At 45.5% G+C, this 72,089-nt stretch overlaps 1 protein-coding gene, 5 non-coding genes and 2 pseudogenes across 6 annotated transcripts; all 8 read left to right on the top strand.

Moving 5' to 3' along the window:
* Window positions 1-9,835: 9,835 nt before the first annotated feature.
* On the top strand, window positions 9,836-10,001 carry LOC147726578 (U1 spliceosomal RNA). The gene has a single exon (XR_015309769.1). It is a non-coding gene; the product is annotated as a U1 spliceosomal RNA (small nuclear RNA).
* A 10,948-nt stretch (window positions 10,002-20,949) lies between these two features.
* Window positions 20,950-21,122, top strand: LOC147726579 (U1 spliceosomal RNA). Its single transcript, XR_015309772.1, has one exon. It is a non-coding gene; the product is annotated as a U1 spliceosomal RNA (small nuclear RNA).
* A 2,123-nt stretch (window positions 21,123-23,245) lies between these two features.
* On the top strand, window positions 23,246-23,409 carry LOC147726580 (U1 spliceosomal RNA). The gene has a single exon (XR_015309763.1). It is a non-coding gene; the product is annotated as a U1 spliceosomal RNA (small nuclear RNA).
* A 1,083-nt stretch (window positions 23,410-24,492) lies between these two features.
* LOC147726581 (uncharacterized) lies at window positions 24,493-25,871 on the top strand (annotated as a pseudogene).
* Window positions 25,872-28,044: 2,173 nt separating this feature from the next.
* On the top strand, window positions 28,045-29,349 carry LOC147726582 (uncharacterized). Its single transcript, XM_086962951.1, has one exon. The coding sequence runs from the start codon at window positions 28,045-28,047 to the stop codon at window positions 29,347-29,349; it is 1,305 nt and encodes a 434-aa protein (XP_086819077.1).
* Window positions 29,350-29,583: 234 nt separating this feature from the next.
* LOC147726583 (U1 spliceosomal RNA) lies at window positions 29,584-29,718 on the top strand (annotated as a pseudogene).
* An 869-nt stretch (window positions 29,719-30,587) lies between these two features.
* Window positions 30,588-30,751, top strand: LOC147726584 (U1 spliceosomal RNA). Its single transcript, XR_015309727.1, has one exon. It is a non-coding gene; the product is annotated as a U1 spliceosomal RNA (small nuclear RNA).
* A 4,189-nt stretch (window positions 30,752-34,940) lies between these two features.
* Window positions 34,941-35,110, top strand: LOC147726585 (U1 spliceosomal RNA). Its single transcript, XR_015309768.1, has one exon. It is a non-coding gene; the product is annotated as a U1 spliceosomal RNA (small nuclear RNA).
* The last annotated feature ends 36,979 nt before the right edge of the window (window positions 35,111-72,089 follow it).

The raw sequence follows: 72,089 nt of genomic DNA on the forward strand, positions 1-72,089 counted from the left end.
CTGATGCTCTTCTTAGGCAGCATCAATGTTCGATGTTTGGGTGACGCCGTTAAATGCTCTTCTATTTTTGATTTCCTAAAACATCAAAATCTGGATATCATCTTTCTTCAAGAATGTGTCATACCTGATGGTACCAAGGATAACATTTTGAAAGAGATAGGATTGTGGCCTCTCCATCTGGTCTGGCTGCGATCTTGATAGGAATGCTGGAGTGGGTATTCTTTTTCGACAATCTTCCTCTTTCACCATCCAGAAGATAGATCATGTCGTCAAAGGTAGGGTTCTATGCGTTGATGGAGTACTGAATGGACATAATATCGCCTTTTAAATGTTTATTGTTCTCCCTCCTTGACTGATAGAGATGGCATTCTTAATTTATTACCACAGTTTCTGTTATGTGATAAAAATGTGATTTTGGCTGGTGATTACAATTGTTTACTAAATACAAAAGATAGAATGTCTCTCTCTACTGTGCGTTTAGATTGTAGTTCTAGAACACTTTTAAATTTGATTTCTGACTTTCACTTACAGGATACTTATAAGGTTGTACATCCCAATGACCCTGGCTTTACTTGGGTTAGTCCAAACTCCTCAACTAAATCCGTATTGATTTGATTTTTACCAGCCCATCTGCGAAAGTCCTTTCAGCAGACATCATACCTGGTTTTTTCTCTGACCATAATCTAATTAAAGTAGGCCTTGCTCTAACACATGCCCCATCGTGGCAAAGACCTGTGGAAGTTGAATATTAAGCTTCTTGAAGATAATTCGATATGCCAAACCTTCAGACAATGCTTCAAGGAGTGGCAGTCGCTTAAAATATTATTCCCTTCAGTATGTGAATGGTGGGAGGATGTTAAAGTCCGTACTAAATCCTTTTTCATCCGTGAGGGTGTCAAAATGGCCAGACTGCGACAAAAGAACTTGCATTATTTCTAATCAAAGTTGCAGAATTTCTCTCGACTTTTAGATTTAGGTTTCCCTGTCCAGTCTGAATTTCTGTTATCCAAACAAAAACTTTCCTCTTTGTACTCTGTTTTCACAAGAGGATTAATTCTTCGTTCAATATGTTGAAGAGAATGAAAAATGTTCACGTTTCTTTTTTCAGAAAGCCAAAGCAGGTGGTAAAATGATAGGCACTCTCGTGGATTCTGAAGGCATAAAACACACTACTAAGGATGCTCTGAGCAAATGTGTATTTAATTTCTATAATGATTTGTATGCTATTCATGCTTCCGATGAGGCAACTGCCAATTTTTTCCTCCAACATTTACAGCTTTTCCTTTCCAACAATGATAAAGAGATGACAGAGTCTGATATCCTTTAGAGGATATAGACAAGGCTGTCCGTGGTCTACCTAAAGGGAGAGCCCCTAGCTCTGACGGTTTACCCGTTGAATTTTATATCACTTTTTGGGATATTATTGGACCCGACCTACTCAATGTATTCTCTCATTCACTCAGAGCTGGCTCCCTCCCTAACTCTTTGAGGGGAGGTTGTATTAAGCTACTTTTTAAAAAGAAAAGTGATAGACATGACTTAAAAAAGGAGAGAGACAATAATCGCCGCCACCGCCGAGAGTCACTTACGGGCAGAGAAGGCTTCACTTGATCCAGCCGCCACCGCCAGGAGTCACAAAGGCATCGGACTCCGCGCCGCCGCTCCGGGGGACTACAACTCCCTGCAGGCCTCGTGGCGGTGCGTGCAGAGTGACGTGGGACGCGCCAGAGAGCGCCAACGGGCCAAATAAAGTCCGGAGAATCCCGGCAGAGCGGGGGAGAGAGACAATAATCGCCGCCACCGCCGAGAGTCACTTACGGGCAGAGAAGGCTTCACTTGATCCAGCCGCCACCGCCAGGAGTCACAAAGGCATCGGACTCCGCGCCGCCGCTCCGGGGGACTACAACTCCCGGCAGGCCTCGCGGCGGTGCGTGCAGAGTGACGTGGGACGCGCCAGAGAGCGCCAACGGGCCAAATAAAGTCTGGAGAATCCCGGCAGAGCGGGGGAGAGAGACAATAATCGCCGGCACCGCCGAGAGTCACTTACGGGTAGAGAAGGCTTCACTTGATCCAGCCGCCACCGCCAGGAGTCACAAAGGCATCGGACTCCGCGCCGCCGCTCCGGAGGACTACAACTCCCGGCAGGCCTCGTGGCGGCGCGTGCAGAGTGACGTGGGACGCGCCAGAGAGCGCCAACGGGCCAAATAAAGTCCGGAGAATCCCGGCAGAGCGGGGGAGAGAGACAATAATCGCCGCCACCGCCGAGAGTCACTTACGGGCAGAGAAGGCTTCACTTGATCCAGCCGCCACCGCCAGGAGTCACAAAGGCATCGGACTCCGCGCCGCCGCTCCGGGGGACTACAACTCCCGGCAGCGCGTGCAGAGTGACGTGGGACGCGCCAGAGAGCGCCAACGGGCCAAATAAAGTCCGGAGAATCCCCGCGTCGCGGGACGCGAGCGGGACGCCCGGGGCTAAGCCCGGGCAAAGGGCGGGCCCTCTACGGCCCTCATCGGCAGGAGGAGGCTGGGCTGGGCCATAAAAGCTGCTGAAAAATCGACTAAGACGCCTTTCCAAGTAAGACTTGCTCTCTAGCTGCCTTTTTGTTTGTATTAACACTGTTCTTGTGTGGAATTCGCTAATTATGCCTAAGAAACCGGAGGAAGTTCAGTCTAACACCATTAACAATTACCTGGTGCAGACTGTTAAAAAGATAAACATGCAAAGAAGAGAGTCTCTGGGACTGAGCCAATCCCCTGATATGCGATGTTTATCTCCCTCTGCATCTATCTTGATTGATGACACTACCCTGCAAGAAGCTCACTGCGTGGATATTAGTAGCGGTCCTATTTCCCAAGGTTCTATCGACATATCTGTTAATGCTACCCCAGCACTTGAGGGATTAAACGAAGAGGCTGAGGGTAATACAGACATGGACACAGAACTTGAACTAGAAAAAACAGATTTGTGCCTCAGCGGATGAGCAGTCCCCCACAAGACACGATGCTAGGCCAAAACGACATTGTACTAAAAACCCACCAAAGCGGGTGGGGTTACGCTTAGGGGCAAAACGGAAGAGGGTTACTACCCCAAAAGCTAAGCAAGTGATTTGTGATGAGGATACACCAAAACTATCTCTTGAGGATGCTTTTTATGAAAAAATTACTGAATTCCTTGAGATAAAAATTAATACTATCATCAAACCTCTAATATCAAAAATTGATAAATTGCAAGCAGAGGTAAAGAAGTTGGGTGGACTTCATACTTTGGTTGCTGATGGGGTAGAAAATATAACTACAATAGTTACACACCTAAGTAACAACACAGGGGGAAATGTCGCTGGAGATGTTGTAACTGAAAAAGTTGGTAATCAATTGCCAGAGGAGAATTCATCATCTCATCCACCAACATTGATTGTTAACAGTGAGGGCCCTTTGTCAGTCAACATTCCCACAGATACAATCCCTCTGGTAAATACCCCCTCAGCACAAACATACTCATCAGACCCTCTACAATTCTTAGTAGAAGCTACACCTGTGGTCTTAGTCTTAGCAAATGTCCCTCCATTGGAAGAGGGAACAGTGGAAAGCCCTACTTCCCTTAGTAGTAAGGCTCTACACTGGCTGACTAGTAATACGCGGTTTGCACCACGGGGAAAGCACCATCTGGCTAGTGTTATCAAGTCAGTAACTAGGGTCCCCTGGTTGGGAAACCGACCGAAAAAATTTAAAGGGGACTGCGTAGCAGTGAGTTTCTCAACAAATGATGTCCTTCCCAATATTCTTGCTAATATATTCCCTCCCCAACGCAGACGGGGCAATGTTGTTCCCTTGACTCTAAAGTTCTTTTATGGTGAACAGCAGAATGTCACTTATCCAAGGACCCCAGCCCCAGGGTGGGACAGTAATTGGGATTCGAATTTTAGATGGGATCAGGAATCCAGGCATAACATAGCAGCTTACCATCGTCATCCAGCACAGTTTAACCCGGCTGCACAACCCCATCAACTGTTCAATCGCTATGCTCCATTATCCTTTATGGATCAAAACGATTGACTCTCCCCAAGACAAGATAATAGAGGCGAGGACCTTCAGCCGGCTCTTAGTCCATCAGTACAGAGCTCCGCAGGTATTAGGGCCTGCAGAATTATGAGCTGGAACATCGCTGGTCTTAGAGCCAAAATTAATGACAAGAATTGGCTGGACATAATTAGATCTTATGATGTTCTTGCCTTTCAAGAAACGTGGGAAACGTCAGACAGCCTGGTTCTGGACGGCTTTTCCCATTTTACTGTACCTGCAGACCCCAGTAATGCAGGAAGGGCAAAGGGGGGCTCGGCCATATATATTTCATTAGACCTTCAAGGAAAGCCAAGACACATTAAATCTAGCTCAACAAATTGCTTAGCGGTTGAACTATCCACACCAAACTCCTCTCCCATATTATTAGTTAACTTTTATAATTCCCCTGTCAGTCAAACTCTTAACGAGCATTTGGCAACATTAGAGGAATTCCTGTCTACCCACAGTGAGAACAGTACCTGTGGGTACGAGGTGATCCTCATGGGAGATTTTAACATCCATCCTTGCCATGCGGACTGCCATGTGGAACATGAGGAATTTTCCTCCTTTTCCTCTCCACCACATTTTGAACATACATCACGTGGACAGATGTTGGAATTGCTTCTAGCCACTTTTAACCTTTATGAATCATCTAGTTGTCCTATAGGCCCGAGGTTATCGACATACGTGGGCAATAATACAGGCACAATTATAGATTATATTTTTTTATCTTCTAGTTTTCTACCTGAAGTTATCATCTGTAAGGTAGAAACGACAGTTTTTAGTGATCACAATCCTGTGATTTTAGAGACTATATCTCAGGGAGTCGTGGGAAAAAGAAAGGTCGATATTCTATGTGCTACAGAATTAGTCTTAAAAGATCAGAATCGGAGACTGAAGTGGGACCAAGTGACCCCTATTGCCTTTTTGCAGGAAACTCTGGCAAAAGTAGAGGGGGAGGTTGCAATTTGTCTGGACAATAAGAATTCTGGTGCCAACATGATTGAGGCCTTTGACGCCATTTGCCGACAGGTCAACCTAGACCTGACCGTAAAGACAAAGGCAAATAGGATCAGGGGCCCCAGATGGTTCGATTCAAACTGCTCCAAGGCTCACTCTATTCTCTTAAAGGCTTTAAAAAACAAACCTACAGAAAGCACAGATAGCGTTACTGAGGAAACAATACAACCACGCTATCAGAGTGAGGAAACTCGAGATAAAAAACGAGGCCTGGAGTGAATTATTATTGCCCGAAATACAACGAGATAGTGCCAAATTCTGGGCAATCATAAATCACCCATATTTCGTGGGACAAGATAATCAGAGAGCAGATTGCATTATACCAGACGATAAATGGGTGACACACTTCAGCAACATCTATAGTTGCCCTGACACCCCCTCAGATTGCGAGACGTCATCTCCGCAACCAACAAACACAATCTCCCCCTTTACCCCAGAGGAGGTCAAGAAAGCAATTAACGACACACTCTGTAAAAAGGCACCGGGGCCCGATGGGGTCCCCGCAGATTTTTTCAAAAGTGCCCCAGAATTTAGTACCAAGATTCTTACAAATATTTTTAATGTTACTAGGGACCTCATTTTTCCCATTAGCTGGACAAAGTCTACAATAGTACCTATTTTTAAAAAAGGACAAAGGACAGACCCGGCCTGTTATAGGCCAATTTCCCTCATAGACTCAAGTGTTAAAATCTTGGGGAGAGTCCTTTTAGGAAGACTGACCCAGCTCATAGAAGGGAAGGATATTTTATCAAACGCACAATATGGCTTCAGAGCCAAAAGAGGTACCATAGACCAATGCCTAAACCTGGAACTAATTTTAAATAAATATGTGATCGCCAAGGGGGGGGTTCTCTGTACATGGCCTTTATGGACCTCTCATCAGCTTTTGACCTGGTCAACAGGGCTAAGCTGTGGAGGATCCTTTTGGCCATGGGCATTGACCCCCCTCTGGTTGAATACCTAGCTGAATTACACAGGGAGCTTAACACCTCGGTCAGAGTGACTAGGTAAGGAAGATGCACTTGTCACTTTAACTCGGAGAGGGGGGTTAGGCAAGGGTGTATCCTTGCCCCCCTCCTCTTCACTCTTTATATAAACGATTTGGAGAAAGTCATGGCTGCATCGCACATTGATATCCCGCGTGCAGGTGAGACAAAGTTACCTGTCCTCCTGTACGCGGACGATGCAGTCCTACTAGCACGCTCCGGAGTGGCACTGAATAAACTCCTCTCATCCTTTGGAGATTTCATGACCTCGTTGGACATGAAAACTAACACAGAGAAATCCCACGTGATGATCGCAGGAGTCGCAGGTAGGAAAAGAAAGACAAAAACATTTTTCTGCACAGGGAAAGAGGTTAGGAGAGTTCCATCTTTCCCATATTTAGGGGTGACCTTTGATGAAAAGGGCACTTGGGGCCCCCAGCACTCCGTTAAAAGCAACGCTGTTGCTAGAGCGGCAGCAGGGTTGCTTGGATTTGCGAAGAAATTAGGTGCCCGTCCCATGGAAAGCATTATCAAAGTCTACAAAGCAAAATGTGTGTCAGTTGCCCAGTACGGCTCTGCCATTTGGGGGTATACCAGTCACGATAAAATCCAGAAAGTAGAAAATAAATTTCTGAGATCTCTGCTTTCAGTCCCCCAATCGACTCCCACTTACGCATTACATGCAGAGCTAGGTTTGGGCTATATAACGGACACCCTAAAATTAGCCCCAGATATTGGATGGATGAAAACTTGGCTTAACCAGGAGCTCACATTAAATCATATTATTTTAAAAGATTGTTTAGCCCTGGATAGAGCCTTACACATCCCGTGGGTAAAATTTGTACAAATTCAGTTGACTCTTGCCGGACGTCCGGAGCTTTTTTCTTCTCCAGACCTGATAAGTCAGGATGATCTTAAAACAGTAAAAAATACCCTGACTGAGTTATATGTTCTGGAGAGGGAAGCTATAGAGCTAAGAAAACCCACGGTAAGGAAACATTGTATGCTGACATCTGTCCCAGGAATGGAACCATACCTTGTCCTGGTAACTAAACCATACCATCGTTTCCTTTTAACGAGATTTCGTTTTGATCTGATCCACCTTATTTTGGGTAATTATAAAACTTGTGACTGTGACCACTTTTCCACTCAGGACACGACACATTTTATCATGTTTTGTGGACATTATACCGACATCAGAAAAAAATATTTGCTTCCAATCCTGCGTAACCAAGGTTTTATTCAGGTTAAACCAGCTTTGATGTTTTTGCAACTCCTTCCTAATGTTAAAGTAGCCTTCCATGTTGCTAGTTTTTTAGTTGCAGGAGCACGGATAAATAAGAACCGTACTAGAGTTAGGCACCTTACTGAACATTGACTTCCCTTTTATCTTTTAAAATTCTGTCTTCTGGAGGGTCTCTTTTTAATACTTTTTAAATATTTCTTAATATTTTTATATGTTTCATTTGTATATTGTGATTTTAATGATTTTTAAACATTGATTATTTGCTGAATTATGTATTAACTTGTGCTCTGATGAATTTCTATGTAATTATGCTCGTTCTTTTATGATTTTTAATAATCTAATAAAGATAATTGACTGACTGACTTAAAAAATTGGCGCCCGATTACTCTCCTTAATGTTGATTTAAAAATGTTGTCAAAGCCTTTATTTTGGAAATTAAGACCTGTAATTTCCCATATTGTTAAGTCAGACCAAACTTGTGGAGTACCTGGTCGAAAAATCCATGATAATTTGTGCCTTGTAAGAGATGCTTTTGCTTTTGCTAATGATCGTGGCATTTCTCTCTGCATGTTGAATTTAGACCAGGAAAAAGCTTTCGATAAGTTGAATCAGTCTGTCCTTTTTTAAGGTTCTGCAGAAGATGAATTTTGGCCCTAATTTTGTATCTTGGGTCAAACTTCAGTATGCACACTGTTATAGCAGAGTTTTAGTCAATGGATTTCTCACTGATTCTTTCCCCATTTTATCTGGGGTGAGGCAGGAGTGCCCTTTGTCCCCTCTTTAGTTTATTTTGGCTGTTGAACCTTTTTTGGCCACTTTGAGGGCTGACAAGCTCATTATGGGACTCTCTCCCCCAGGGGGCATGGGATGTTCAATTGTTTCTTCTGCTTATATGGATGACATATCTGTTTTTTGTACAAATAATATCTCCCTTAGACAAGCCCTATTGTACTGTGAACGCTTTTATTTTGCTGCTTCATCAAAGGTTAATTTTACTAAAAGTGAATGTTTTTACATTAATTGGAAAGAACTAGTTGTAGACTGGGGACCTAAAGTTGTTCATAATCGCATTAAAATTGAAAACCTTTTCTTTGGAGAAGGTGGTAGTGACTGTAATTGGATAGAATGTATGACTAGAATGAAACAAAAAATAACATTTTGGAGCTTAAGAACACTATCTATGTCCGGGAAAATACTGGTGTCTAAAGCTGAATTACTCTCTATCCTACTTTATGAAGCTGTGGTTTTTCCCATGCCCGTGACTACATAGCCCAGGTTCAGAGATGGGTCTTTCAGTTCATTTGGGGAGGCACACATGAAAGAATAGCACGTGTTAAAATGTATTTGCCTGTCCTCCATGGTGGAAAAAATGCTCCAAACATTGTCCCACGTACATTAGCAGTCTTCATGTCCAATATGATTAAAGGGAGCGTTTGGCAAGATAAAAAAGAAAAGCAATGGTCTTTCTTCTGCTCCTTTTGGTTGAATTTTGCAGTTTGTAGAATCTGGGCAAAGATGTGTCCAACAAGTTTCCACATTCAGAATCGTGTCCTATAGTTTATTTTTTTGCCAGAAACATTTTAAAACAGTATGACTTCAGCCAGATTCCTATTGATCTGTTGTCTCCAAAATTGTTGCTTAAAGTGCTTAGTGGAGAACAGACTTTTCTCCCAGTTAGTGGTTTTTCCCCTAGTCTTTCCAAATCTATATGGGCCAATGCATCCGTTAAATAGGTCTGTAATGAGCACCGTGATTTAGCATGGAATGGTATTCATGGTTGTTTACCTCTACATCAGTTTATGTTTAAAAGGAGATGCGCTAGGTCCCCCCTTTGTGTAAGGAAAGGGTGTTTAGCCGAAGAATCTGTTAGCCATCTTTTTTGGTACTTTCAATAGCGCAAAATGTTTGGGCAATTGCGCAAGCCTGGCTTTCCGGCCTTAATGAGGATGTAATTCTGACAATTTTTTTTGTTATTTATGGCTTAATTGAAGCTGACTTGCCATGCCAAAAATTGTGGACCGTTATCAACTGTATAAAGGATGCTCTTTGGAAAGCACGTAACCTTCTCCTGTTTAAACAAGTTGATCTTCCTCCTAGTATTATCTATGCTACTGCTCGTTCTGCAATCAAAGATTATTTTTGCAGAGACATTTTAAACCTTGGCAAAGATGCTACTTATGCAGATTGGGTCTGGGACGAACATGGTTGACTGAAATGTTTTCATAGACAAAATTCTTCTTTTTCCTATGAAACATAGATAACGCTTGGTATTTTCAAGTTTGAAGTTTTTTCTTTAGATTATTTTTTTCTGCCCTACCTAGTTAAATGTCTTTGACTTCTACTTTCAGCCATATAGAATCCTTTGATGGGGACCTAAATGTACTATATTGTTACCTCTAGTCTTTTGATTATATCAAGCATATTGTGATTCTTTGTGCAGAACTAAGCACTGTGTGCAGTTTTCGCAAGGAAATATGTCGTGCCACCTGCAATATGGATTGGCTAACATGTAAATATGCTTTTTTTACTTCAATAAAGGTTTTTGAAATTTAAAAAAAAAAAAAAGGTTCTCCCAGGGTGAGGCTCATCCATTGCACTTCGGATGTGCTGACCCCTGCGATGTCCCCAAATGCGGGATACCCAACTGCATAATTTCTGGTAGTGGGGGACTGCGTTCGCGCTTTCCCCTGATCTCTGGTTTCAAGAAAGATAAAAAGGGAAAAAAATAAAAAGGAGTCTGGATCACTTTTCGCCGTCTTCTGTGGTCTGTCCAGGGTGCTGCGGCTGGATTGGAAAGGAGCGTGGGCAAGAGAGAATCGCATGCTAAGTGCTGAGCCTGGGGAATGATGGGATAGTTGAAGCCTCCCACTCTGGGGACCTATCCAGAGACAGGGCAGTAGGCCCTGGACAGGTGACATGTCTGCTCCTTTCGATCGCCCCCCCTGGGGCTGTGGCCTAGCTGCCAGCCACCTGCCTCACCCTAGCCTTCCTGGGCCCAGACTCTGGTTGAGGCCCCCAGGCTGTGGCCGGCGAGGGCTCTGCCCGGCGAGGGTTCTACTGCGTTTGGGATCGTTCGGGAAGGCGTGAGGGGGTCGGGGCGAGAACCCCTGCTCGCTTGCTGGCCGGTTTGTCCCTGGCTTTCAGCCACAAGCAGTCAACTGGGGCCTAGCCAGGCAACAGGTCACTGCCTACCCTAGAGTGGGCTTCAGTGGCAGCTCTTGAGCATCAAAAGCCCAAAATCTCTGCTTCTGGGCCCAAAATCGACCTGGCAAGCCCCCTTCTGCGAGTGCTGTAGCCCTGGCTTTCCCCCCCGTGTGAGCTGTGTGCAGCATAGTGAAAGCAGGGCCCTGATTGGCGCTGCTGGTGGGCATGGACATGCAAATTTTGCTGGCCGGCCAAGGCCTGTGGGAAGCTGCTGTGAGTAGCTGCGCGCTTTTTAAAGTGGGCACAGGGGCCTTGGCTGGGCAAACTTGCGCCCCACAAGGCCCATGCTTTGCCTCGCCAGGCCTCAGGCCTTCCCTGTGTGGATGCCACCCTCGCTCTGCGGGGAGATGCCAAGTGGGCCGCCCTCGCCCTGTCCCCTTCCAACTCATACTTACCTGGCACAGGAGACACCATGATCTCGCTGCTGCTGGCTCCTTTGGAACGTTCGCTTTTGAAGATTCTTTTCCCAGCTGACATTCCGATCCTTTCAGCTGGATGCTTCTGGAGCCTTCTCTTCTGAGGAAAGCCCGCCAAATCCAGGGAAACTCTTCTGACAGGGTTTCCAATCAGAAATGACAGCCTCTCGGGTGCGTCGCAATGCTGTAAGATTTTCACTGAATCAACCGGATATGAGAATGGATGGGCTTTTGTTCAGTAGGTCAATCCTTTAAAAAGGATTAGGATTTCGACCAGACCAAATAGATTACCTCTTCGTTTTTCCTGGAGGCAGATTTTGAAAGTGATTTTTACCACTTTCCTTCTGTTTGAGCAATGTTTGAAGCGCTTTAAAGACAATCAGTCACTGGAGCCCTTAAATAACTTCATAATGACTGCTTTAACACAACCTCAAAAACGATGGGTAAATGTTTCCATGTTTAGTGAATTTATACAAAGCGCAGACATTATCACGTGGTTAAATCAATTTTGTGTTGTGTCACATGGTGAAAGTTAGGGATGCGGATGGTGTCAAAACAGGATACTTTAAAGCCTTTGTTACTCTGAGAAGAAACCCTGCCACTGAAGAATTAATACATATCCCAAGTAGCATACGACTAGGAGGTGCCATGGGAAATGTCTTTTATGTGGGACAACCAAAAACATGGAGGAGGTGCAATGCTGAAGGGCACTTTTCCAAAGACTGCACTGAATCCTTTTGTTCGCAATGTAAGCGCGCTGGGCATGAGGCTGCCCAATTTACTACTGAAAAATCTTGCAATCTTTGTGGCTCCAATGACCACATATTTAAAAATTGTCCATCTTCCTACACCTTTAAGACCAGGGCTACTGAGAAAGAACGTACACCACATGTCCCACGCCAAAGAAGGTTTCCTAAAGATGATGATATGGATGCTGAGGAAGAGGGACTATCAGCCTGATTCATGAAAACCGGAATCTGCGATTCTCAATTAGTGAAAAACTGCGAATCGCAATTGAGAAATCGCAGAACGGAATTCATGATGTTTTGCAATAAAAAAAAAGCGATTCGTACGCGGCCGCAAAAGCCGTTTGCGATTGTTGATAATCGCAGAAAAATCGCAATATCCGGCTACATCAGTGTCGGAATTTCGATATCGCAAATAGCGATATCGCTAATTGCGAGATCGCAAAAAGCGAGATCGCAAAATCGCGAGATCGGGAAAACGGGAAGTCGCATTTCGAGCACAGTGATGACATCACAACCAGGAAGCAGCCAGTTCCCACCCCCATTCACCACAGTGAGGCAGACCTCGAGTCGGCAACTGGGAGAGCTCCTGCAATTCTGCTTGGATTTCTACTGTGATACTACAGTGCAGCAATGTCTGAGGATGCAGTTCCTGGGCCCAGCAACACCACAGGGCGGAAGAGAAAGATAAAATTCTCCGAGCAGGAGCTGGAGCACTTAATAGAAGGGGTGGTGGCCAACCACTCCAAACTGTTTGGGAAGGACTCTGGGAGGGTGCCCGAGCAGGAAAAATGCAGGATCTGGCAGGGTATAGCGTCCACGGTGAACTCTGTGGGTGTGGCCGATAGGTCACTGGACGAACTCAAAAAACGCTGGTATGACCTCTGAGGTCGTGCCAAAGAGAAGGTGGCTGAGAGGCTTGGAGAGTCCCTGGGCACTGGAGGGGGGAGGACCTACAGTCCCTCCAAACACCCCCTTGGAGGACCAAGTAGAAGACACGCTGGAGACTGAGGCGTGCATCGGAGTGACACGTCTGGACTCATCCCGCCCCACCCAAGACATCCAAAGTGGCATGCGACTGCGACCCTGTCCCCTATGAATGTCCATGACCATATAGCCTCCCATAATAATGTTCCATAGTCATGCCATCGTTGCACATCAGGTAATGCCCTGAAGCATTGTGGGACATGTAGTGTGGCCACAATGTAGAAGTACCACAATGCAGCCAGACAGGTTCCAAGGTACGCAAAGCCATAGCCAGTCAGGGAATGTCACCCAGCATGCATGGAGCAACTGCACGTGTGACAGATACATGCAACTAATGAACGTCCACTTCCCCTCACAGGTGGCGCAGACAGCAGCAACAGCGAGAGGCTGCAAATAGATGAGGAAGCACAGGATGAGGAGGAGGTGCCGCCACATACACAGCCACCAGCCCCTGCCGCAGCAACAACTCCTGCAGCCAGGTCCACCACCAGTGTGCCTCCTGCGTCTGGCGCAGCAACTACTCCCGCAGCCAGGCCCACTACTAGTGTGCCCCCTGCCTCTGCCGCTGCAACTACTCCCGCAGCCAGGCTGTTATATATTTGAGATTACTCGGTTTCTCCTTGGTTCTCTCGTGCTTGCAAGCACGAGAGATCTTTACAGTTATTCTAGAATCTTGTCCTTCAGTCGTGAGGATTCCTCGAACGTCACACTGGACGTTGGCTTCCCTCACGACTGGACGGCTCTGGTAGTGGGTGTTTTACCTTGAACTTAAAACCAGAAATAAACATAGATTGAACCTACGCAAGTCTCTGTGATCATCACTTAACACAGGCCCACAACTAGTGTGCCCCCAGCCTCTGCCGCAGCAACTACTGCCGCAGCCAGGCCCACTACCAGTGTGCCTCCAGCCCCTGCCGCATCAGCAACGCCTACCGTGACACCACCAGCAGCTGGTGCTTCAACATCAGGGCCACCCACTGTGTCAGGCCAGCAGAGCAGGCGTGGCAGGTCTCGCCTGCAGACCAATGCACCTATCAGCAGGAGGGGGAATGGACAGCGGCTGGCGAGAATGAGCGTGGAACGACGCATGGTCCGTATACTTCAGCTGCAGGCACGCCGGCAAGGTGCCATACAGCTGCAGCTGTACAACATTGGGCGCAATGTGGCCGGAGTGGGGGACCGGATGGACCGCATGACAGCAGCCATGGCAGGTGTGGGGGAGGGAATGGCCCGCATGACTGCAGCCATGGAGGCCAACACTGCTGCAATTACATCGCAGCGCAACGCAGCACGCCGCCGCCACCGTCAGCTATTGACCCGGCTGACGGCCTACACCAGGTCCAATTATGTAATAGGCAATGTCACCCAAGTTATCGCGGCGGTCCCTTGCGCAGCAGCAGCAGCTCATCCAGTGCTGCAAGGATGTGGCCAGGGTCCTTGAGCACCTGACCACTGCCGTGACAGCACTACACCCTGCTCTACCTGCCACTGTTGGGGGTGATGATGCCAGTGAGGGGACATAGAGTGTGAGCAGCCACTCTGCCTCACACGTAGGGGCACTCAGACGCAGCACCAGGCCCCCTGCAGGTACACGTGCCTTGGATGAGGATGAGCCGCAGAGGCGCTTGGGTGGTACGCGCAGGAGGCGCACATGACTTCATAGGACTATTACAGGCACAGGCTGAGTATAATCCTGCCTTGTCCTTTCACACAGCAGTATGCTGAAATACTGTTAGCAATGTCAACATTTAAACTGGTACCATTATTGTGAATGAAACAATAATATTTAATTTTGCAGCACACATTGGGGTGGTGTCATTATTACATTTTGCATGCATTTGTGATTTGTGGGGTGAGGGTAGAGGGTGCACTAGAAACTGTTCAGTGTGATGTGGTTGCGACGTCTGTGGCCTTCAGCTGGGTTCTCCCCGCGTGCATGGCGCGCATGTGCAGGTGGCCGGCCGTCCCCTTCCGATTCACTGCCAGAGATGTCGACAGGTATCCGGCGCTTGGTAGCAATGTTGTGTAGGATAGCACACACAGCCACAATGCGGCAGCACACTTCAGGACTGTAGTACATGGCCCCACCTGTCTTGTGAAGTATGCGGAATCTGCTTTTCAGTAGGCCAAAAGTTCTCTCTATGCAATTCCTTGTGCGTATGTGTGATACGTTGTAACGCCGTTGCTGTGGTGTAGCAGGGTTGAGGTATGGGGTGAGGAGGTATTCACGCAGGGCGTACCCCCTGTCACCTGAATGAGAAGAGCAGAGGGTGAGTGCCTGTGCAGCGCAGCTAGTCATTCGCAATGTGACATTGTGGGCAAAGTGTACTTACCAAGTAGGTGTCCTTTCCCGAAGTCTCCCCTGACCAGTCGTGTGTGGAGGCCGCTGTGCCGGAATATGAATGAGTCATGTGTACTTCCTAGGTACTGTGCCACTATGTCCGTGATGTATGTCTTTGCATTGCAGACCATCTGCGATTGCGGTACATGTACTCCGTTGCAGCAGGTGGGCAAATGTGGACGTGGGTACAGTCAATGCATCCTATCACGTGTGGGAAACGGGCAACATTGTAGAATTGTAGCTTGGTCTCATCCAATTCCTGTTGGCTGGTGGGAAATTTGATGTGGTGGTGTAGCTGGGTCAGCATTGCGTCAAGGAAACTACGTAGGCAGCGGGACATGGTGGGCTGGGATATCCCCCCCAGCTACCGCAACTATCCCCTGGAAGCTCCCAGAGGCCAGGAGGTGCAGGCTACACAATACCTGGACATGTGTTGGGACGGCATTGGTCAGCCTTGTTGGGTGCTGCATCAGGGGGTCAAGGTCCTGTATTAGCTTGATGATCATAGCCCCATTCAGCCGGTACTTTGCGTATATTTGCTCTCTGGTCTGGCCCAGCAGGGTGACCCGCTGGCGGAATATCCTCTCCTGGATTCTGCGTCTCCTTGCTGCTCACTGTAGCCTTCGCCGCCTGACCACCATGTACATTCCTGGCATTGTGAGACTCCTTCTGCTGATGCTGCTTCCCCTTAAGTGTGTTTGGTCAGGCCTGCACCAGTTACTGATTGGCCAACGGTTTTTCAAAAAAAAAAATTCCTATGGGTTTGATGGTTACCACCTACTTTGGGTTGTCCTTAAATTGCGCCTCGCAAAATGCGATTTTTGGCTTTTTTGCTATTAGCGATTTTTCATGAATACTGATTGCGAGTAATGTGCGATTTTGCAATTATTTTTGCAGAATCCGTGCTTTCTCGCTATTTCCGAATCGCAATTGGTATCCTGCCGGCATTCTGCGATTATTTTTGCGATTTCGCAAATCTGTGTTTGCGAATTCGCATATTTAATGGTGAATTTCGATTATGGGAATTGCGCCCGCGATAGCATTTCCGAAGCTATTGCGGGCACAATTTCGCTTCATGAATCAGGCTGTATGGCGCTTGGGTTTGGAGGAACGTATCAACTTCACTACAGGCGACTCCTCACTGCATAAAAAGTCTGATCTAAAGGGGCACTTGATTAATCCTGGCGAAGTAACCTTTCCGGAAGGGAAGGAGGAAGTAGTAACCAGTGATCCTTTTTTAGTGCCAGACCCTGTTTCTAATGCTCACGTTTCTCAGGAGCCCCTGGTCAAACCTGTCTTCACTACTCTAAATGATGTTTCACTTGTTCAGAACTAACAGTTACCTTCTTCTGCCAAAGACTCTAATCTTATGCAAACAGTTTTAGAGTCTGTCCTCAAATCTGAAAATATGATAAACATTGCAGCTCCTTCTTTACCGGTTTGCTCTACGCCAAACACTGTCATCTCATTGGCGCAGTCTGACATGCAAGACGCAATTTCACTGAAGGATGCTCTTGCGGGTGAAAGGCTTTCCCCAGATGAATCACTTTCCAAACCTGACAAACAACCATTGTTACAGAAACAGTCACTCTGCAGTTCCCCAGTGCTGCAAAAAAGCTCTATGGCTAATTTACCTAAGGAACAGCGTGTTCAGTGCAATAAGCTTGTTTCTATTCCTGAGTCCCCCGCTCATACCTCGCATCCTTGTGGGGATTCCGAGTTGCCTAACGCAGCGATGCTCTTCCAACACATGCTGATATTTCATTTGCTTCTCCTGATCTTTTTCCTCCATGCAGTCAAGGTAATACAGCAAATACGGAGACGTCATCTTCTTTCAGTTTGGATTCCATTTCTGGATGTAAGGGGCAGCCTTCACTTTCCCTTTGTGACCCCCCTTGTTAAGATTGACAATGCTTGTAAGGCGGTAGAGCTTTCTGCCTCCTCTTTCTCTGATTCCGTTGTGGCAGATATGATGATACAGTGGAACAAAGAGGATGACATACATGCTGAAGAGATTGTGGTGGCCATGGACTTCTCTACATCTCTCAAAAGGAAAGACACAGAATATGAAGATGAAGTAGTCTCTGGAGTAGAAAGCAACGACTCTAAAGATTTTACAGCTCTAGATGGTTTGGATCAAGGTAAACTTCAACCGGAAATGGACAACTCTTTTACACAAGTAAAGAAAAAGAAAATTAAAAAGAAAAGAATATGGACTCTCGAATCACCTGACAATGTATATTGGCCTTTATTTTCTTCTGATGCTCTTCTTAGGCAGCATCAATGTTCGATGTTTGGGTGACGCCGTTAAATGCTCTTCTATTTTTGATTTCCTAAAACATCAAAATCTGGATATCATCTTTCTTCAAGAATGTGCCATACCTGATGGTACTAAGGATAACATTTTGAAAGAGAGATGGGAGTGTGGCCTCTCCATCTGGTCTGGCTGCGATCTTGATAGGAATGCTGGAGTGGGTATTCTTTTTCGAAGATCTTCCTCTTTCACCATCCCGAAGATAGATCATGTCATCAAAGGTAGGGTTCTATGCGTTGATGGAGAACTGAATGGACATAATATCGCCTTTTAAATGTTTATTGTCCTCCCTCCTTGAGTGATAGAGATGGCATTCTTAATCTATTACCACAGTTTCTGTTATGTGATAAAAATGTGATTTTGGCTGGTGATTTCAGTTGTTTACTAAATACAAAAGATAGAATGTCCCTCTCTACTGTGCGTTTAGATTGTAGTTCTAGAACGCTTTTAAATTTGATTTCGGACTTTCACTTACATCCCAATGACCCTGGCTTTACTTGGGTTAGTCCAAACTCCTCAACTAAATCCCGTATTGATTTTATTTTTACCAGCCCATCTGAGAAAATCCTTTCTGCAGATATCATACCTGTTTTTTTCTCTGACCATAATCTAATTAAAATAGGCCTTGCTCTGACATATATGCCCCATCGTGGCAAAGGCCTGTGGAAGTTGAATATTAAGCTTCTGCAAGATAATTCGATATGCCAAACCTTCAGACAACCCTTCAAGGAGTGGCAGTTGCTTAAAATATTATTCCCTTCAGTATGTGAATGGTGGGAGGATGTTAAAGTCCGTACTAAATCCTTTTTCATCTGTGAGGGTGTCAAAATGGCCAGACTGCAACGAAAGAACTTACATTATTTCTAATCAAAGTTGCAGAATTTCTCTCGACTTTTAGATTTATGTTTCCCTGTCCAGTCTGAATTTCTGTTATGCAAACAAAAACTTTCCTCTTTGTACTCTGTTTTCACAAGAGGATTAATTCTTCGCAGTAGAGCTCAATATGTTGAAGAGAATGAAAAATGTTCACGTTTCTTTTTTCAGAAAGCCAAAGAAGGTGGTAAAATGATAGACACTCTTGTGGATTCTGAAGGCATAAAACACACTACTAAGGATGCTCTGAGCAAATGTGTATTTAATTTCTATAATGATATGTATGCTATTAATGCTTCTGATGAGGCAACTGCCAATTTTTTCCTCCAACATTTACAGCTTTTCCTTTCCAACGATGATAAAGAGATGACAGAGTCTGATATCCTCTTAGAGGATATAGATAAGGCTGTCCGTGGTCTACCTAAAGGGAGAGCCCCTAGCTCTGACGGTTTACCCGTTGAGTTTTATATCACTTTTTGGGATATTATTGGACCCGACCTACTTAATGTATTCTCTCATTCACTCACGGCTTGCTCCCTCACTAACTCTTTGAGGGAAGGTTGTATTAAGCTACTTTTTAAAAAGAAAAGTGATAGACATGACTTAAAAAATTGGCGCCAGATTACTCTCCTTAATGTTGATTTAAAAATGTTGTCAAAGTCTTTATTTTGGAAATTAAGACCTGTAATTTCCCATATTGTTAAGTCAGACCAAACTTGTGGAGTACCTGGTCGAAAAATCCATGATAATTTGTGCCTTGTAAGAGATGCTTTTGCTTTTGCTAATGATCGTGGCATTTCTCTCTGCATGTTGAATTTAGAACAGGAAAAAGCTTTCGATAAGTTGAATCACTCTTTCCTTTTTAAGGTTCTGCAGAAGATGAATTTTGGCCCTAATTTTGTATCTTGGGTCAAACTTCAGTATGCAAACTGTTATAGCAGAGTTTTAATCAATGGATTTCTCACCGATTCTTTCCCCATTTTATCTGGGATGAGGCAGGGGTGCCCTTTGTCCCCTCTTTAGTTTATTTTGGCTGTTGAACCTTTTTTGGCCACTTTGAGGGCTGACAAGCTCATTAAGGGACTCTCTCCCCCAGGGGGCATGGGATGTTCAATTGTTACTTCTGCTTATATGGATGACATATCTGTTTTTTGTACAAATAATATTTCCCTTAGACAAGTCCTATGGTACTGTGAACGCTTTTATTTTGCTGCTTCATCAAAGGTTAATTTTAATAAAAGTGAATGTTTTTACATTAATTGGAAAGAACCAGTTGTAGACTGGGGACCTAAAGTTGTTCATAATCGCATTAAAATTCTAAGCCGTTTCTTTGGAGAGGGTGGTAGTGACTGTAATTGGATAGAATGTATGAATAGAATTAAACAAAAAATTGCATTTTGGAGCTTAAGAACACTATCTATGTCTGGGAAAATACTGGTGTCTAAAGCCGAATTACTCTCTATCCTACTTTATGTAGCTGTGGTTTTTCCCATGCCCCGTGACTACATAGCCCAGGTTCAGAGATGGGTCTTTCAGTTCATTTGGGGAGGCACACATGAAAGAATAGCACGTGTTAAAATGTATTTGCCTGTCCTCCATGGTGGAAAAAATGCTCCAAACATTGGACACGTACCTTAGCAGTCTTCATGTCCAATATGATTAAAGGGAGCGTTTGGCAAGATAAAAAAGAAAAGCAATGGTCTTTCTTCTGCTCCTTTTGGTTGAATTTTGCAGTTTGTAGAATCTGGGGCAAAGATGTGTCCAACAAGTTTCCACATTCAGAATCGTGTCCTCCAGTTTATTTTTTTGCCAGAAACATTTTAAAACAATATGACTTCAGCCAGATTCCTATTGATCTGTTGTCTTCAAAATTGTTGCTTAAAGTGCTTAGTGGATAACAGACTTTTCTCCCAGTTAGTGGTTTTTCCCCTAGTCTTTCCAAATCTATATGGGCCAATGCATCCGTTAAATAGGTCTGTAATGAGCACCGTGATTTAGCATGGAATGGTATTCATGGTTGTTTACCTCTACATCAGTTTATGTTTAAAAGGAGATGCGCTAGGTCCCCCCTTTGTGTAAGGAAAGGGTGTTTAGCCGAAGAATCTGTTAGCCATCTTTTTTGGTACTTTCAATAGCGCAAAATGTTTGGGCAATTGCGCAAGCCTGGCTTTCCGGACTTAATGAGGCTGTAATTCTGACAATTTTTTTTGTTATTTATGGCTTAATTGAAGCTGACTTGCCATGCCAAAAATTGTGGACAGTTATCAACTGTATAAAGGATGCTCTTTGGAAAGCACGTAACCTTCTCCTGTTTAAACAAGTTGATCTTCCTCCTAGTATTATCTATGCTACTGCTCGTTCTGCAATCAAATATTATTTTTGCAGAGACATTTTAAACCTTGGCAACGATGCTACTTATGCAGATTGGGTCTGGGACGAACATGGTTGACTGAAATGTTTTCATAGACAAAATTCTTCTTTTTCCTATGAAACATAGATAACGCTTGGTATTTTCAAGTTTGAAGTTTTTTCTTTAGATTATTTTTTTCTGCCCTACCTAGTTAAATGTCTTTGACTTCTACTTTCAGCCATATAGAATCCTTTGATGGGGACCTAAATTTACTATATTGTTACCTCTAGTCTTTTGATTATATCAAGCATATTGTGATTCTTTGTGCAGAACTAAGCACTGTGTGCAGTTTTCGCAAGGAAATGTCGTGCCACCTGCAATATGGATTGGCTAACATGTAAATATGCTTTTTTACTTCGATAAAGTTTTTTGAAATTAAAAAAAAAAAAAAAAAAACTTCTCCCAGGGTGAGGCTCATCCATTGCACTTCGGATGTTCTGACCCCTGCTTTGTCCCCAAATGCGGGATACTCAACTGCATAATATCTGGTAGTGGGGGACTGCGTTCGCGCTTTCCCCTGATCTCTGGTTTCAAGAAAGACAAAAAGGGAAAAAAATAAAAAGGAGTCTGGATCACTTTTCGCCGTCTTCTGTGGTCTGTCCAGGGTGCTGCGGCTGGATTGGAAAGGAGCGTGGGCAATAGAGAATCGCATGGTAAGTGCTGAGCCTGGGGAATGATGGGATAGTTGAAGCCTCCCACTCTGGGGACCTATCCAGAGACAGGGCAGTAGGCCCTGGACAGGTGACATGTCTGCTCCTTTCGATCGCCCCCCCTGGGGCTGTGGCCTAGCTGCCAGCCACTTGCCTCACCCTAGCCTTCCTGGGGCCAGACTCTGGCTGAGGCCCCCAGGCTGTGGCCGGCGAGGGCTCTGCCCGGCGAGGGTTCTGCTGCGTTTGGGAGCGTTCGGGAAGGCGTGAGGGGCTCGGGGCGAGAACCCCTGCTTGCTTGCTGGCCGCTTTGTCCCTGGCGTTCAGCCACACGCAGTCAACTGGGGCCTAGGCAGGCAACAGGCCACTGCCTATCCTAGAGTGGGCTTCAGTGGCAGCGCTTGAGCATCAAAAGCCCAAAATCTCTGCTTCTGGGCCCAAGAAGCGCGGCATTTGACACGGTCAGTCATGACACCCTACTGGACCGTTTGTCCTGCGCCGGGATCAAGGACAAAGCCTGGACATGGTTTAAATCCTTTCTGGAGAACAGATCCTTCAGGGTCTTTGAGGGTGAGTCCGTCTCCTCTAGCAGACCTCTAAAGTGCGGAGTTCCTCAGGGCTCCTCTCTGAGCCCCGCACTCTTCAACCTGTATATGAGGCCACTGGCTGATGTTGTCCGCCCATTCGGAGTTAAGATCATCTCCTATGCGGACGACACGCAGCTGGCGGTCTCACTGGCGCAGGAGACTACCCGGCCTGCGTCAGGTGGGCTTATAGAAAGCCTAGAGGAGGTGAAGACCTGGATGTCTTCATCATCCCTCAAGTTGAATGGGGATAAAACAGAGCTGATGCTCTTAGGCCCCCCAGATCTTGGCCTCCCCCCCTCCTTGTGGCCTCCTTGTCTGCCCCCCCCCCCCCCCCCCCCAGCCCCCAAGAACAATATTAAGAGCCTCGGAGTGTGGCTAGACAGATCTCTGTCCTTCAACGCTCAAGCCACAAAACTATCAGCCACCTGTTTTGGCATCATGAGGATGCTAAATAAAATCTGCCCCCTCCTCCCCCTGGAAGCCAAACAGGTGGCCATACAAGGCCTCATACACTCACGCCTCGATTTCAACAATGTGCTCTATCTAGGCGCCCCAGATTACACTCTGCGCAGAGTGCAGATAGTGCAGAACTGCGCAGCGCGCTTACTGCTCAAGATCCCTCGGAGACAATCAGTGAGGGCCGGTCTGGTCAGCCTTCACTGGCTACCGATTCGGCAGAGAGTCCTTTTTAAAGCTATGTGCATGGCCCACCAAGCATTCTGGGACACAGGCCCCAGCATTTCACGTGACCTAGTTACTCACTACATTCCCAACCGAAGCCTTCGCTCCAGCCAGACCTTTTTAGCAGTGGCGCCGAGAATAAAAAGATCCAGGTCAGGCGGAAGGACGTTCGCCTACAATGCGTCCAGAACCTGGAACAGTCTGCCACTACATCTCAGAGCCAATCCCAACCTCACTGTGTTTCGTAAACAATTAAAGACTTTCCTGTTTAATTCCCCCCACTAATCCCTAGCTTCCTCCTCATCTGCTCTTCGGTAGGTTCTGGTTACCCTAGCGCTTGGACGCCTCCGGGCAGCAATCGCGCTCTACAAGTCTACAGGTTTACAGGTTTACAAAATCGACCTGGCAAGCCCCCTTCTGCGAGTGCTGTAGCCCTGGCTTTGCCCCACGTGTGAGCTGAGTGCAGCATAGTGAAAGCAGGGCCCTGATCGGCGCTGATGGTGGGCGTGGACATGCAAATTTCTCTGGCCGGCCGAGGCCTGTGGGAAGCCGCTGTGGGTAGCTGCGCGCTTTCCAAAGTGGGCACAGGGGCCTTGGCTGGGCAACCTTGCGCCCCACAAGGCCCGTGCTCTGCCTGGCCCGGCCTCAGGCCTTCCCTGTGTGGATGCCACCCTCGCTCTGCCGGGAGATGCCAAGCGGGCCGCCCTCGCCCTGTCCCCTTCCAACTCATACTTACCTGGCAGGGGAGACACCATGATCACAAAGGTGGTACTCCCAGGGTGAGGCTCATCCATTGCACTTCGGATGTGCTGACCCCTGCGATGTCCCCAAATGCGGGATACTCTACTGCATAATTTCTGGTAGTGGGGGACTGCGTTCACGCTTTCCCCTGATCGCTGGTTTCAAGAAAGACAGAAAGGGAAAAAAATAAAAAGGAGACTGGAGTACCCTTTGACGTTTCTTGTCGTCCGTCCAGGGTGCTGTAAGCTGGCTGGAAGGGGGCGTGGGCCAATTACCTATGCAAATTGACAAGACTGAGCCATGCTGAGTTAGGGCTTAGAAACGTGCTTCTGGGCCCGATTTCGGCCTGGCAAGCCCCCTTCTGTGAGTGCTGTAGCCCTGGTTTTGCCCCACGTGTGAGCTGCGTGCAGCATTGTGAAAGCAGGGCCCTGATTGGCGCTGCTGGTGGGCGTGGACATGCAAATTTCTCTGGCCGGCCAAGGCCTATGGGAAGCCGCTGTGGGTAGCTGCGCGCTTTTTAAAGTGGGCACAGGGGCCTTGGCTGGGCAACCTTGCGCCCCACAAGGCCCGTGCTCTGCCTGGCCCGGCCTCAGGCCTTCCCTGTGTGGATGCCACCCTCGCTCTGCCGGGAGATGCCAAGCGGGACGCCCTCGCCCTGTCCCCTTCCAACTCATACTTACCTGGCAGGGGAGACACCACGATCACCTGCCTGCAGTACCTCCGGCCGCCGCTAGAGGTCACTGTTCTGCCTAAAGAGCTATCTGGTGCTTTTATGCACAGAAATGCACTTTTTTATGTTCAGAAAGATTTTTTGTTTGAGCCTGCCTACCTTCTGGGGATACCTGCCTTCTGGGGACCCCTACCTACTGAGGACCACTGCCTGCTGGGGACTCCTGCCTGCTTAAGCCACCCACCGCCTGGAGCTGCCTGCCTGCTAAGGCCTGCCTACTGGGGCTGCCTGACCTGCTGGAGCTGCCTACCTGCCTGCTGTGGACTACCTCCCTCCCTGCCTGCCTGCCTGCCTGATGGGCTGCCTGGGGAGCTGCCTGCCTGCTGGGGATCATTTGCCAGCCTGAAGTAGACCCCTGCCACCCCCGCTGGGACACCCACCCTGCTAGAGCTATGGGTCTGACTGGGTCCTCCACCCACCTGAAGGGGACCCTGTCTACTGGCCTGGGGACCACTTACCTGCTTCCAGCTCCTTGAGGAATCCTTCTTCTTCTCCTGGGCACAGCAGAGCAGCAGCAGGATGGGCAGACCTCTGAATCCATGGTTCCACAACACTGTACAGCTGCAGAGAAAGGTGGAGTCAGATGGCACCACACCACACCTAAGCAGGAAGATATTCACTGAGCTGCTGGTAACCAAGATGGGGTTCACAGCAGCAGAAATCTGGTGCATCATGACGGATGCACCCAAAGGCACCTACCTGCTAACGTTCATGTCCGAACAAATCTGCAGGAGGTATTGGCAGATGTGCTGGTCACAACGGGAGGAGAAACCCTTCTCTGACTTCCACCTGGAATGCCAGCTCGTGCTGGAGGCCAAGAGAATGACCGTGCACGTCTACAACCCACATGTCAATGTCCAAGACCTGACTACCTTCCTACGCTGCCACTGCACAGTGACTAAAGAACCCTCCCGCAACCTGGACAGTGATGGCATCTGGGATGGTAAATGGACAGCAATGGTGAAGCTGAAGGAGGACCCGTTGGCCCCAGATGGAATCCGCCACCCCCTTCCAGTTTCTCTGTAGGGCGCGACTCAGGATACCTGTACTACCCTGGGCAGCCCAAACTATGCAACAGGTGCAGCAAACCAGGCCACACTGGCAAAGACTGCACAGCGCAAATATGCAGGAACTGCAAAAAAGAAGGCCACACAGCAAAAACCTGCAAGGAGAAAACCCCATGCAACCTCTGTGGGGGTGTAGGCCATCTCTTTAAGGACTGCCCAAAAAGAGCCAAATCCTACGCCCAAGCTGCCCAACCTCAGTGGAGAAGCCAACCAGAGGAGGAGGAGGCAGAAGCGACCCTGCGTCCAGTCCCAGCCCCGCGGCGGGAGAAGGGGACTGGGAAAGGGAAGGGCCACAACCAGAAAGCATCCAAGCCCAAGCAGGACACCGCCAAGGTCCCAGAGACACAGACACCCAACGATACCATCCCCGAGCCCGGTGTGCACAGTGAGCTAATGGAGACTCCCACCCCAACTGCCACCGAGGACCCAAAGGAAAATACCTGGACAACACAGGAAAAGGAGACACTCAACGGACTCTGAAGGAACAAGCAAGAGACCCTTGAGCACCCACAACTCCTACTCCGCGCTCGAGGATTCAGAAGAAGAAATGCAGCCAGAACAAGACACCCCGAATGAGCAACTCAAGCAAGTGACGGAAGTGCTGAGAGAGATGAGGGCGCTGGCAAACTCCATGGAGTAGAAGAGGTTGAGACAACCATCGAGGGCCAAGAGCAAGACCTGCCCGTCACCCCAGAGGAGGCAGACCACGAGCCCGGCCAAGAGGGTGGAGCAGCCACCGTGCAACAGCAAGCAACAGCCGCCTAGCAGGAAGGCCCAGCACAAGAGACCCGACAGGAGGCTGAACCAGCCCCGTAAGTAGCCTTGTCGAATGTATTTGCAACCAATTGCCTTGACTTGATAATTAGTCTTTAAGTATTAAGTTTACTCTTAAAAACTAATTAATGATGGCTATTTCATTATTTTCCGTAAATGTCAGAAGTATTAGAGACAGGCGCAAATGTGCTAGTACTTTGAGTTTTCTTGCCAGCCAGGAGTGTGATGTGTACATGATTCAGGAATGCTCCATCCCCTTTGCAACATCTTACGCTAACCTAGAACAGCAGTGGACCCTAGGTCCTTCCTTTTGGTCTGGGGGGAACAGCAGTAGGTCTGTAGGAGTGGCTACCTTAGTCAGAGGAAGGCGTTTCACGACGGATTCAGTCACCGAGCTGGAGGGCGGCAGGGCTCTTGTCGTTGACGGTTCGTGGGCAGGAGAGCCAATCAGACTCATCAACGTGTACGCCCCTTCTGACGTAGGCGAGCGACGGGAGCTGTTTCAGCGCCTCAGGCCACAGTTGGTCACCTCTAGAACAAATTTGATGGGTGGGGATTTTAACTGTATTCTAGAAGCAGGTGGTAGATGTGGGGCCAGGGCTGGGGAAGGATGGATGGATGACGCTGCTAGACTACTGGTAGAGATGGTGAGTGAGGCCTCCCTGACAGACGTCATTGGGACCATGGGTGCGGACGCCAGGAACTTCACCTGGAGTCGCCCTGATGGTTCCTTGCGCTCCAGGATGGACTTCATCTTCGCCTCTCAATCAGTGAGGCTCAAGCAACATTCAATGGTGACTGTTCATTTCTCTGACCACAGAGCTATCCACTTCCAAGGGGAACTGACGGGCAAGTTCCTGACAGGTCCAGGCACTTGGAAACTGAATAGCTCTCTGCTGGAGATAGAGGGTGTGATGGGGGTGTTGAGGGAGACATACACCCAGTGGCAGGCCATGAAAGACACATTCGAGTCCACAGGGGAATGGTGGGAATGGGTTAAGGGCAGGCTCCAGGATTTTTTTAAAGAATGTGGGCAGGCAGGTTGAAAGGGGGAGAAAGAGGGAGTTCAGTAGACTACAGCAAGAGCTGCAAGAACTGCACGACCTCCAACTCCGGGGATGGGACGTCATGAGCCCCCTGGAAGAAGTCAAGAAAGAGCTGAGCGAGCACTTTCACGACGAATCCAGGAGGATCATTTTCCGTTCCAAGGTGGAGAACTTAGAGAAGGGGGAGAAATGCAACTCCTTCTTCTTTAAGAAAATCCACTCTGCGCACACCCCTCTGGTTCAACTGCGCAATAAGGAGGGGACCCTCTGTGACACAAAGGAGGACATTAAGAAGGTAGTGACGGATTTCTATGGGGACCTCTACTCAGAGAAGAGGTCAGAGGGAGATCAGGCAGAAAAGTTTTTGTTTGGTATCCCAAGAACTGTTTCCCCAACAGTGAGAGAAGCCCTAAATGCCCCCCTGACTTTGGACGAGCTGCACCTTGCAGTGAAATCCTTCAAGTCAGGAAAGACACCAGGTAGTGACGGTCTCCCAGTCGAGTTCTATGCCTCACTGTGGGACTTAGTGGGACCGGATCTCCTGCGGGTGTATGAGGAGATGGAGCGGGAGGGAATCATGCCCCGCACTCTGAGGGAAGGAATGATTGCTCTCTTGTATAAACATAAGGGGGAGAGATGTGAACTAAAGAACTGGCGTCCCATCTCTCTCCTGAATGTAGACTACAAGATCCTTGCAAAGACACTAGCGAACAGACTGAAGGGCGCCATGGGAGAGTTATTACACCCGGACCAGACCTGTGGGGTCCCGGGGCGCAGGGTCGCAGATAGCCTGGCACTGGTAAGGGACACGATCCAGTACATCATGGACCGCAAGATCCCGGCTGCGCTGGTCTGTCTAGATCAGGAGAAGGTATTCGACCGCGTCTCCCATGAGTTCATGGAGAGGGTACTGCACGGGTTTGGGCTGGGGGAGCGCTTCTGCGGTTACGTTAAAGTGATGTATAAAGACATCTTCAGTTCAGTCATTGTAAATGGTTGTAAAACAGACCCCTTTCCTATCAGGTCTGGGGTAAGACAGCTGCCCGCTCTCGCAACCTCTGTTCGTTTTGGTTATAGAACTTCTTGCTGAGTACATCAGGAAGAACCCAAACATCAGAGGGATCCAGACACCCGGCGACGCGAAGAAGGAGGTCAAGTGTTCGCTGTACATGGACGATGTCACCCTCTTCTGCGCGGATGGAGAATCAGTCAAATCCCTGCTGGAGGCGTGTACAGACTTCGGAAAGGCATCAGGGGCGAGAATCAACGTGGACAAGTCGCAAGCCAAACTCTTCGGGCGATGGGACCTCTGCAACGAGCCTCTCCCCTTCCCCATCGAGGCAGGACTGATGAAGATCCTCGGCATCTGGTTTGGCGGACCAGGGGCAGCAGCGAAGAGCTGGAACGAACGCTTGGCCAAGGTGAAGCAGAAACTGGGTCTCTGGAGCCTGAGAAACCTGAGCATTGAGGGGAAGGCTCTGGTGCTCAGGAACGACGCCCTGCCCGTGCTGCAATATGTGACACAGGCCTGGCCACTCCTGGCCAACGTAGCACGGGCCATAAACAGCATGGTGTTCCACTTCATCTGGCACTCAAAGATGGACAGGGTGAAACGGTCGGTCATGCACAAGGAGCACCGCAAAGGGGGGAAGGCAGTCCCCGACATCCCAACAATCCTCAGGGCTTTCTTTGTGCGTGGCTGCGTCCGAATAACTCTGTTAAATATAAACAAGGACCACTCTGCCTACAAAGTCTTCCGCTTTTTCCTCCTCCCGGTGTGGAGACGGCTGGGATGGGAGAAGTGGGAAAACGCAGTAACTTTCAACAGGGACATACCATGGTACTACAGGGAGGTGGAAAAGTTTGTGGGTGAATTTGGGCTAAACTGTGTTACCCCATGCCTTTGGAAGCCCAAGACAATCCGCAAACTGATCAGGACCAGAGACACCACCGAACCAGTAAGCGATCTGCCCCCAGCAACGGCAGCGCACGTGTGGGGGAATGTATCCTCCCCAAGCCTGACAAACAGACACAAGGACATAGCATGGATGTCTGTGAAGGGGGGCCTGTCAGTAAGGTCCTTCATGTACAGCAGAGGCCTGTGCCCGCACAGGAACTGTCCAAGGGGATGCCCCGCAGAGGAATCTGCACACCATCTCTTCTGGGCCTGCCACTTTGCCCAGAGACTACGGGCTGTCTTACGCCAAGAACTGCTAGCCCTCATCCCATACGAGAACATTACTGAACAGTCCATGATGTACGGGCTGTTTCCAGGGAGACACACAGAGGAAGCTATCCAGGGGTGCTGGAGGCTCCTTTGCTGTATTAAAGACATTCTCCTGTTCGCCAGGACCCGCCTGGTGACCAATGGAGAGGTGGTGATCCGAGAAGGGTGCCGCAGAATGGTGCTCAGCCTGCTTAGAGACTATGCAGCCATGGACAAGCAGAAAAGTGAGGAAGGGGAAGAACTGTAACCCCCCCCCACCCCCCTACCCCACTGGACTCTTTAAAGTGGCCCCATTTAAATCTGCAAACGGTATCTGCAGACCATTTTGAAGCCCCATCTGACGACCTGTAAATGTTTAAATGCATTGATTAAAAAGTTAAAGTGGACTGCCTTTCCTAATGGGGAGGTACCACTTCCTTGAAAACTATGTATCGCAAACTTTTAAGCACTCAATAGAAGTCTTTGCCCCCCCCCGCCCCCCAAAAAAAGGTGGTTCTCCCAGGGTGAGGCTCATCCATTGCACTTCGGATGTGCTGACCCCTGCGATGTCCCCAAATGCGGGATACTCGACTGCATAATTTCTGGTAGTGGGGGACTGCGTTCGCGCTTTCCCCTGATCTCTGGTTTCAAGAAAGACAAAAAAATAAAAAGGAGTATGGAGCACCTTTCGGCGTCTTCTGTGCTCTGTCCAGGGTGCTGCGGCTAGATTGGAAGGGGGCGTGGGCATGCCAAGTGCTGAGCCTGGGGAATGATGGGATAGTTGAAGCCTCCCACTCTGGGGACCTATCCAGAGACAGGGCAGTAGGCCCTGGCCAGGTGACATGTCTGCTCCTTTCGATCTCCCCCCCCCCCTGGGGCTATGGCCTGGCTGCCAGCCACTTGCCTCACCCTAGCCTTCCTGGGCCCACGTTCTGGCTGAGGCCCCCAGGCTGCGGCCCGGCGAGGGTTCTGCTGCGTTTGGGAGCGTGAGGGAAGGCGTGAGGGGCTCAGGGCGAGAACCCCTGCTCGCTTGCTGGACGGTTTGTCCCTGGCTTTCAGCCACAAGCAGTCAACTGGGGCCTAGCCAGGCAACAGGCCACTGCCTATCCTAGAGTGGGCTTCAGTGGCAGCTCTTGAGCATCAAAAGCCCCAAATCTCTGCTTCTGGGCCCAAAATCGACCTGGCAAGCCCCCTTCTGTGAGTGCTGTAGCCCTGGCTTTGCCCCACGTGTGAGCTGCGTGCAGCATTGTGAAAGCAGGGCCCTGATTGGCGCTGCTGGTGGGCGTGGACATGCAAATTTCTCTGGCCGGCCGAGGCCTGGGGGAAGCCGCTGTGGGTAGCTGCGCGCTTTCCAAAGTGGGCACAGGGGCCTTGGCTGGGCAACCTTGCGCCCCACAAGGCCCGTGCTCTGCCTGGCCCGGCCTCAGGCCTTCCCTGTGTGGATGCCACCCTCGCTCTGCCGGGAGATGCCAAGCGGGCCGCCCTCGCCCTGTCCCCTTCCAACTCATACTTACCTGGCAGGGGAGACACCATGATCACGAAGGTGGTTCTCCCAGGGTGAGGCTCATCCATTGCACTTCGGATGTGCTGACCCCTGCGATGTCCCCAAATGCGGAATACTCGACTGCATAATTTCTGGTAGTGGGGGACTGCGTTCGCGCTTTCCCCTGATCTCTGGTTTCAAGAAAGACAAAAAGGGAAAAAAATAAAAAGGAGTCTGGAGCACCCTTTGACGTTTCTTGTCGTCCGTCCAGGGTGCTGTAAGCTGGCTGGAAGGGGGCGTGGGCGAGGGCCAATTACATATGCAAATTGACAAGACTGTGACATGCTGGGTTAGGGCTTAGAAACGTGATTCTGGGCCCGATTTCGGCCTGGCAAGCCCTCTTGTCTGCTTGCCGTAGCCTTTGCTTGCGCACAGTTTGGAGGGCCTGACAGATCGGCTTTTGGGCCCGATTTCGAACTGACAAGCCCCCTTCTGTGAGTGCTGTAGCCCTGGCGTTGCCCCACGTTTGAGCTGCGTGCAGCATTGTGAAAGCAGGGCCCTGATTGGTGCTGCTGGTGGGCGTGGACATGCAAATTTCGCTGGCCGGCCGAGGCCGCTGTCGCTCTGCCGGGACATGGATAACACCTTTATTCAAGTTAAGAAGAAAAAGATTAAAAAGAAAAGTAAGAAAACAGACTCACATAAGATTTGACAATGTATATAGTTTTTTACTTTCCTCTGATGCTCTTTTTAGGCAGCATCAATGTCAGATGTTTAGGTAATGATATTAAGTGTGGTTCAATTTTTGATTTCTTAAGGCATCAAAATATTGACATTATCTTTTTACAAGAATGTGCTATTCCAGAGGCTACCAAAGACAAACTTTTGCAGGACAGATGGGGTTGTGGACAATCTGTTTGGTCTGGCTGTAATTTAGATAGGAATGCAGGCATTGGCATTCTTTTCCGCGATTCTACTTTTGACATTCAGAAAGTTAATCATATGGCTAAAGGCAGAGTGTTATGTGTAGATGGCGTGTGGAATGGCCATGATATTCGTCTTATTAATGTATATTGCCCCACATCATTGACTTATAGAAATGATATTTTGAATTTATTGCCACAACTTTTGCTGTGTGACAAAAATGTTTTTATTGGTGGGGACTTTAACTGTTTACTCCATATCAATGACAGAATTTCTCCTTCTACTGTCCGCTTGGATAGTAGTTCAAAAATGCTTTTGAATGTAATAACCGATTTTAACTTACAGGATGCATTTAGAGTCCTTCACCCTAAGGACCCAGGTTTTACATGGTCTAGTCCTAATTCTTCTACAATGTCCCGCATTGATTTCATATTTACCAATTCCTTAGATAAGATTACATCAGCAGAAACTATCCCTGTTTTCTTTTCTGACCATAACTTGTTAAAGGTAGGCCTTTCTGTTTCGGCACTCCCGCAGCGCGGGAAAGGCTTATGGAAACTCAATGTAAGTTTATTAGAAGACAAGTTTATTTGTCAGAAGTTTATTTCCCACTATAAGAACTGGCAGTCGCTTCAGATTTTATTCCCAACATTTACAGATTGGTGGGAGGACATTAAAGTCCGTACGAAATCCTTCTTTATCCGAGAGGGGATCAGACTGGCTAGGTCCAGAAGGCACAAAATTCACCGTTTACAAATACAGTTACAAAACCTCTCCCGCCTGTTAGATCTGGGTTTTAATGTACAAACTGAATTCCTCTAATGTAAACAGTCACTTTCTTCACTTTATTCCGAGTATACTGAAGGGTTAATTGTACGCAGCAGAGCAAATTTTTTTGAAGAAAATGAAAAATGCTCTCGTTTCTTTTTCTTAAAGGCTAAGTCTGGGGGTAGAATTTTAGACTCTGTCTCTGACTCCGCAGGCACTAGGCACACCTCTACAGATGGGATTAGTAAATGTATTTTTGACTTCTATAGGAACTTGTATGCGAGGAACTCCTGCGATGAGGCTACAGCCAATTTTTTCCTCCAACAGTTACAACTTTCCCTTTCTGAAGAAGATAAAACAGACATAGAGAGTGATATTATCTTAGATGACATTGAGAGGGCAATGCGTAGTTTGCCTAAGGGAAAAGCACCAGGATCTGATGGTCTCCCTGTAGAGTTTTATGCAACTTTTTGGGATCTTATTGGCCCAGACCTACTACAGGTATATTTGCACTCCTTTAGTTTTGGCTCCCTACCCAGCTCACTTCGTGGTGGAACTATTAAACTTCTTTATAAAAAAAAAGGGAACAGGCATGATTTGAAGAATTGGCGCCCAATTAGCCTATTAAATGCTGACTTTAAGATTTTATCCAAAACCTTATTTTTCAAACTTAGGCCAGTGATTTCAACTGTTATCGCTTCTGATCAAACCTGCGGCGTTCCTGGCCGTAAAATCCAGGATAATTTATGCTTGTTTAGAGATTTGTTATATTATGTGAAGGACCGTGGTCTACCGCTTTGTTTATTAAGTTTGGACCAAGAGAAAGCTTTTGACAAATTGAATCACTCTTTTCTCTTTAAGGTCCTCAAGAAAATGAACTTTGGGCAAAAGTTTTGTTCATGGATTAACCTATTGTATACTGACTGTTACAGCTGTGTGTTGGTTAATGGAAACCCCACTGGCCCTTTTCCTATCGACTCTGGGGTACGACAGGGCTGCCCTTTGTCACCGCTCCTGTTTATAATGGCCATTGAACCTTTCCTGGCCGCTGTACGAAATAATACAATTATCAAGGGTATTCCTCTCCCGGGTGGGATGGGTCGTTCAGCTGTGTTATCAGCTTATATGGATGATGTTTCTGTTTTCTGTACCAGCAATGCCTCTATTCGCCAAGTATTATGGTTTTGTAACCGTTTTTTCTTTGCAGCTGCAGCTAAAGTCAATGTTACTAAAAGTGAATGTTTATATCTTCAATGGAAAGAACCCTTTATGGATTGGGGCCTTAATGTTGTACAAGACCGTATCAAGGTATTGGGGCTTTTCTTTGGGGAAAGTGCCTCTACTCATAACTGGAATGATTGCATGACTAAAGTTAAACAGAAGATTGCGTTTTGGAGTTTGAGATCGCTTTCCCTGTCTGGGAAAATCCTTGTATCTAAAGCTGAATTGCTCTCTAGCCTCCTTTATGTTGCCATGATTTTCCCTATGCCCCGTTCCTGTTTGACCTTGCTTCAAAGATGGATTTTCCAGTTTATCTGGGGTGCTAAACATGAAAAAGTGGCACGTGTTAAAATGTACAAACCTTGCTTACAGGGTGGTAAGAATGCACCTGACATTGGGCTCCGCCTTTATTCTGTTTTTATTAATAATTTGATTAAAGGGAGCACCGGTCCAAATTTAGAGGAAAGGAAATGGACTTACTTTTGTAGGTTTTGGCTCAGCTTTACAGTTTGTAGGGTTTGGAGCAGGGATGTCCCCAATAATACTCCACACTCAGAATCCTGCCCCTTTGTCTATCATTTTGCTAAGACCTTTCTCAAGAAACACAACTTGGGCCAGATTCCTACTGACTTGTTGTCGCCAAAACTGATTCAAAAAGCAATTGGCGATCACTCTTTGATCCCTGTTGTAGGTTTTTCAATGAAAACATCTAAAGAAATATGGGCTAATGTTTCTGCTAAATATTTGTCTAATACCCATCGTGATCTTGCATGGTCGGTGGTACAAGGTTGTTTGCCTTTACGGTTGTTTTTGCATCAGAGAAGAATGTCTAGGTCCCCTATTTGTGTTAGAAAAGGGTGCCTCCTAGATGAGTCTATAGAACACTTATTCTGGAACTGTATGATGGCGCAGGCCGTTTGGAATTTGACTAAGGACTGGTTTTCCCGCCTTAATAATGATGTAGTTCTCACAAAGGAGATTGTTCTTTTTGGCTTAATGAGATCAGACTTTCCTTGCCACAAGCTTTGGATTGGTGTCAATTGCATGAAAGATGCGCTTTGGATGGCTCGTAACCTCCTCCTATTTAAAGGAGTAGATCTTTCGCCACCTGTTGTTTACGCTCTTGGTCGCTCTTTGGTTCAAGACTATTTATGCAAAGATATAGTCGAATGCGGAAAAGAAACTACATATGCTGATTGGGTATGGGATTACACATAAGATTCATGTAATATTTTCTGAATCTCGTCTCTCTCTTTCTGTGTTTTTAATCACACTGAAAATGAATACTCTCTGTTAAGTTAACTCTTATGGTTCTACTCTAAAATCTATAAAGATTTTATCTGACCTCTGATGACAATACTTGATATGTACACCAGAGTGCTGATTATGTACTGCGTACAGTCTACACATGGTTCTTTGTTGTGCCACCTGTTCAAGGACTGGCTAACTTGTACTGCCTTTTTATACTAATAAAGGTTTTTGAAAAAAAAAAAAAAAAAAAAAAAAAAGGTTCTCCCAGGGTGAGGCTCATCCATTGCACTTCGGATGTGCTGACCCCTGCGATGTCCCCAAATGCGGGATACTCAATTGCATAATTTTTGATAGTGGGGCACTGTGTTCGCGCTTTCCCCTGATCTCTGGTTTCAAGAAAGACAAAAAGGGAAAAAAAATAACAAGAAGTCTGGAGCACCCTTTGACGTTTCGTGTGGTCCGTCCAGGTTGCTGTAAGCTGGCTGGAATGAGGAGTTGGCAAGAGCAAATTACATGGACAAATTTACTAGCCTGGGGGATGCTGGGTTAGGAGTTAGGGAACGTGCTTCTGGGCCCGATTTCGACCTGGCAAGCCCTCTTCTGTGCTTGCTGTACCCTTTGCCTGCGCACAGTATGGAGGGCCTGGAAAATCTAACTTTGGACCCGTTTTCGGCCTCCGAGCCCCTTCTGAGCCAGCTGTAGCCTTGGCTTTCCCACTGTGTGAGCAACATGCAGCATAGTGAAAGTGATGGAGCAGGGGCGAGACACAAAAATATTGTACCCCTTGTAAAGTTATTCTCTAGCGGTGCTATGGGCTTCACGACGAGTACAATAAGTTGCTCCTGGGTTAGTGAGATGGTTATGAGGGTTGTGTGAAAGCCGCCCTAGGTCAAAAGCAGAGCCCTGATTGGCTCTGCTGCTGGGTGTGGGCATGCAAATTTTTCTGGGCTGCCGAGGTCTGTGGGTAGCTTCTGTGGGTAGCTGCGCACTTGACTGGGTGAGAGCTTTCTGCTTAATTCAGAGACTCTGTCCCTCACCACCCCTTGTTGTAAATATTTTTGTCCACCCTAAGCGTGGAAGGGTATTCTCAGATGTGAGACCCTTGCTCATTGCACCATCAGAATTCAAGCAAACCGGGCCGAAGACGGCTGTAATGCCAGAAACCGGTCCCCGGGAGCTTGTTTCCTTCCCAGTGTAAGAATTGGCTTTTGTAGTTTGGTTTGCCCTGTTCCCATCATGCACTGGGACAGGAACAGACTAATTTGCATACAGCCAGGTTCTGAAACTGGGATGGTGCAGTGAGCTAAAAAACGGTGTTGGATCTAGCCCTGATCTCTTGACTGGGTGAGAGCTTTCTGCTTAATTCAGAGACTCTGTCCCTCACCACCCCTTGTTGTAAATATTTTTGTCCACCCTAAGCGTGGAAGGGTATTCTCAGATGTGAGACCCTTGCTCATTGCACCATCAGAATTCAAGCAAACCGGGCCGAAGACGGCTGTAATGCCAGAAACCGGTCCCCGGGAGCTTGTTTCCTTCCCAGTGTAAGAATTGGCTTTTGTAGTTTGGTTTGCCCTGTTCCCATCATGCACTGGGACAGGAACAGACTAATTTGCATACAGCCAGGTTCTGAAACTGGGATGGTGCAGTGAGCTAAAAAACGGTGTTGGATCTAGCCCTGATCTCTTGACTGGGTGAGAGCTTTCTGCTTAATTCAGAGACTCTGTCCCTCACCACCCCTTGTTGTAAATATTTTTGTCCACCCTAAGCGTGGAAGGGTATTCTCAGATGTGAGACCCTTGCTCATTGCACCATCAGAATTCAAGCAAACCGGGCCGAAGACGGCTGTAATGCCAGAAACCGGTCCCCGGGAGCTTGTTTCCTTCCCAGTGTAAGAATTGGCTTTTGTAGTTTGGTTTGCCCTGTTCCCATCATGCACTGGGACAGGAACAGACTAATTTGCATACAGCCAGGTTCTGAAACTGGGATGGTGCAGTGAGCTAAAAAACGGTGTTGGATCTAGCCCTGATCTCTTGACTGGGTGAGAGCTTTCTGCTTAATTCAGAGACTCTGTCCCTCACCACCCCTTGTTGTAAATATTTTTGTCCACCCTAAGCGTGGAAGGGTATTCTCAGATGTGAGACCCTTGCTCATTGCACCATCAGAATTCAAGCAAACCGGGCCGAAGACGGCTGTAATGCCAGAAACCGGTCCCCGGGAGCTTGTTTCCTTCCCAGTGTAAGAATTGGCTTTTGTAGTTTGGTTTGCCCTGTTCCCATCATGCACTGGGACAGGAACAGACTAATTTGCATACAGCCAGGTTCTGAAACTGGGATGGTGCAGTGAGCTAAAAAACGGTGTTGGATCTAGCCCTGATCTCTTGACTGGGTGAGAGCTTTCTGCTTAATTCAGAGACTCTGTCCCTCACCACCCCTTGTTGTAAATATTTTTGTCCACCCTAAGCGTGGAAGGGTATTCTCAGATGTGAGACCCTTGCTCATTGCACCATCAGAATTCAAGCAAACCGGGCCGAAGACGGCTGTAATGCCAGAAACCGGTCCCCGGGAGCTTGTTTCCTTCCCAGTGTAAGAATTGGCTTTTGTAGTTTGGTTTGCCCTGTTCCCATCATGCACTGGGACAGGAACAGACTAATTTGCATACAGCCAGGTTCTGAAACTGGGATGGTGCAGTGAGCTAAAAAACGGTGTTGGATCTAGCCCTGATCTCTTGACTGGGTGAGAGCTTTCTGCTTAATTCAGAGACTCTGTCCCTCACCACCCCTTGTTGTAAATATTTTTGTCCACCCTAAGCGTGGAAGGGTATTCTCAGATGTGAGACCCTTGCTCATTGCACCATCAGAATTCAAGCAAACCGGGCCGAAGACGGCTGTAATGCCAGAAACCGGTCCCCGGGAGCTTGTTTCCTTCCCAGTGTAAGAATTGGCTTTTGTAGTTTGGTTTGCCCTGTTCCCATCATGCACTGGGACAGGAACAGACTAATTTGCATACAGCCAGGTTCTGAAACTGGGATGGTGCAGTGAGCTAAAAAACGGTGTTGGATCTAGCCCTGATCTCTTGACTGGGTGAGAGCTTTCTGCTTAATTCAGAGACTCTGTCCCTCACCACCCCTTGTTGTAAATATTTTTGTCCACCCTAAGCGTGGAAGGGTATTCTCAGATGTGAGACCCTTGCTCATTGCACCATCAGAATTCAAGCAAACCGGGCCGAAGACGGCTGTAATGCCAGAAACCGGTCCCCGGGAGCTTGTTTCCTTCCCAGTGTAAGAATTGGCTTTTGTAGTTTGGTTTGCCCTGTTCCCATCATGCACTGGGACAGGAACAGACTAATTTACATACAGCCAGGTTCTGAAACTGGGATGGTGCAGTGAGCTAAAAAACGGTGTTGGATCTAGCCCTGATCTCTTGACTGGGTGAGAGCTTTCTGCTTAATTCAGAGACTCTGTCCCTCACCACCCCTTGTTGTAAACACTTTCCAAAGGGGGCGCCTGGTCCTTGGCTGGTCACTGTGCGCCCCACAAAGCCCATGCTCTGCCTCGCCCGGCCTCAGGCTTTGCCTCTGTGGATGCCACACTTACTCTGTGGGGAGATGCCAAGCGGGCCGTTCTTGCCCTCTCCCCTTCCAACTCATTCTTACCTGGCAGGAGAGACACAATAATCAGGAGGTAGCCGGAGCAGCTGGCTTCCTTGGAATTCAAGCTGCACGTGAAGATTCCATTCTCCTTCAGCTGTGAACCTTCCATTTTTTCTCAGCTGTGTCTCCCAGTCGTGCTTCTCTGACGAAATCCCACCAAATAAAGGTAAACCCTTTCTGACAGGGTTTCCAGTCAGAATTACGGCCTCCTGGGCACCTGACAATGCTGTCAGATTCTCCTTGAATTAGCCTAAAGCCAGGATGAATGGGGTCCTGTTTAGCAGGTCAGTGCTACAAAAAGAAATGGGTTTTAGACCTAAACAAATTGATTATCTTTTCGGTTTTACTGGTGGCGGAGTGTTTGAAGTCATTTTCATAACATTTGTGCTGTCTGAACAATGCCCGAAACGTTTTAAAGAAAAGCAGTCTGAAGAAAATAATTTTATGATGACAGCCTAAACACAGCCACAAAAGAGATGGATGAACAAATCTATATTCAGTGGATTTATACACAGCACAAACATTATAACATGGCTCAATCAGTTCCGTGTAGTGTCCCATGGGGCAAGAGTAAAAGATGCAGATGGTGTTACAACAGGGTATTTTAAGGAATATGTTATCCTGTAAAGGAATCCAGCTACAGAAGAATTAATCCATATTCCAAGTCTAATCCGACTTGGAGGGGTCATGGGGAATGTTTGTTACGTAGGACAGCCAGAAACTGGTAAGCGGTGTAATGATGTGGGGCATTTTGCTAGAGACTGCACTGAGCGCTACTGCACACCGTATCAGCATACTGGGCATGATGCTGCCCATAGTACAACAGAAAAATCCTGCAATGTCTGTGGTTCCAAGGACCACATTGTAGTAATGATGTCCACGCTTGTAGGTAGTTCTCAAGTAGATTTATTGAGCAGAAAGGGTATGACATGTACAAGCTGAATAGGAGACCCCACCAGGAGCATCCATCTAGGTGCTCAGCCCATCCAACTGTCACTATCTAGGCAGAACACCAACATTCTGACAGCTGCTCCAATGAACGTTCCATTGGTGGTGGAAAGTCATCACATTGAGAATAGCAGGATAGTACATATCCCGTTTTCTTACACAGAAAACAAAAGCTAGAAACCACAAATAAGAACTAGAGAAATAAAACAAGCAAAGTAAGCTAAGAAAGAAAGAAACAGCGAAAGGGAAACATCCTGTCACAAGTAAAGCAACAAGAGAATTAAAGAAAAAGAAATCCAGAAATAGGAATAGGAACAAGCCAGAAGAAGGAATAGGAACAAGCAAAGAGAAATACAGAAATCGGAATAGAAGAATAGAACCAAACATACAAACCATCCTCCCTTCTCACGCAACGGCAGAAAAGAAAAGAAAAGAAGAAAATACGAAAACAACTCCAACGCACACCTACTGGCCAGAACAGGAATGAATGGAGAATGAAAAAGAAAGGAAATTATAGAACACAGAAAAGCAGAGAAAGAAGAATAAAACAGAAAAGAGGATGAGGAACAAATTGGGAGAACCTCATCAAAACACTATTAAGCATAAACAAAATACAAATCAGTAATGCTATGGAAATAGTGCGAGAAAAATTAATCAAGATACAATAAAACAGAACATATTTAGCTATATATGCATGAAAGCACTTGAATAAACATAAAACTAAAGCTAAATATGAAAATAAGACCACATCTCATTTACACAGTACACCAGACTATGAACAGAACTACAAGCGTTGCAAGTATCAAGACACAAAAAATTGTGAAAACACACTGTGCACAAAAATAAAACTGGGCAACCAGCAGATATGAGAAAACTTAAAACAAGAGAAGTAAAAAGACTTTAAACTTTTCAATAAATTCTTTCAAACTGGATTGAAAAGACACAGTATGGATACGAACCCATAACGATAATGTCAAGGGACAGTATCCCAAGCATAACTCCTTGGAAGGAAACGAAATTGGCACCAACAAAATTTATGTGGGGTCCATGTGTGGACAACTAATGTGGTGCTGTTAGAAACTAAAAGGACAATGATCCTTAACAAAACACAGATAAACAAAATTAGAAGGGATCTGCGTATAGACACAAGATGAGCACAATTACAATCTAAAGGGAGTATGACCCTATACGAACTACAGACAAACTACCAGTGTGGTCTGTGTATGGACAACTGATGTGCACTGAAGAAAACTAAAGGGTGAAAAACCCTACGCAACACAGAAGAGTCTGTGTATGGACAACTGAAGTGCAGCACTGAAAACTAAAGGGACTAAAACCCTAAGCAAATACAGCCAAAATAGTAAGGGAAAAACACACAGCTGTAAAAAGATAAAGGTTGGATACCAATTAAAGTGTAATGAAAATTAAGTTACTGCAACAACAAAATTACTGCCAAGAAGAATAAAAGCCACACTGTGAAATGCATAAACAACAAAGACCAGGCACATAAAGGAGGGACCAGTGAAGAAGTGTGCGCACCACCCAACACTGAGAATAGACCAAGATAAGGAGACCAGCTCCCATACATAACTACCCACACCATAAATGTGCCCAAACAACACCAAAATACGACATAAAGTATAGAAGATACTAAACATGAACTAAGTAGGTATAGAATTGCGAATAATTAAGTTAAAGTATGTGACATATAGGAATAAAAATAGTTCAATTTAAATAGTTCAATTTGGCAACAGGTCACTAGATGGCAGTACAATACTAAATAGAGGGATAAAACAATAGCCAAAGTAGATGCACGAAGGAAATGTGGCTCTTTTTCATCAACTCGAGAATAAAAGATGAGTCACTGAAAGTTTATTTTTCATTTCCCTGAACAGAGAAAAAAAAACAAAAGACTCCGGCATTTAAAAATGATGAACACAGTACCTTAATCGGACGGCAAAAAGATTACAGGTTGACATTATAAAGATGAGGGGTGTTAAGGTCCCGAACATAACACCGCTGAGAAGACTTGTACTCTTGTGATGATGAGCCGGCGAGTACAAAACTTTGATAACTGAACATATGTCCCAAGAACACCGTGGTAAAACAATAAATATCCACAGTGTTTCCCCGTGCCTGCTGACAAAGTATAGTTAGAATAATGAAGAGAATATTCCTCCACCTCCGGCGTTTCCAAAAAATACTCAATGTCTTTAGAAAATGTTGTTTTGACAAGGAAGACACAGCCGTGGAAAACATCACAGGAATGCTTGGACAAAATTGTATAAACAAAAATGGAGGCACGTACATAGACGCACAGCCGGGTGGCTCACGGCTCTTCTTATACCACAGAGCAATAGGCTGATAATGCAGGGAAGGCAGCACGTCACAGGAGCCTCGAAGAAGACAGCAGGTAAGAACACGCAGAGCGAAAGACACGCGCTGCCATTTAAAATATGAAAAGATACAGTTGAACCACCGTAGTAGGGGTAAAATGTTGAAAAACAATAAAGTCCACTCACAAAAAATCGCCGAATCTTCTAGAAATAAATAGATTAACGTGTGAGAGGGCCCACTGGGAAGCTGTGCACAGCGCTGTCTCAAACACATAGTCAGGTAAACACAAACCCTCTTAATGAAGAATACTTCAAAGTGCCAGGTCGTAGGTACTGACGTGCAGGCAGGTGCTGACAGTAAAAACCAAAACACACTCCTTCACCAGGCAGTATGAAACAAGGTGACTGCAGACACACCGGAAAATAAGTGAACTCAGTCCTGCAAATTCTCTTGAAGTAAAAAACGATGCACCAGAGCCCCAAAGACTTAACAGTTGTCAGGTTGAGGACTGAAATAATCATCCAGCACAGTAGAAAGGCAGTAGATAGGCAAGATGGCACTGATGCAGCAGACAGTCAATGATGCAGGGCTTCAAATGTGGGTGTTAGAAGGCTTGACAAAAAGAAAGGCTTGCTCACCAGACCCTCCAGATGCTTAAACAACTGGCAAACTGCTGTGGGCGACCGGTGGCAGGTCACTGGTGGGGTCACGATGCCAGTTGGGGTGACTTGATTACATTTCAGAATAGCATGTTCCAGTAATTTGCTTGTAGTAGGTTCCAGTAACTTGCTTGTAGTACTTGTAGAGGTGACTGAAGTAGGTTCTTTCAGTATCGTCGTCAAAATAATGTAGTAATGATGTCCACGCTTGTAGGTAGTTCTCAAGTAGATTTATTGAGCAGAAAGGTTATGACATGTACAAGCTCAATAGGAGACCCCACCAGGAGCATCCATCTAGGTGCTCAGCCCATCCAACTGTCACTATCTAGGCAGAACACCAACATTCTGACAGCTGCTCCAATGAACGTTCCATTGGTGGTGGAAAGTCATCACATTGAGAATAGCAGGATAGTACACACATATTAAAGGCATATGAGGATTGACAGTTCTTAAAGGCAAAGGCAACTGAGAATGAAAGTAAACTGCCTATCCCACGCCCAAGAGAGCTCCAAAGTTATGATGACATTAATGGGGAGGAGAAAGGACCTATTCGTTTAGGTTTGGAGGAATCTATTAACTTTACAACAGGAGCCTCTTTACTCCACAAAATGTGTGAAATGAGGGAACAATTTAATATGCCTAGTGAAGAATCCCTTCCGGAAGTGCTCCTCTTTCAGTGCAGTGCCAAGACTCTAACGCTAAATTATTTCTGGAGCCTCTGCCTCCACTAAGTTAAATGGTGTGCCACTGTCACGTGTCCAGCAACAGCAGCTTTGTGTCTTAGCTAACAACACTAATCTGCGTCTGCACTTGAAACAGAAAATTCTCAGTGTTATGGCTCCTCCTTTACCGATTTGCTTGGCCCATGACAAAGAATTCTCAAAGGCGCAGTAAAAGATGCATGTCACAATTCAGATGAAAGATGCTTCCTTGCGTGCCATGCATTGGCAGAGGAATCACAATTAAAACTGATGAGCAACTAATGTTAAAGGAACAGTTGCTATGCAGTCACTCAGTGCTGCAGGAAGACACCATCGCCCCACTCCCTAAAGAACAACATGTTCCTCGCAATAAGCTTGTGACCATACCTGGATCTGCCATGCATATCTAGTATCCTTGCAGGGATTGTGAGGTCCTGAGCATTGTTTTTTTTTTTTTGTCCTCATTAGCCACTATATCGTTCCAGGGGTACTCTAGCTGCAGAAAGACAGTCGCTACTGCGCAATCACGAAACCTAAAATTGGCTTCACAACATCCTACAGAGCGGATCTGATGTCTTAGTGAGGAAGAGCCCCGCACAAACTATCTCCATTCGAACCCGATATTGGCCGATAGTCCAGTAGCTTTGTGGCATGGGGTGCCTCCCAATGGACATGGAAACTTAGGCTTAATCATCGGACCCGGGGAAAAGAAGAAAAAAAAAAAAAAAAAACCCCGGGCGTTTCAGTTATCCCGTCTCCCATCTATCAAAAAGTTCCAAAATCTCAGAGTTCTGGGGCTGCAGGATCTAGCTAGATCTACTTTCGATATTTCGTAAAGTGAAGACAGCCACTCTGCATGGGTCGGCGGATTTACATTAACCCAGTTTTTGCATAGTTCTCTTCTTGCTATTAAGATAGCATAATATAGGAATTCTCTTTCTAACCCCTTGATGTTACTGGATAGCCCAAAAATGACTAACACCAGGTGAGAGGAATGGGAATTTGAAGCATGGAATCAAGTGAAGTCTTAACTTCTTGCCAGAATATCTTGACATTTGGACACTCCCAGAACATATGTAGGTCTGAGGCAGCTGGGAGGGAGCATTTGCTGCAGCACTTCCCTGGCTGAAACTTGGAAAGCTTTTTAGGGGAATAGTACGCTCGATGTAGTGTAAATAATTGATTACGCCTCAACCAGGCGGGTTTAATGATTTTATAGAGAAGGCTAAAAGATTCAAACCATTTCTCTTCTGCCCGCCCTTCTCCCTCTCCAGTCCAAAGTTTTATCGGGAGGCTAAATTCTCCGTCTGCTTCTTCCGTAATGTTCCAGTAGAAAAAAGCTACTTCTTTCCCTCCATAGGGTTTCTCGACAAGGTTTTTTTCTAATATGCTAACTCCGCCGAATTTGGCCTTTTTATTAACTTGAGTACGAAACCAGCTGGTCAATTGTAAATATGCATACCAGGATAATGGTGAGGTTACCTTTTCTGAGAATAATTCCCAATTCAATATGGATCCTTCTGCCACCGTCTCCCCAGCATGTTATTCCTGCTTCCAACAGTGCGGATTATATGCCAATGACATTCTCATCTACACAACAAACCCGGTCCAGGCATTCCCCATAGTAATCAAAAAAGCTGAGGAATTTGGAAAATTCTCCGGCTATGAAATAAACGCCGGAAAAACCGACATAATGGCCTGGAACATCATAAATCTTCGGCTTCCGGTCAGGCCTTCAATCCGCTATCTGGGTATAACAATCACACATGACATAAATCTCCTGTCCCAGTCTAATCTGGACAGGATCTCCCGTGAATCTAAAGTACTCATGAAGTCCTGGTCTTTTCTCCCTCTTTCCATCTACGGGAGAACCAGCTTGGTGAAAATGACCATCCTCCCCAAATACTCATTTATTTTTAACTGTATTCCACTAATATTCGATACCAAGTCACTTTTCAAATGCCAACAAAATATTAATTCATTCATCTGGTGCTTTAAGTCAACTAGGTTGGCTTGGAAGAAGTTAAGAAGGAGGAGAGAAAAGGGAGGTCTTGCTTTACCAGACCTTGAATATTATGCATGGGCGTTCCATCTGACCCACTCTAGAATGCTATTAAAGACCCCGTTAGATAACCCAAATGGCCGCATGTTCAAGGCAATGATTTTGGGCTCCACCCTCCCATTGGACGGTTTTCTATTTAAGTTTGGGCATCAGAGATTCTTCAAGAAAGTTAGGTTAAAGACTTTACATAGTTCTCTGAAGGAATGGACTCATATTAGGTCTAGAACAGGGATAGCGTACTTTTCCAATTGCGCACCAATCTGGGATTTTTCAGGATTCTCCACGCATCATACTAACACGGTCGAGGTCCTGAGCATTGTTGACGTACTCACCATACATGCCGACAATTCCTTTGCCTCTCGGATCTATTTGAGAATCTGCACCTATTTGTACTATTTGTTCATCTGATTGTTTATTTGTATTATTGGTTTATCTGATTGACTATGCTCCCTCATGTACCTACCCTATTTTGCTACTCATTTATTACCTACAACTATTCTGTGCTCAAGTCTGTTAATCACTCTCTTGTGCTTACCCCTTGTTTTTGTAAAGCGCTCTGATATCTGCAAAGATCTTGTTCGCGCTATATAAAACTTTCAAAATAAATAAACCATTTCCTCTACACAGCCAAGGAAACATTGCAAATGAAGAGATTTCCTCTACTCTCAATTTGGAGAACAACTTTAAAAGTAAAGGGGAGTCTTTACTTCCCCATGTGGGGATCCTCTCTCAAAGATTGACAATGCTTGCAAGGCAATAGAGCTCTCTTCTGCTTCTCTCTCTTACTATGTGGTAGCTGTGATGATGATAGAATAGGATAAGGAAGATGATATTCCTGCTGAAGAGATTGAGAGTTGTTGAAAAATCCATGGCCACCTCAAAGGGAAAGAAACAGAATGTAATGACGCAGATGCGTCTGGAGTAGAAAGCAAAGACTCCCGTGAAGATCTTAAACTGATCTCTTAAAATGATTATGTTGCCCTGGATGGTCTGGACAATATTAAATTTCAGTCAGAAACAGGTGACCCCTTTACACTAGTCAAGGACTCTCGAAAACCCTGATGTATATAATTTTTTATTTCTCTCTGATGCTTTTCTTGGGTAACATCAATGTTCGATATCAGGGTAAAGCCATTAAATGCTCTTCTGTTCTTGATTGTTTAAAACATAAGAACCTGGATATTATTTTTCTTCCAGAATGTGCAATATCTGAAGGTTCAAAGGATAAAATGTTGAAAGACAAACGAAATTGTGGCCTGTTCAATGTTGTCTGGCTGCAATATTGATAGGAATGCTAGAGTTGTTATTCTTTTTTGCAGATCATCTTCTTGCACCATTATGAAGGTAGATCATATTGTCAAAAGTAGACTTCCGTGAGTAGATGGTAACCCGACTGGCCATGATATTCGCCTTTAAAATGTATATTGTCCAACCTCATTGTTTGATGGAGACGGTATTTTTAATTTATAAACACAATTTTTGCTATGCAATAAAAATGTGAGTTTGGCTGGTGGTTTTAATTTTTTGCTGTTGTAAATGCAAATTACTGTTAATACAATTTAATGTAGTCTTTCCTTCATGTTGTTACTAGCTTATACTTCCAGAATGTAATGATCGTTTCTATGTTCTGACTTCACTTAGCAGAAATTCCAGACTCGGCAGTTGGAGTCTGGTCAGCTGGTGAGATGTATGTTTTATCTCTGTGCTAAAATTAAACTTACTTGATGTTTCCATGAGAGTGCCGTGCTGTCCTCCATTCAATTTACTGCTGAATGCATGCAAACATAAATGATGAGTGCATCCCTGCTGTTAGGGCACTCCCTAGGTTCTTCAAATGAGACTCCATAACAATTATCATTTGTTCGCGAATATCTATATGAAAGAATTCGAAGAAACCAACATCTATGAGAATCCTAACTGGTCCAACAACCTAAAATTATTCGTCAGATACATCGATTTATTTTTCATCTTGAAGGATACAAAAGAACACCTACAACAAATGCTTACAGATTTGAATACTAAAGACGATAGAATTCAACTCGGGATATAAATGAGGAAGCCATTACATTTTTGGATGTACTCCTTACCAAAACCACCACTGGTTTTGAAACAGACTTGTTCCGTAAAGAAACGGATCGCAATAATACATTACATTATTCCAGCTTCCACCAGGGTTCTTTAAAACGGCATCTACCTTATTCACAGATGTTACGTGCCAAACGCATAACGTCAAACATTGAGCTAAGCGCAAAACGAATTAAAGAAATGGGCACCAGATTCCTAGAAAGGGGTTACCCTCAGGAAGTCCTCAAAGAAGCGGAGAACCGAGTAGCCATGATAACAAGAGAAAAAGCACTCACTAGAACATCCAATCCCAAAGACACCAGGATGGTACTTGTCTCAAAGTGTTCCAAACTCAGTGCTACATACAAAAAAATAATTCTGAAACACTGGCCCATCTTAACATCAGAACCTGATCCCATTTTTGCTCACACACGCAACCACAACATCAAAGAGATACTGTCCAAGGAACCACCCAAACGGGAAGAAGCAAAAGGAACACGTCTGTGCATGAATTGCAACAGCTGTAATAATGTTATCAGAGGCAATTCTATTACCCACCCTATGAAGGGCCATAACATCAGACTCAACGCCACATGCGATTAATCTAATCTGGTATACCCACTCAAGTGTCCATGTGGAAAGATCTACATTGGCAAAACTGAAAGAAAAATAAAAGTTCGACTTAATGAACATAAATCAAACATCCAGACCAGGAATTAAAAATCGAACGTTGCCGCTCACTTCATGGAACAATCTCACAATGTTGCACAATTAAAATACATGGTACTGGAAATCATAGAAAAAAAAAGAGGGCAAAGACAATAACAAAAGGCTGTTGCAACGGGAATTATCATGGATTTACTGTCTTCAAGCAATGCAGCCATTCGGGCTCAATGACAGGATTGAATTTAGCCGTTTCATTTAGATCACGATAGCGTGATCTTCTGATGCTATACCTTTTGTGATGTCACCTGATATGTACATTCGTTATTATCATTTGCATTCATGTTCTTGATTGTAACAACTTTATTGTTCACGTTTCACTCACTTTTTTCGGTTTCAACATGGCCGCCGTTTAGTCTCGATCTGTCCCAGTCCGTTTTTTAGCTCGACTAACCATGCGATCCAGCCGGGCCAATCCACCTTTCACATTATCACATGATTTACGCTTGGGAATCAGCGTTTTGAAATTTCACCCGCGATTTCACAGCCGCGCACATCGCCGAAACGAAGACCAGCAACTTTCAGCCATAAATTAAGTCGGTGTTCATACCGTCACGTTACAGTTGGTTCATCTCGATATAAAAGCTTTATTAACTGATGGCGTTTCTATCTTTTGTTCTAGTTTCAGCTTGTTTTGAACTTCCTGAAGTCAACACACGTAAGTGTAGCATGTTCGCCCATGTTTTTCACCCGCTCACGGTTCACATTTCGATCACTATTAGTTAACCTTGGCCCTTTTTTGCCATCCCATTCACATACGTTTGCATGTGTTCACCTCACTATGTGCTTTTCATTCTGTGTTGTTTATTGATGTATTTATATGGTACATTTCAGTTATTGGCTATATCTCATTTTTGATTTTGTAGAGCTCCTGGAAAAAGGGCTAAGAAGCCCGAAATGCATCGGAGCGTTTAAAGATTTTGATGGATCTTACAAAGCAATAATACTGTGTTATAAAAAAAAGCCGTTGATATGACATAAAATATCCAACAAGAATAATTGAAAAATAAACGATGAATGAACAAATGATAATTGTTATGGAGTCTCGTTTGAAGAACCTAGGGAGTGCCCTAACAGCAGGGATGCACTCATAATTTATGTTTGCACGCATTCAGCAGCAATTCATTAACGTGACGGACGGACACGTTACCTGCAGGAGCCCCCAACCTTATTAGCATCAAACAGAACTGTGAAAAAAACACCGATTAAACTGCTGTGCACCTTGCCCATTACCCACACTCCATTGAACTTACAACATTTGGCGGGAGCTCTTAGTGCTGACCAGGCTCTGGGACGAGTTGTTGAAGTAGCGGAATAAATTAAAAGACGAAGAGGAGACAGAAGTCGAACGGCGTCCTCCAACGAAACGAACTCATGCTGTGCAGTTCAACAAGAAAACTTGAAGGGTATTTGAAGGAAGGTGGATATCTGACTATATGGTTACCCCAACTTTTTGCCTAGTGGGTAGCTGTTTTTTTTACTTAGTTGGCCTGGGATCCTGCTATTCAGGGCCCCAGGCTATCGCTCTCTCTGTAAAATGGACTCCATGTACTTTAGATACATATCTAATAGGGGAGTGTGTCACTTTGTGAGCCCCTGTATAGTGTACCATAGGTACCCAGGGCATAGGTGCATCCAAGGCCTACCAGGGGCTGCAGCATCAATTATGCCACCCCTGGCTGGCCATCCAAACGGACCCACAGGCTGATCACTCAGCAAGGTGGTGTATTCAACCCTTGCTTAGATATAGTTATCCTATATCTACCCTTACTTATCACCCCTTGCTTAGATATAGTATTCCTATATATACCCTTACATATAGACACATATACTCCTATAAGTCAATACTATGGCAGGCCTAAACAATCCTGGAGGCAGAGTGCTTGGTTTTATGTGAGATGGTGCTCTAGCATGGGCTGAGCCAGTCTGCAGCTTTCGGAGCCATGTCCTTATAGCTGTTCTATGAAATAGCCATACCATATACTCTTTAGTGCATTATCATACTTGCGGTTGAATGCTAACTTTGGTTTGTCTTTATCAAACCAGGACGTGTAAGGTGTCATATGCTTTGGAATACTACCCCCCACCCCAGTCCTGGCGGCGGGGGTAGCATTCCACCCTTCTAGAGGGAGAAGACATGTAGTTGTAGCTTTACCCGGTTAAAGTTAAACAGAGCCTCAGCATTACAAAATGGGTGCTGCTGCCACAGACATGAGTCTGACCTCCTGCAGCTGGACGAAACTCCGGCAAGGGAGGACTGGACAATAGGTTTCCTGTAGAGGGAGGTGCTAGCACCTCCCCAAACAGCCTGTAGTGTATTGGGGCAGGTTGGGTTCAATGGAAAGATGCTTTTCCAGACACTGCCTGGGGCACACAAGGTGCTGCATGCATAGCCCGGTTCAAGACAGTTGCTGGGGCACTCCAGCCCCAGCTCTGGCCCGAAACTGGACAAAGGGAAAGGGGTGTAAATGTAAATGTAAATGTATTTGAGCTTATATAGCGCACAGCTGTAGGAAGGTGGATACCTGACTATGGTTGCCCCCAACTTTTTGCCTGGTGTTTTGCTGTTTTTCCGACTTAGTTGGCCTGGGACCCAGCCAATCAGGACCCCAGGCCTACTGCTCTCTCTGTAAATGGATTCCATGTACCTTAGGTACATATCCAATTGGTACTGGGCCACCTTATCAGACCCTGTAACTCAGGGCATAGGTGTACCCAGGGCCTACCAGGGGCTGCAGCATGTATTATGCCACCCCTGGCTGGCCATCTGAATCTGACACAACTGGCTGCACGACAGCTGGGGCAAGGTGGTGTAATCACCCTTTGCTTTAGATATAGTATGCCTATATCTAACCCTAAAATGGACACACAGATTCCTATCAGTCACTCCTATGGCAGGCCTTGACAATCCTGAAGGCAGAGTGCTTGGAATCGTGTGAGATGGTGCTCTGGCATGAGCTGAGCCCGTTTGCAGCTTGCGGAACCAAGTCCTAATAGCTGTTCCATGATAATGCATACCATATACTCTTAAGTGCATTCTAATCCTCGCGGTTATTTGCCAACTCTGGTATCGCTTTATCAAAACATGTCGAGGAAGGTGTCATACGAATTGAGCCCAGCGTCGCCCACTCACCTGGTCGAGGTGACTTCATCCGGTGCCATCCTGGTGCCCATCTGATCACTGGCTAGTGATTCAGGACTTGGTCCCCTCTGCTTACAGGTGTCTTCCATCTTCGATCCAGGCTTGGATCCACCGAACAATCTTCACTGGTCGCCTGCCAGTAACTCCTTCTTTCAGGCTCCTGGTTCGTCAACGAGGGTTTCCGACGACACTTGAACCCTATGCAGCCGCAGCCCCTGGGCTAGGTAACTTCGGCATTTCGGTGCCCCAGCATAGCCTCACTTTCGTTTTCAGCCTACCTTATCGGGTTCGCCCGAGAACACTAACTTTGCTTTTACTAGCCTCCATAGACTTTGTCCCGCATCCCGCGTGAGAGTGCACACTCTGCACCCGAGTCCCCTAGGCCTCCTACTAGTGATCTGAAGGTTCAGTAACGTAGTCCTAGGAATTCCAAAGCCTATTAGTCCAGTACTTACCTGCTAGTAATTTCGCATTCCACTTCCATAGTATATGGTTTTTCGTGCCCCTCGGGCATTTGTGTAAATTGTGCAACTTAAAGTATTTTCGTAAGAGTTTTGTTGTGTGCTTAGTACCCTGTCCTCATAAAGAGTACAGGGCTGTTGTGATCTAAATAAATACACTGTTTATTTTCATAACACTTGTGTGGTGTCCTTTCACTTGGTGTTCAAGGGGTATATGTGATGGTATAACAGCTGGCTTAACACGCCCTCTAGAGTTTAGCCCGAAGACTGCTCTTGTCCATGCTACTAGGATAGCTGGTCTATCGGTTGACTTACAACCAATCATCAATAAGGGTTGATTGGACTGATACATAGTGATCACTAGAATAGTGAGCACTGCATATCAGGCCAACTTCTCACAGTATTTGAGCTTATGTAGCGCACAGCTACCCGCAGTGGGTTTCCCGGCGCTTGCTTAGGGAACCCGTCCTGGTATTCCCCTGTGAGATAGCCCCGGCAGGGTATCCACAAGGTGAAAGCCAGGCATCCCGCCGCGAGGGGCCGTTGTGGAGATTAAGCAAGCTATTGCCCAGAGTCGCAGAGTGGGAACCCGTGAGTCGAGAAGGCACCGGAGCGAGAATTATCGAGTCCGTGGAATTTTTAGCCCAAGACCCGCCGAGGCGGGGAATTGAACCCTGGTCCAGGGCCGATCTCAGCTTCCGGGTCTGCCGCCTCTTACCCCTGAGCCACACTTCTCCACAGCCACCCCCTTCCCAGGTTCAACCCATAGGAGGGACCTAGCAGGTAATACAGCCCCTTAGTTTAGTATAAAGATAGGAGCTGTGTCTAGAGAAGTTAGATTATCCTGGAAAGAAACTCAAACGAAACTCTTGGACCTTCGACGTTCCATATCGACTGGAAGACTGAAGACATCTCCCTTGTGGTCAAGGAGTGACCACCCTGTGCAAACAGGCACCACCAGTAACTTGCCGGTTTGCTTTGTCGACGATACCGCCCGAACCCGAAAACTTAGCGACTCAGGAACTGGACTTCCAGACTTCTCTGACTCGATCCACATCCACAGAAAAGCTGAGACCCGTGGCGGACACGAGAGACGTGGGACCGGACATCCTGGACTACCTGCTTTTTGCTACCTGTGCAGCTTCTGAGGTGCCCTCGAGGTTGTGCATTGGGGTTTGAGAAGCCCCAGACCAGAGCAGCATTTGCACTGAAGCTCAGCCCACCACACTCCACGAGTGCCGCGTGGGGCCTGCGCCTGCATTTCAGCTTGATGCGTCTTTCCGGTTGCTAGACTGTTGGCTAGTTAGCCCTCCAAAGACTTCTTTGTGAAACTACACCGCTTGCCTGGTTGCTCCAGACTTGCTCCAGCTTCCCTGCGAAGGAGAAGCTCCCCAAACCTTGCTGGTCTGAACTGAAGCCAATCTTCCCATCCTGCGTGGATTGCGTTTGCCAAGGCTTGTTGGGTCCAATCCAGATACTAGATCCTTTGTGGGACAGCTCGAATCCAGCTCCTGGTCGTGGTTGACGCCTCTTGGTCCTCGTAGCTGCAGAGACAAGCTTCACCTCTTCACCCGATTGCATCTCAACATCGCCTGGTTCCTTCCTGGTCACTGGCTAGTGACCCAGACTCTGTCCCCTCTGCTTTCAGGTTCTTCTCGACTCCGATCCACTCTTGGATCCACCCAGACACTTTTCTTCTGGTCGCCTGCAGCACTTTCTTGCAGTTCTCCATAGGAATCAGCGACGAAACCCGACACGAAAGAACACCTATGCACCCGGCTTCCCTGGGTGAGGTACCTCGAGTACTCCGGTGCTCCCGTGGGTGTTAACTATCCAAGTGTCCTAGTTTAAAAGGGTTTTACCGTAGTCCTTCCGGAAGTGTCCAAAATAAACTACTTTGTAACTTTTACGTTCCCATTATAACTCTATAGTAACTCGCGTGTGTGTTTAGACATTGCACACGCCTCCCGTGGGCCTCCTACTTCTAATCCCTTGGTTGTTCAGTGTAGCCCCAGCGATTCCCTAGGCCCTAGGCCTATTCACCTTTCCTGAAGTGGTTCTTATAGTATATGGTTCGTGAGGCCCCTAGGGCAGAATTGTATTTGTGCAACTTTTAGTATGCTTAATGAGTAACTTGTAACGTATCTCAAACTCTGACCTCATGAAGAGTGCAGAGGGGTTGTGTTAGTAATATATACACATATTTTTGATATATACCTGGTGTGGTGTCCGTTCATTTGATATTCAAGGGATTATTATTGGTAAAACAGCTGGCTTCACATGCTCTCTGAAGTTTTAGCCTAAGGCTGCTTTGTCCATGCTACCACTAGGATAGCTGGTCTATAAGGTTGACTTTACAACCATAACCATAAGGGTTGTTTGGACTGGTGCAGGGTGTCCACTAGAATAGTGGACATCATATACCAGGCCAACTTCTCACAGTATTGTTTTCATAAGAAAACTTACTGAAGAGATTTGTGGAGAGTGACGTCATTAAGAAACGGTGAGCTGACTTTCAACCCTATTGCGTGAAGTGCCGATCAGTGCTTAGCAACCACTATTGCCAGTAGCAGCTTGTTTCCACACACAGCAACGCGTCACTGAAGTTAGCGTGCACAAGCATCATCAGCGTAATGTCGCCTCAAGCAATGACGTACCCACGCAGGCGGCCATCTTAAAAACAAATCTCCGATCATTACAACGTGCGATGTGGTGATACGCTCACCTTAATTTGAATGTTATTTGCATACGCTTAACATTTAGCATTGTACAAGATTTCATATTCATTTGGAAAATACATGTGAAAAGGATCACTTCCAAACAAAAGGTTGGAGAATTATTTGACAGCATCGAGCGTAAATTGGTACGGTGATACGCTCACCTTAATTCTGCAGTGATAACAGTTATACTATTCACCAGAATAAATATGTACATTGAAGGAACCTTTACATCTATGTAAGGAGCATAACTGTGAATCGGTGATACGCTCACCTGGTACTTCATGTTGTGTCTTGTAGCAATACATTTAAATCTCTATTTGTTAGCATCTTACACTCGAGAATATTTTTAAGTAGTATTCTCAACAGTTGTGTTTGCATTTTTTTAAGACAAGGTATTAATTACGTTGTTTGTCTTTATTGATGACAAATATTCATCAGTGTACATAAGAGCTTGATATATATTCAAAACATGGCACAACAGGTTAATGTAGCGCTACCACCTCAATTTCTCAGTGAACCAGGTACTCCTCAAATATCATGGGAAGATTGGATTGTCATGTTTGACATATATATTGAAAAAGTCAAAAAGTAGTTTTATTCGGTAACAATTTACAAACCATAAAAGCACATGTTAAAGTACAAAATACAAATTTCAGGCGATTCATTAAATACATGATTAGTTCAGTTAAGATAGATTAAGCATTAAATACTAACAAGAAGAAATATAAAAACCAGACAGCCACTAATTACATGACTAAGATCAAGAATTCAAGTTCATTGATAATCTATATCTTAAAACACATTTTAAAAACAGTGAAACATTAAAAAGAGTAAGCTCATATTCCAACATTTGCAGTCTTAACAGGGCCAGTCCCCATTGTCCTAAACCCCAATTTTTAAGTAGATTGACAATGTACCTTTTTCTAATTGAGGTATAAAATTTGCAGAAGAAAATGCAATGTAGGGTCGTCTGTTGTGATGCATCATCACAGGGACAGAGGGGCAGAGTTTCAGACCAGGTGTTTACCTCCGGAAAAGTCACAAGTCTAATAGTAACCCCTCAAAAACGAGTACCATCCGGCTAAAACAGCTTAAAGTGAGTGATAACTGTGGGGGCACTGCACGCTTACACACTCACCTGTGTGGACCCACGGCATCGCAGCAGCCTGTTTTGCTCTCTCCCGCCGCCGCTTTCGATCCAGCGGCCGCCGAGAGGGGGGAGCGTCCCTGTCATCAGCCACCTACAATCCCTAGCGCGCCCTGCTCCAACCCGGGGACGCCGGTTGCATCGTCAGTTTCCCGCGCCCGGAGGCGCTTAAGAACAAGCCGCTCCTGCTGAGGAGCGGGGGTGAAAACTCTGTGGGGGCACTGCAGGCTTACACACTCACCTGTGTGGACCCACGACATCGCGGCAGCCTGTTTCGCACTCTCCCGCCGCCGCTTTCGATCCAGCGGCCGCCGAGAGGGGGGTGCGTCCCTGTCATCAGCCACCTACAATCCCCAGCGCGCCCTGCTCTAACCCGGGGACGCAGCGTCAGTTTCCAGCGCCCGGAGGCACTTAACAAGCCGCTGCTCCTGCGTCGCGAGAGACGCGCGCGGGCGGCGCCGGACGAAGTACAGACTAAGGGCGGACAGTCTGTGACAGTCCGGGACTGGCCGAGGCTGGGCTGGGGCCCCCCCCTGGCTTCTGTTGGTGAGGTAATTTGCTGCGCCAAGCGAGAGCTATCTCATCGTGCCCATAACGGAACTCTGACTGCTTTGATTGTTCCGACGGTCCTGCATGTTAAGGACTTTTAACTGATCTTATATTGCTGATTTAAACCATTCAGCTTTGTTGGAGTTCATGAAAGCTTTGTTTTATTGATATTTTTATTTGTTTTCTTTAATTGGTCATTTTGTGCATTTACATACATAATGTCTAAACAAAAGGCTCCTAAAAATCCCCCAGTATCGGCCACTATGGATAATTACCTAGTGAAAGTGGTCAGTCAAATAAATAAGGAGCGAAGGATGTCTTTAGGGAAGGAGAATCCTCCTACTAACTGCCCTACCCTCCCTGATCCTAACAACGTAGTACATATGGATGATCAACCAAACCTTGTTAACCTTGATAATTCGATAGAAACTCTAGTCCAACCTGATGTTGGTCAAGATATCTCTGCTGCTCTTACCGTATCTCCCAGTGTATCACCTGCCCAAAATACACCGGCTCCTAGAGCATTAAGAGCATGCAGAAAAGCATGCTCTTAATGGGGGGGGATGGAGTACCGTCTCGAAATAAAAAAAGGAGGTGAGACTATACCAAAATTCACTCCTGGGGAAGAAGAATTGACAACCAAGAATGCTACATCTTTTATGAATGCTGAACAGTTTGATCTCTTAATAAGCATTATAGATGCAAAGATTATTAAACCCTTGGTGGACAAACTGGACCAACTCTCAACTGAAGTAAATAGATTAGGTGGGCTGCTTGACTCGCATATTGCTTTGGTTGAAAAGTCCAGGCCCACTAATGTTGGCCTAGTCGCTACCAAAGTACCTCTAAAACAACCAACTGGGGGTGGAATTATAAAAGAAGCAGCTAAATCGGCCCCATTACCTTCTAACCCATCTTCCACCTCTCCTCAGAATAAGCCAGCTGCTAACTAGGTGGGCTCATCGAAACCAATCAGAAGGAAACGTCCTGTTGACCTGCCTCCAGTCTGTGTACCCTATGTGGCCGTTTTGACCAATGCTCCATCTTATGAGACTGATCCTATTAGACCCCAACTTGAATCTCATGATTCGCTAAAAAAACAAAACGGTCTCTTGGCTACACAATAACTGTGGCTTTCCAACTACTTATTCCGATCAAATTCTAACCACCAGAAGGGTTGATTGGATAGGTACGTCTAGCAAAACCTGTAGGGGCGACTGTGTCATCGTTAACTTTAAACACCCCCAACATGTGGCCACAGCTTTGTTAAGGGCTGCATCTTTAATCCCCGGAGAAGACAGAATAAGTGTACGCCCTCTTGGCTTTTTTTTATAGTCATTTAATTAAAACCCCCTCATAATCTTGGAAATAGAAATCCCCAGCCTAACCACTTTTTGGGGTTTGGGGTCCCTATTCGAAATAGATTCCAGGCATTAAGCTCCCTGGACTCAAATGACTGACTTGCCAGGACAGGGGATTGTATTCCTGGCCAGCCCGTTACTGTCCAGGTGCCTGATGCCTGTGATTTGCCCCCTGACCCCGATTTAAACATGGTAGAGGTCCAATGTATAAAAAGAGGTATTAGCCCTGGAGCACTAGTGAACAGTATCAATTAGGTAGATGTAGCTGACACTATTCCTCAGAATAACCCCATCGCTAATGTATTTAATGGTATCTCCATTGTCAGTTGGAATGTCGCTGGGCTTAAATCTAAACAGGACACTTTGGGTTGGAAGGATTTTATTAACACTCATGATATTTTGTGTTTCCAGGAAACATGGTGTCGGGAGAAGGTACATTTAGAGGGGTTTGTAACGTTTAATCTACAGGCAGTTAGTTCTGGACCAGGGAGAGCTAAAGGAGGCCTTATAATCTTGGTGTCGATTAACAAAAAAATCAGGATTGTAAAACATTTAACTGTGGGACCACATGTGCAGTTATTGTGGCTCTGCAATGATCATGGTCGAAACGTCCTCCTAATCAACTACTATAACAATATTTTTGACGATAGTAGGACATCTGTTAAAAATCTAGCTAGCACTATTGACGACCTAATTGACCAATGTAATGTTGCTTTTGACTTTATATGGTTAGGAGATTTTAACATTTCTTTATGTGAATTGACCTTTCAGAAAGCCTGTGGGGTTGTTAACAATGCTGGTGTTGTAGACCTCCACTTTAGGCACAATAGCTATGGAGAAATTTTGTATAAATTTATTAGCAATTATGATCTGGAAATCTTGGATTTTGCTAAAGAGGTTAATGGGATGACCATCCCTACTTTTAAAAACTGGAGGACAAGCTCGGTGATAGATCATGTTATTGTGTCATTGAGTATTACCTCCTTTTGTGAAACTCCAAGGATTGAAGTTACTTCTTTGAGCGATCATAACTATATTGTTTTAGACTTCTCGCTATGGAGTGAGAGTCCTGTAGCTGTGGGCCATACCATCATCAACGTAGAACCCCACAGACCTAACGGTGTTAGAGTTAAATGGGTTGGGGATAGAGTAGATGAATCTATAGCCTATATCTTTTCTGATTGTTTAACCAACATCACTCTAATCCTTGAAAATAATACTGGGTCTGAAGGTATTTTAACCGCTTTTAAAAATATTAACATATCAATTGATGCTAGGTTTACTAGACCAATTAGAGATAAACGTAGTCATGGACAAGGTTGGTTCGACCACACTTGTACCAGGCTACTAACAGAGCTGAAGAAGGACTTGGCCATAAAACCTAGGAACACTACTCTAATAATTAAACAAAGAGCAGAATATCAACTTTCATTAAACAAGAGGAAAAGAGAATTACAGCAGGAAGCCTGGGAATCACTTAACCAAGCTGCAGAGATACACAATAACACTTTATTCTGGGCTACGCTTAATTCTCCCTTCCTCAGAGAGGATAACACCCCTGTATTGAGCTCTAATGTCCCTAGTGACTACTGGGTAACGCATTTTTCTAACATTTTTGGTTCAAATTGTGGTCCAGCTACTATCCCATGTAATTGGCCTGTACTACATTTACATTTTACTGTGGCTGAGGTAGAGTTAGGAATTCGTGCAAGCAAGGGGATGGGGGGTTGGGAGGCTCAGGGACCCTATAGATGTTTACAAAGCAGTCCCGGAGATCTGGAACCCCCTCCTTGCTAATGTTTTTAATGCAGCTGTTTGCACTGAAGCCCCTACTACTTGTGGGGAATCTATTATCCCTATTTTTAAAAAAGGTAATCGGTCTGAAGCAAAGAATTATCGCCCCATCTCCTTCCTGGACTCCTCTGTAAAGGTTATGAGCCGAGTTATGTTAGCCAGGCTTGAGGAGTGGGTTGAGGATAAGGTAATTCTGACGGAAAGTCAGTTTGGTTTTAGGAAAGGCAGGGGCACACTAGACCAATGTTTAAATCTTTACCTTATAATTGGGAAATATGTTGAAGCCAAAGGTGGCGATTATATTTATGCTTTGCTGATTTAAGCAGCGCCTTCGACATGGTTGATCATGGAATTTTATGGCCCATTTTGCTGCGGTTGGGTGCCCCTGAGGGCATTATTTTCTTCCTTGCTAGGCTGTACCAAAAACTGCAAACTTGTGTGCGTTTTGGAACCAAGGGTGAATGTACCCCTAAATTTAGCGTACGACGCGGCATAAGACAAGGCTGTGTTCTAGCCCCGTTATTGTTTATTTTATTAATTAATGAAATTTTAAAAGGTGTCCAAGCAGATCCCCCAGGCTAAAAGGCGTATCACTGCCGGTGTTATTATACGCTGATGACGCAGTGCTTCTTTCTAGGACCCCTTTGGGCCTGCAACGATTGATGGATAGATTTTCTTGTTCATTTAGGACAGGAAACTACTCATCAATAAGGATAAGACGCATATTATGACCTGTGGGGCTAAAAATAAGAAACCTACTGCCTTTTTCATTGACGGTAACAAGGTGCAATCAGTCGACTCTTTCTGTTATCTTGGAATCACTTTTTCCCATGATAGGAAGTGGTCCAGCGAATTTAACAACGTTAGTAATAAAATGGCGAAAAGTGCCCATGGTATCCGCGGCAAAAATTGGGGATAGACGAACAAGAGACATGTTGCAAATTTATCAAGCGAGATGCGCTACTATTGCATTATATGGGGCGGCTATTTGGGGTCATAGTAGTAACCATAAATTGCAGCTTGAGGAAAATTCTTTGTAAAAAAAAAAACTCTTATGTTTGCCCTCATCTGCCGCCACTGTATTGACCCATCGGGAATTAGATATTAATTACTTGAATGATCTTTTAGCCTTAAGACCATTAATGTTATGGCATTCTATATGGCTCCAGGACGAAAAGACCTTAAACAGATCTATAATTGACGATTGTCTTTCACTGGACATGTATAGAAAAATTCCATGGATAAAATACGTCTCTGACTGTTATTCACAAGTATTTTATCTTGATGTTCTGGCCGACCCTAAGGCTGCGCTGACTATATCTAAAGCAGAACTGAAAGCAATCTTTTTGGATAATATGGCAAATAAGAGGGCTCTTGCATGTCGGTTTATGCAGACTGTTTCATTTTTCAGTAGATACTCCCTCACTGAAGGCTTTCCACCGTACCTTGCACTGGTAACGAGGCAATCGCATAAGTTCGTTCTAACCAGACTTAGGTTTGGAATTGTACAGGAGTTTGTGTCTTTGCCCAACATAAAACAACATCCTAAAGGACCATGCCAGTGTGATGGTATATCAAAACAGAGCACCGTGCACTTTGTACTTATATGTAAACTGTACCTGAACTATCACATTTTATACCTTAAGTCTTTATTTGTTAAATATGGGGTACGCACAGTGGATTAGGCAATGAGTCTTATTTTTAACATGAAATCTGCTGATATCTGTTTTTATACTGCCGCGTTTTTAACCAAATCCATCAGTGTACGTAAAAGTATGATATTTTAGAGTATTGGTCTGTATTATATTGAAACCTATTTTAAAATTTACTGATTTATGTATTATGTACTTTTTACATGCGCTTTTATGGTAATTTCTTTTGTACCGAATAAAGCTTCATGAATTGAATTGAATGATAAATATTTCTGTAGGCCGAGCCATCTAGCAGCATATGATTGTGGATGACAGTTGATTTCTTGCCCTCCAGCTGCCACCTGCAATCTTCTAGGAGGGCAAGACAGTCTTCTTTTAGTTTCTGCCTGGAGACGCCTATCATTCTAGATGGGTTATCAAAATAATCCTGGTGGCCTATAGCAATTAAAAAGCGTCTCACATACCTTAACCACTCTATTTTCATGCCCCCTTTGTGAGACATACAATCATTAATAATGTCCCTGTTTAAGCCAGTTTCTTTTGAGACCCAGACCCTATGCCACAACAAGACCGGGCTCACCTTATTAAGGTCCGAGACATAAACAATACCCAGTTCCTTGTGACAGATATATGTGGACATTGACTTTGGTACCGCCAGTAAGTACCTTAAAAATGCGTTTTCACACGCCTGGATTTTTCTGGAATCCGTAATGCCCCATAGGTTACTGTGTACACACACTTTGCCTTATAAATATCAATAAGGATTTTTACTGGTCTGCCTCCTAGTTTTGTAGCAAAATTTCGTACTGCACCAATAGCTCGGGAAAATGCTAGTTTTCTAGCCATTGCCGCAGTAGCCCAGGACCCATTGTTATCAAAGTTAATGCCTAAATAGGAGAAGGTTTTAGTTGGTTCAATCTTTACACCCTGCAGAAAGATGTTGCACCGGACCTTATTTTTCCTTGGGCAGGACATACTAAATGTCTTACTGCTGTTAATTTTTAGGCCTCAAGCGCCCATAAAATCAGAAAAAGAGTTGAGTGACTTCTGAAGACCCAGTTGCGTGCGAGCCATTATGACCGCATCATCTGCGTAAAGCAGGATGGGGACTGGCTTCCCTTTAACCTGTGGGTAATCCTGCATATTTTCTATCAGATGGGATGCTATATTATTAATATATAAATTAAATAAAAACGGAGCCAAAATGCACCCCTGTCTAACGCCTTTTTTAATTGGGAATTTAGAAGTACATTCCCCCTTTATACGGAAGCAGACTTTTGCTCCTGCATCCCGGTATAATTGCTTTATAAAATGTATTATAGTAGGATCAATTTCCAGATTTGAGGGGGTTTCCCATAAAATTTCATGAGTGACGCAGTCAAAAGCAGAGCTTAAGTCGACGAAAGTCATGAAAAGCTTGTCCCCCTTTGCCACAACATATTTACCAGTCAAGATTGCTCCACTGTGCCTAAACCTTCTTTGAAGCCGTACTGGTAAGTGGAGAGGACAACCATGTCCGCAGCCCATAACTGTAACCCATTTAAAACCACCCTTCCCGCCACCTTCATTAGAGAATCTAATAAAGAAATGGGCCTGTAACATTTTGGATCTTGGCGGTCTCCCTTTTTAAAAATTGGTATCACTATGGCTTCCTGCCAAGTTGTTATGAAGCCTATGTTGTTGGAGCAGTTTAATACATTGGTCAGGAGAGGGGCCCATAATTTATCATTTGATTCATAGATGTCAACTGGAACCCCATCCGGCCCCGGGGCTTTACCGGCCGATCTCTCGGCTATTGCCACTTCAGTCTCCGAGAGTTAAAAATGTAAGTCCAGAGGGAATGCAGCCGATGTAATACTTTCTACCTCTCCTCCACTACCCGCTATATCTCCCCCTGGTAGAGGGTCCATATCATATAGACTAGTAAAGTGATTGACCCAGGTTGCTTCTTCTATTACTACATCGATACCATTATCCTTCTTCTCCTGGAAGAATGGGGCGTTAACAGCCTTCCAGAAGCTAATATTGTGTTTCTGGGTGCTAGCTTTATGCAGAGCCTCCCAGGCCTCCTGTTTTAAGGCTTTTTTCCTTTTCTTTACCGCGGAGTAGTAAGCACTTCTTGCAGTACGGATATCATCCGAATTTTTAGGTTCTTTCTTAAGTGCTAATTTTAGAGCTGCATGTGCTTAGGAGCATTCCGAATTGAACCATCCCTTATTTTTATTGTTCCGTCTCCTAGTCTTTGTCCTTTCCAGTGAATTTTTTATCTCCTCGGAGATGTTTGAAAACGCCAGCATCACAGCTTCAGGTTTGGTAGGTACTGTAAGGCAAGTCTGAAAGTCCGAAGCTCTCTTACTAATTATATTCTGAAGAAAAGGGACAGGGTCAATTTTGCTCCACTTTAGGGCGTACCCGTTTTTCTTGGCTAAATTTAGCCTATAAGAATAGAGGCTATTTACTACTCCACTGCTTGCATTTTTCGACTTCATAACTTCTATTGAGAAACTTAGTGGATAGTGGTTGCGGATAGCGATTTCTCCTGTTTTAAAGTCCACCAAGGAATGAGTGAAACTGCTCGAAGCCAGGACATATTCATACTGAAAATCGAGATCAAGCGAGCTTTTGCCCTTCTGCTCCGCAGGAGGTTTCTGTCCTCCCTCAGCTCGCCTTAGGACACCTGCGTTATCGTTTGACAGGTGTACCGCCCCAGTCAAACTCCCCACCTGCCACTGTCCTCGGAGCGGGTCGCGCCCGGCGGGTGCCGGGCGCTTAGAGCCAGTAGCGAGAGCCCCACGGGGCTCGCTCCCGCCTCACCGGGTAAGTGAAAAAACTATAAGAGTAGTGGTATTTCACCGGCAGCCCGAGGGCCTCCCACTTATCCTACACCTCTCAAGTCTCTTCACAGTGCCAGTCTAGAGTCAAGCTCAACGGGACTTCTTTCCCCGCTGATTCCACCAAGCCCGTTCCCTTGCTGTGGTTTCGCTAGATAGTAGGTAGGGACAGTGGGAATCTCGTTCATCCATTCATGCGCATTATTTATATTGAAGCTTTGGATGGAGAAGACTTCCCACCTAATAGAAAGAAAGCTTTGTTGATGACAACATTAGGAAAAGAAGGACAGCAAGTGTATAAATATCTTCCTCAGGTACTACAATTGAGTAGCCAATCTCCCCTGGATGAATATAAAGAAGCAGTCTCAAGACTAGAGGTTAGATTTGCGAAAGAAGAAAACTTAGTTATTAACAAGTATAAATTCTACAAGAATAAGCAGCGGTGTGAAGAATCAATAGACTATTTTGTGGCACGTTTACGGGAATGGTCAGTAAAATGCAATTTTGGGCAAATGACGGATGAATTAATCCGTGATCAGCTGATTGTAAAATGTAACAATAGGAAAATACAAGAGAGGATGTGGGCAGCCAAAAATCACCCTTTGAAATTAGCTATAGATTTAGCAAAAGTACTGGAAGAGTCAGAAAAATGAATGAGAGAATTGCAAAAATGCAGTTCACAGCAACAGATTGCAGAAGTTTCATATACAAATCTATATGATTGTGAATATAGTGAAGATGGTGCAATTGCCTTTTAAAAAACAAAGGGTATAACTTACAAAAGAAAAGTTATGTCAACAAAGGTCAAAATAAGATGTGCTAAAAATGTGGTAGTAATACACATACATCTAATACTAAATATTGGTTTGCAAATAATAAAGAATGCTTAAAATGTGGCAAAATAGGTCACCTCAAGGATGTGTAGAAGCAAAGTTAGAGGAAAAGTGGCTGTTGATGACGAAAGTTGTGAAATCAAAAGAGATTTAAAAAATGTTTTAATAATTGATGACCCAGATATCATCACTTGTAATGAGTAAGACCAAAAGCGGAGTTTAATATAGATGGTCACATTGTAACTCTTATGGTGGACACTTGTTCAAGATGTACCATAATTCCCAACTCGATGCTAAAAGAAGTGTGGGGGGAAAGGCCACTTTTGAATAGTGATATATGTCATACAGGTTACCAAGGAGAAACAATAGATCTCATAGGATATTTTGAGAGTGATATTTGCTTTAAGAATAGGTCGACATTTGGTAAGGTGTATGTTTCAGAGGATGGACCGCCTATATTAGGTTGGATCCACCAGTATGACTTGCATATCATTGTCAATAATAGAGCTCAAGTGCAAGTTATGGTGATAGAGGACTTTACCATAAAAGGCATCTTACTTGATTCTAAAAATAGCTTCAGGGATAAACTGGGGGGAGTTAAGAGGTTTTGTACACAAAATAATGTTAAAAGAAAATGTTATACCCACACAGCACAAAGCAAGGAGAGTACCCCTTACAGTAAGAGAAGAGGTAAAGAGTGTTATTGATGAAATGCTTCAAGGGGGGATAATTGAGCCTGTAGAGGCATCTACATGGGTGTCTCCGGTGGTTATTACCCAAAAGGCGGATACAAAAATAAGATTCTGTGTGGATCTCAGATCATTAAATAAAAATGTGGTGGCTGATGTTTTCCCACTTCCTAATATTGGTGAACTAGTTACCACACCGCAGGGTGCAAAGTTCTTTACTAAGCTGGATCTGAAGAGCGCATACCACCAGATATGCCTTCATGTTGAATCCAAATACCTTACAGCGTTTATTACCAGTGAAGGTACTTTCCAATTTACGAGGTTACCTTTTGGCCTCATTTCTGCTGCCAGCGTCTGCCAAAGTATGGCTACAGAAATTTTCAAAGGCATTGAAAAGGTAATATTCTTTCAGGACGATATACGTGTCTTTGGTGACACGATATCTGAACACAATGGTATACTAAAGGCTGTCCTGTCTCGTATTGATGAAGCAGGTTTGACACTGCGTAAAGAAAAATGTTCTTTCTTGGTTCAAGTGATAGAATATTTAGGATATGTAATAACTGCAGAAGGTGTCAAACCTAAGAGAAACTTATTAATGGCCATTGAATCAGCTCCTTGTCCTGTTGACAAAGATCAACTAGGATCGGCTGACCAGAGCCTCTGGGCACTCGCAGGCCTCAGACTCATCCAAGTACTTTGCTCTGGGCTGGCCTTCCACCTGCTGCGCCGTATTAAGCACTAGGTCCTTTACTTATCTGTCCTTATCCTTTGGGGCCGCCATTTCACCGCGTGTAACACACTCAATTGTATCCACAGGATAACAGTCTTAGTAAACAATCAAAATAGATTAATGGAAGGTAAAGAGAGAACACACAGAGAAAGAAATATATTTGGCAAATTTATATTTACTAACACAAAATTGGGGAGATAAATACAGACAAATAAATTGAAGCAAAAGTCATGAACAGAGACAAGCAATTTTTTATCTACAGCTCACAACTGAAAACATCAACTCCTCATGGATAAGGCAGACAACCTAAATTAATTAATAGAAAATGGTTGTAAGTTTGTGCCGAAGCAACATTTAAGGAGATGAAGTGTCGACGTTTCGGTCTAGAAGGCAGTCGTCATATAGACCTTCACCAGGACGGAATATTTTCTATGCTGAAAAGACTCCCTACATAAAATAATAAATTCATATTACAAATGAAGTATCTTGAAAAATCTCTAAAATCATAAATACATAAAAAACTCTGTGTCTAAAGACACAGAGTTTTTTTATGTATATATGATTTTAGTGATTTTGTTTGTTTGATGATGGTCTATATGACGACTGCCTTCTAGACCGAAACGTCGACACTTCATCTCCTGCACAAACTTACAACCAATTTCTATTAATTAATTTAGGTTGTCTGCCTTATCCATGAGGAGTTGATGTTTTCAGTTGTGAGCTGTAGATAAAAAATTGCTGATCTCTGTTCATGACTTTGCTTCAATTTATTTGTCTGTATTTATCTCCCCAATTTTGTGCTAGTAAATATAAATTTGCCAAATATATTTCTTTCTCTGTGTGTTCTCTCTTAACCTTCCATTAATCTATTTTGATTGTTTACTAAGACTGTTATCCTGTGGATACAATTGAGTGTGTTACACTTATACAACTCATAAATTATACTGACTATTTTCTAAATAAGTCCCTTGTAGCATACTCTGACCTTAATCACAGTGCCCAAGCCTACAAGGGTTTATTGGGTTTTCCCCTGCCTATAACACGCCATTTCACCGCAGCTTTAGTGACTCTCGAGGCGGATGCAGGCCAGATGTGGGAGACTCAGTAGGCAGTGAGGCACTGCGTAACAAAATCGATGAGGCATTGCATCCGTGGCATGGCACAGGGCAAGGAGGGCCGCGACGAGGCACTGGTGGTGGAACTCTTCCGCTCCGTCCACACTACTAGCTAAAGGAGCAGATCCTCCGCGAGGCCCGACATCACACAGACTTTACCTACCAATGTCAAAAGCCTATGTTATACCAGGACTTGGCAGCCTCCCCCTTACTCAAGTGCAAATCCTTCAGACGGATCACATCACATCTCCGAGAAGCCAGCATCAAGTACTCCTGGAGGCAGCCTTTTAGACTGATCTTGCACTTCAAGGGGAAGCGGAGACAAATTTGCTCCCTTTTTGTCACCCACAGACTCTTGGGCATTGAGGAACCCACAGCCGACCAGCCGCATCAGACCAACCATTCTCGCAGACGCCGAAATGGCTATGGCTGGACCACCATCAAGCCCCCTAGCCCGTCGGCGTGTCCTGATTCGGCCATTATGGCCAGGGAGCAGCAGGCAGTTTCTCACAAGAGCATCCTCGGAGTGAAGAAGGAATCACCCAGGCTGAGAAATGATGGTTTGTTGCTAGTACCCGTGCCCATTGTTGGAAACGCTTTAGACATGGGGGGGGGGGGGGGGGGGGGGGAGGGGGGGGAATACATCGGGGAGTCGCAGACCACAGGTACCCTTTTTTACTCTTCCCAAGGGGCTGTATGCTTCGGATAGTTTGTTACACATCACCACACGTATGTTCTTGTTATGTTGTTTTTTTTAATTTTAATTGCTGGGTTCCCACCCCGCTGTTTTTTTGTTTACTCTCCATGTGCGCAACCTCCGCCTAACCAGGCCCTCTTGTCTGAGTTCCCTAGGTGATCAGTTAGCTTGCATACAATTTTGTAAATGGATAAACACCAAGAATCACTACTTAAAGTTCACCCATACCATTTCCACCACTCAGATACCTTTCCTGGACTTAACAATAAGACTAAATGATAATGGGGTACTGGATACAACTTTGTTAAAAAACCTAGAGATAGGAATAGTTTACTTCTGTTCAGTAGCTACCACCCCAAAACATTGAAACAGCACCTTCCCTTCAGCCAATTTCTACGCTTGAGGAGAAACTGTACAACTGTACAAGATTTCAGAAAAGAAGCGATTATTTTGGCTGCTAATCTCAGTGAGAGACAATACCCAGACATGACAGTAAAAATTTGCATGAAACAAGCCCAAAATAACAATAGGGCAGGTTTACTGGAACCAAGATTGAAAACCTGGGACAATATCACTTGTGTGACCACGTTCTCACCCAGATCCCCTCTCAAAGAAAACAATCAAAAAACATTGGGGGACCCTTGTGGCAGGTGACCTGACAATTGCTTAACCACGTTTTGCTTTTAAGAGGTCCAACTATCTCAAAGATCTGCTGATACACACCAGACCCCGCACCAAAACAAATAACGTACAAAGTAACCTTTGGGGCCTACCCCTGTTGCAGGCCACCACCCTTGTGGTTCCGGTCCTCAAACTTCAGTGTACAAGGAGATTAAATTAACAGACACCTTCACCTGGGTCTTTACGAAAACATATCAACTGTAATACCATTCACTACATCTACCTCCTGATATGCCCCTGCAAACAATTTTACGTAGCAATGACAATGAGATCAGCGAAAGTGAGGATCACTGAGCACAAAAGCAACATTAGATGTTGGAGAACAACTACCAGACTCTATACCCACTGTCTAGAAAAAAGACATACACCAGAGAACATACAATGGCTCATCCTCGAGGCACATCCCACTATAACACAGACCGCCTTCTTCAGGCTTGAACAGAGATGGGTCCGCCGTTTACAAACGGCTCTCCAAGGACTCAATGATGAAATACCGTGGGCCATGTTAACCAGATGATGGGGGGTTTTTGTGTATCCCCCTGCCTGATCATCCATGAACGATCAATTATGATGGGTTGGAACACAATAAAACATACACATCCTACTCCCCCTCACAAGTAACATGAGAACATTACATTTTACTTTTTTCAGTCACCTTTAATGTGTATTCTTTTGGTAACCTGGGATCGGGGATAAGACACTTGAGCAGACCCCTGGCTTTATCACTTTCTATGTAGCCTTGAGAACTTCACCCACGATTCCCATTTTCAATATGGCCGTTACCATTTTGGTTTGACAGGGAGTAAATCTTGATACATGCCATAACAAAAGAATTTCTTTTATCACACAAGGTGAAATCATAGTATAAGTGTGCTAAATATCCTCATTGTTAGATCTGCCTTCCTTGCGTAAAAACAACTTGACACGCTGTTCTCTGACCGTTTCTATCCAGCCATCACCACTCTAAGATGGCGGACACCCTTTACTTTTTACTACGGGCTAATTCCGCCCCAGCAGATGAGCCGCTTAACCACGCCCACCACCATACAATCAAACCGATCAGATGACTTATTTATACGAGCGACTGCACAGCACCCATTACCACCCTGAAGAGCAGCGATAAGGGTAGGTCGTAAAGGCGATTCCGGAATTCGGATGAGGTAAGCGCTAACACAGACTTTTCTGCAGAGGGGGAAACTGGTCCTACTTACTCACTTAACCAACTCAGATCCACCGAAGAGGCACCACGGCCCCCGTGAAGCTTCCCTATCTCGTGGTCTATTTTGGTGAGCATTACCGGTGAGCAATTATGGGCGATCTGAGCCCAGTACCTAAGTGGTGCACATACGATTCTTCAGCGGCCCCGCCGCCTCAAAACATAACTTACGTAGTGCGGTACAGAGGGGGCAGACACTAGTCGGGGGTCAGTACGAGCGTGTCACATTATGCTTTGAGGTTGATGCAGACATGTCTGATCCACCCTGAGACATTTATGGGCACGCCACGCTTATCCCACGACCCAATGTTTATCCTATTAATACGGGACCGAGTGCTGTGTCAGACTACCTCTAGTGTTTGCATGGGACCCCAGTGACCTACACCGTTCATGCCACCTGGAGCACCTAACTTCAGTCCTCTGAGTTAGCGGACTGCTTTATGGATCCGATTGAACCTTCAGGTGCCGAGTGGATGTGGTATGTCTGGGCAGTCCCACCACCCCCAGAAATACGTTTTTGTGTTTTGCACTCTCCTAAACCGCTTTTTAACCTACCATAGGGACACTACTGTTGCGTGTCTTGATACCGCTGCTTCCAGATGAGGCCTGTCCTTTCACCATTTTAGGGGAGTCCTGCTAAATAGTCGCACAGTTTAGACTTATAACACTGTACAAATGTGTTAGTCATATCAATATTTTCCTGGTGCTAGGAGTGTAACGGTTTTTAATATAAATGAAATAGGCACGTCTTTGGCATCTTATGTACTTCGCCCACCTACACTTTATAAGAAAATTGTGTTCTTTGTGAGACCTTGATACATGCCAATCCTTCCATGCCTCTTTCTTGCAACAGGTGGCCACATTTCCCCAGGAGGATTTCCCTAAATAGACTTTAGAAGTGGCAAGTATAACCCAGATACTTTCCACTCATAATTGTAGATAGTAAACATTTTTTCACTTCTTTACACGATCCTGAAGAATCGCCCCAGATCTCTCCTAGACAGCTTGATGGCGAGAATTATGTTGACCACTAGGGAGTAAAGTAGTTTTTCCTATACCTAACACAGAAAACACACTACCCTCCTTTTCTCTTTTAAATCTAGGTAAGGTACCCAAATGAATAAAGCATCACTGAGGAATCCTTGACCTAATTTTTAATTCACCTCACAGACATCTACACCAGACTAGGCCCCCTCACCCCCACTGCACACAAACGGCAGAACAAAAGATCTCCGAAAAAGAGCCCCTTTAAGGGTGCCCATTTGGCATTGCAGCGCCGGCCCAAAGAGGAGCAAGCTCAAATGATGAAGCATGACACCTAGCTTGCTGGGTGTGTGAGAGCCCTAGTTCCACAAGGAGGAATTCCCCTCCTCCTTCCACTTTGAATCCGCCCCAGTTTTTACTCTATCCACCAGACACACCTGTTCAGGTGGATTTCGGTGACTACCTCTTCACCTAGGAACTGCGTACCAACTCTTTGTTTCACTCTTGATTGGGCAAGTACGCTGGACCTATTTAAAAGCCCTTTCAACATCTTTTCAACCCCCCCCTTTTTTGATACTTCACTATTTATGCTCCCAACGACGGCCAGGAGACGTTCCTGCGCAACACAGTGGCAGACTTAACATCCTCGTGGGGGTTATGCCTGGCTAGATTACTTCTTGGGGTCACAGTCACTTCTCTCTTCCGGACAGGACTCAGTTATAGAGCCACAAGCGCTATCGAACCATGCGGCTTTGACCACAGCTCTATTATTTCCCTTCTCCCCTCATCCATCATACTCCTGGAGGCTAAGGGATGCACTCCTCCACAGCCCTGAAGTCATTGCACACCTCACTAAGACACTTGAGGACATTTGAGCTGTAAATGATACTCAAGAAACCTTCATAGCATCCCTGTGGGAAACACTCTAGTGGTTAGGGGTGACTTTATAGCCACGTCGTCTGCAGACATCAAGCTACACCGGGGGAAAAGGGAGGAGCTTTCCAAACAGGTCTTAGAATCAGAGGGTATCCACAAACTGATGGGGGCAATTTAAGGCGGCACAAGCTCAGCTAGCTAGCCTGGATCTGGATAGAGCTGAACACACTGCTCCCGCTTGAATCATATGTTTTATACGGGCGGGGATAGATGCAGCCGCTTGTTGGCTCACAAATGCGCGCTTACCACCAGGTAGCGGTGGTCCCACTGATTTTGGATGCTGGGGACACCAAACTTACGCAGGAGGTAGAAGAGGTGTGGCGCAGTGACCAGGGTGCCTGACTCCGGACCACGGGTTCACGGTTCGATCCCCGGCGGCAGGTTAGCCCAGCACCATGTGACTATGGGCAATAGCTTGCTTAATCTTCCCGGCGGCCCCCAGCGCCGGGACACCTCTACGGAGGTAGCTGTGCGCTTTATAATTGCTGGCATTCCATTTCTTTTATGTAGCCTGTGCATTTAGGGACTTCTATGCAGAACTCTGCGCAACAAATACCAGAACAGAACCCCCCCCCCGGCGTATTATCAGGGCACAACACATTACCGCTTAACATTAGATCAGGCCTCTTCTTTGGATAGCCCGATTCGGGTCGAAGAGGTTATCTCGGCTATAGCATGG

Source organism: Lissotriton vulgaris, chromosome 3_1 (genome assembly GCF_964263255.1).
Source record: "Lissotriton vulgaris chromosome 3_1, aLisVul1.2, whole genome shotgun sequence".
Lineage (NCBI taxonomy): Eukaryota > Metazoa > Chordata > Amphibia > Caudata > Salamandridae > Lissotriton > Lissotriton vulgaris.

What these genes read in the sequence shown, in the direction of transcription:
- LOC147726582 (XM_086962951.1), top strand. Translation starts at nt 28,045, where the DNA reads ATGGACGATGTCACCCTCTTCTGCGCGGATGGAGAATCAGTCAAATCC.